This window comes from Seriola aureovittata, chromosome 22 (genome assembly GCF_021018895.1).
Source record: "Seriola aureovittata isolate HTS-2021-v1 ecotype China chromosome 22, ASM2101889v1, whole genome shotgun sequence".
Taxonomy (NCBI): domain Eukaryota; kingdom Metazoa; phylum Chordata; class Actinopteri; order Carangiformes; family Carangidae; genus Seriola; species Seriola aureovittata.
Genome location: NC_079385.1, coordinates 6,217,213 through 6,289,301, shown reverse-complemented (window position 1 = coordinate 6,289,301; position 72,089 = coordinate 6,217,213). Strand labels below are relative to the sequence as shown.

At 40.9% G+C, this 72,089-nt stretch overlaps 1 protein-coding gene across 1 annotated transcript; it reads right to left on the bottom strand.

Annotated features, from left to right (window-relative positions):
• Window positions 1-40,531: 40,531 nt before the first annotated feature.
• Window positions 40,532-71,792, bottom strand: LOC130163396 (monocarboxylate transporter 2-like). Its single transcript, XM_056367571.1, has 7 exons — window positions 71,311-71,792; window positions 70,674-70,775; window positions 65,577-69,944; window positions 56,218-56,463; window positions 48,482-48,625; window positions 47,208-48,011; window positions 40,532-46,436 (listed from the first exon to the last, which is right to left on the bottom strand). Exons 4-7 carry the CDS (start codon window positions 56,432-56,434, stop codon window positions 46,162-46,164), a joined length of 1,440 nt encoding a protein of 479 aa, XP_056223546.1. The 5' UTR covers window positions 56,435-56,463; window positions 65,577-69,944; window positions 70,674-70,775; window positions 71,311-71,792; the 3' UTR covers window positions 40,532-46,161.
• Between the last annotated feature and the right edge of the window lie 297 nt (window positions 71,793-72,089).

Here is a 72,089-nt window from a genome sequence, read left to right as displayed (position 1 = left end):
GGTAAGTGTATAAAATATATATGTTAACATATATATGTATAGCCTACCGTATTTATTTCTATACACATACAGGTTTGTATGTATCAGCAACATATATATGTTTGTGTTCATTTTTATTTAAAAATACTGAATATTATGAAAAAGAAAAACTTAATGTGATATGAATGAGATAACATTTTATCAGTGAGATTAGTTTTAATAGTTTCTTTAATTACAGTAAATAACTGAGTTATTTATATTTTACACACACTTTATTCAGAGATATTGAGTTCATCATGTCTTATTTATTCATTTATTTAATACTGAGCACTTTGAGGCTTCATTATGAGTTGTTTTTAAGGAGAAAAGAAATTACTGTGAGGTGGAAAAACTATTTATTCCTTTATAGAGTGCAGCAGGACTGAGTCCTAAAACAGAAATAAGTTACTCCCTCTGGGTTTTTTGAGATTATAGATGGCTGAAATAAGGTCTGTGGTTAACACAAGCTCAAGATATACAATAGACATAAATCAGTAAATACTCCAGTCGTCCGTTCGTCTCTGAAAAAAGTCGGTGACTAACAAGAGGCTAAGTGAGACTACAACGGTTGTCATGGATGTTTAACGTCATCATGCCAAACATGAGAACCGACATACTCACCAGTCCTTTACAGCTTCTTTGTGTTTATACTCACGCTTTCACAAACTATTACTGACTTTGTAAGAGGAAAGTTTTTCGTAGAAAAGGTCGGAGCAAAATCAAACTACAAGTTAGAAGTTTCGTCGTGGTGATGATGAAGTCATGTGACCAGGGCGTAGTTGGTTTACAGCCTAACATTATCTTTTTACTTCTGCTGATTGTATTTAAGCTTCAAGGATCAGAAAGCGGTGTTTATAAGATTATCCTGCTGAACAAAACATGTCAGTATCATAAACTTGTTTGTCACAGAGTTTATTTTCTGCAATAATATAAAAGCCTATGGAAAAATCCCTTTGACTTTTTGCTGAGGGAAACAGGATGATGCTAACTTCAGGGTTAGTCTACAACAATACATCATCCCTACAACGCTGTACAACCAAACAAGTGCTTGTGTATTTAAGTGTTATTTTTGTGCTTGTGTCCTCGTGGTGTTTCTCTTCATACTGAATACCGTCACTCCTGCCCCTGCAGCAGCCCAATTCCCCCACAGGGATCAATACATTTTTATAGGATCTCATGTTGTGTTTGGATATTTGATTCAAAACCAAACACTGAGCGGAACCAGAGATTAGAAGCTTGGGTTGCAGCGCCTTCATCGTTTTGAATTCAGCAGCTTCCTCTGTGATAAAGACCCTTGATCCTTCTGAGCTGAACCTTCCACGTCGGCACACACTGAAGTCGTGCCATCGGTGCTTGGCTTTGATCACCATGTCAACACATATATCTCTGGCTCGCAAAAGTCAAAAGTTGGAAGGAAGAGCAATACGGGGATGCGAGGCCGACATTTTCGGCAATTAATAGGGCGTGCTACATCATTAGTCTGGGTGAGCATTAATAAAGCAGAGTGTTTGAGTGGGCCACTAGAGGTTATTTAAATGCAAAAGAGCCCAGGAGCCCTGAGCAGTTCATCTCATAAACCTGACTGTGGACTAAGTGTTTGATTCATAATCTCCTCGTAATGACTGTGCTGTCAGAGTCAGATTTCATCCTAACCTTGTTGGCATGATGCTTCTAAAATTCAACGTAAAATCACATCATTCATGGTGCATTCACAGCCAACCGGTTCTACGCTGCTCACTTGATTCCTGCTGTGCTTCTTTGTTCAGTTGTGTTTGCGTGGACATGACCAGATGACATTAAATCTCCAGTGGCAGCAACAAGGATTTATCTGTTGTACAAACAGGTTGTGTCTCCACTGTACTCCACACAGTCTCGAGGCTCACTCCTCCATTCTCTTTTTCTTTACTGATCAATGATACAACTGCAAAGGAGGCAGAGTTCTCACAGACTGGCCTTTAATACGTTTTATTCCTGCATATTGTTGAGAAAAGTTTTTATTTCACACGTTGAGAAAGATTTATTTGAGATCGTGTTGATTTCAACCTAAACCCTGTTAAAAAAGTTCACAATTTACAGTTTTTGGCACAAAGTAACAGTTGGAGTACGACCAGTAAGTCAGGGAGAGAGAGGATATTAAACACTACATTACAAAGCAGTATTAACTTGAGGCCCCTTGTCACAGGCTTCAAATGTCAATGAACTGTCAGAAGTTCCACTAAAGAAGACAAGTCCTCCAACCTGAACAACCTTATAGGTCTTTTGTTTTCAACCCTCTGATATGACCCATAGTGTACCAGATCTTGGTTGTCATGGTTACAGCAATAAATACATGTACCTACCTTCGTCGCCTTGGTTACTTTAATAACAGTGGTTATTGGCTTGGTTAGGTTAAGTCACTAAAACTACTTGGTTATGTTTGGGAAAAGATCGTGATTTGGGTTAAAATAAGTACTTCTTCAACATTAGACGATCGTAGTTGTCAGTCCTGGTTTCAATCTTAACAATGTGGTGAACTAACACCTGTGTCATATTACTGTCTTTTGACACATCCATCCACCATAACCTCCCCCTGACGTGGACTTTGTTGCTCTTTATTCTACACACGTTTGCACCTGTCATAATTATTCTGGCCACTAGATGTCGCCTAACAACAAAGCGTAACTATGGGTCATGATAACCTGCTGCACAGTCGACCTATGGGCCCGTTTTTTTTTTTTTTTTTTTTTTTACAAAAACAGTTTGAGACTCAAAGAGGTGAAATTATCCACAAATCTCCTCCCGCATTAATCATCTTGTGACCCCTCAGATGTATCTTGTGACCCTTGGGGATATTTAAAGATATGTATTTAAGACAATTAAATCCCATTATATAGTTTGTTCACCGCAAAGCAAGTTTATCCAACTTCAAGACGTCCAGATCAGTATGAATCTAGATCAAGGAATTCTCATCCAAAATGTTTACCGTGAACACACACTATTCTACTGATATTATGAGAGTAAAATATCATAAACAGGAAACAGGAAATTAAGATAACGTCACAATTTGAAAAAACACATTTACATGATTCATATCTCCTTCTATTCCGCATGTTGGATACATGTGGATTGTAAAGGTATTCATTTGCAGTAAAAACAGGGATTGATAGTTTCACTGTCACAATAAGGGTTCTTACATTTTAAGAGGTTTTACAGGAGCTGTAAACCATGACAGAGTTTGCTGGTGCAGAAATACAGAGGAGTGAAATGTCCCGCTGCTGACTGATCTGAATTGATGCAGAGAGCTACAGTGGCATCGCAGGCAGATTATCAGTGCTTTAAAACAAAGCGCAGCATCTCAAGTGCCGGAGGTATGAAGCTACTGATGTCATTAACTTCTACTGTACATTCATATTCCAACTGCCGGGCAATTACTGCAAAACCTGATGAGAGGCAGGAGAAGAGAAACGGTAACTGCTGCTCACAGATTTATTTGCCAAAAATGAGAAGAAAAAAAAAAAGCAGCATCCATCTGATCTCTTCATACTCCACAACATGAGGCTCCGTCTGAAGTGCCAGCCCGGTGCGGTATGAGCCGGTGCAGGTGATATGGAGATCAAATGGCCTACCAGCCAGCCACAGCGACCTGTAGCAGCCAGCGCCACCCCCAGCCGCCTCTTGAAAGGAGACACAATCCCGATAAATGTATTCCTGTCAACATTGCTGCGATGCCTTTTTAATACAGCCCCCGGAGGATTCATAGCAAGAACAGCCCGAGTCAAACTCCATTTCTCTGGGCTGAAAGAGAGATGTGACAAGAGCCTCGTGCAGGTCAGGGACAGTCAGGGACTGTGTGGCAGAGAGCAACCACTGAGGATGGACAGAAGCTGTTAGAAGCTGTTTGTTTATTCCTGTACATGGCTGAGTGAACTCAAACCAGGCTGAACAGAGTGGAGCTGAACCTATCAAGCTCAAACTCCATGAGTTGATTGTTGAGGAGATAAACTGGGCTGGTGGCTGGTGTGGGAAGAGCAAGTTAGGGTGCAGTCACACTTCCGGGGGAACTTAAGTGTGGAATGGTTGACTTTAGCCCCTTTTCCACTGGTCAACAAAACCCATTAAGACCTGCTAACATCGGGCTTTTGTCTGCAATGGAAAAGGGAATAATCTGCACTCACACCCTGGTCAAATGACTCTGCAGTACACACAGGCCTTTATTGGCTCCCACGGCAGTGATGTAAACACAACACCCGGGTGAACACACTAATTGTCGTCCCTTTTCCATTACGTCTCTCAGAGCACAGACACTGTAAACACACCCGTCACCTGCGCTGCACTTCGCTCGGGGTTGAAAGAGTGAGCTGCAGCCCCAAAGGAAGTTTTAAAAACACACAATCGAAGCGTCTCATACAGAGGCTCCGACATCTTTACAGGAGCACCAACCCGGTGACAGTTTGCTCGGTGGCTAGCAGCTCATTCTGTCTCCACTGCGTCTGTGTGTAAGTGCATGTGATGACATCGCTCCTTACTGCAGTTGTGTGTCCTCAGCCTGAACAGAAAGGCAAAGACGACTGGCAGTGAAAAAGGAGTCAATCGGTTTTTATTAGCAGGTTTACCCATGTTATAATTTAAGAAAAAACAAGATAAGTAAATTTAAAAAATAGGTAAATACCACAGTAGACACACACTCAGCTCTTTATACTCTCTCGCCTGACTAAAGTCTTTCCGCTGAAGAGTTTTATAAGTGCTTAATGAATGGCACATTCAAACAATTTGTGCTGTCCTCGACAAGGCAGAAAATAAAACAACCTTTTTTCACATGGGGTGCACATAGATGCAGAAGTGTATAAAAAAATAGAAATGTCAGTGCTGTGAGCACAAGTGAGTAACTTCCATTGTGCTGGGGAGGATGCAGAAATCACAGAAGTAAGTATATCTAAACACAAATCCAAAACTTATTCTCAGTCTTGTTATTTGCTACCAACAGAATTTAAAATGCATTCTTCTCACCTGATTTTAAATGATATGCGTATCATCTCCAGTGTTCACTGAAACAATTATTTCCCTTTTTCCTGAGGAATTCAATTTCTTTAGTTGCCTTGTACAGCTTGGCCCTGAAATACAACCTCTAGTAAAAAGAAAACACAAACCTTTCAGCTCCCTGCTGAAAGTGAACATAGCCTTACTCCATGCTCCATATTCTGAGCTGCTCACTCATCCTTTCAGACGACGGGATGCTTTCATTTCAGAACACCTCCATCCTTCAGGAGGCATCTTGAAGGTCCTTCACCTGGTCGCAGGTAATCGAATGTTCTGGATGTCCCCGAATTTACAGTAGCACAGCTTTCATGATGGGCCATCCATCGATTTTATGTCAGGAAGGAAACAATAAGGAATTGATTTTCAAAGCCCCTTCAACCTTTATAAGTTCAGCTAATCGTATACGTTGCTTTATGGGGTTAGGAGCTGGTTTATAGTGACCGGTGGGCTTCAGGGCTGTATGTGTCGCTAAAGGTTCATTAAGTCGTGTGGGTTATTGGTGCAGCAGCTGACAGAACATACAGCAACTCACAACTTTCATCGGTCTCTCTGTTCTCTGTCCTGGTTCGGCCATGTTACGCCCTCAGCATTTACTGACTGCTGAAAGGTCACGTCTGAGAGCTGAATATTGAGCCTACGGACACAAAGCTGGAGGAAGGAAGGAAGGAAGCCTGCAGGTGAGTAACACATCACTTCATATTTACTTGTCTGGGTGAGAATGTCATACCTCTTACTGCCCAGTTGCTCCCACACAGAATCTCAGAAAATATAATGTGTGTGTCTGCATAATATTACTGATTTAGAAGATGTAGTAGGTGAAAAGGACCGAGGGGAAACAGAGACTTAAATACACAAGGGAGGCAGGATGATTGGACACAGGTGAAACACATTAGGGAGGGGCAGGCAATCACAACAGAGGGAACCTGGACAAAGACAGGAAGTGAAACAAGGGACAAACAGGAGACACACAATTTCATAGTAAAACGAAAGAAAATCAACTAAAGTCCAAACATAAAAAGTCAAAACGGTCCATTGAAATAGTGCCACCATGACATGCTGTCTATCACATACTGTTAGACAATCAATCAGTGCTGGACAAGTCACAAGTACGTATTAGTGTGCATTACTCCACAGTAAAAGTAAATCACATTTTGAGGTATTTTTATTGGCCATCAACTAGCTAATGTTAGCTTAGCCCCGCTACCTGCACGCACCACTTCCACAGGGTTCACACCCCATCTGACTCTCAACAAAACCAAGTGATTACTGTATGTAGGCTTTCCTGTGGCCAGCTAAGTATGAGACAACTTCTCCTCTATTGGTGGAGGCAAGCGCCCTGACACTTCCAGCCCCTAGCCGCGCCAAGCTAACATGTCTCTTTATACCAACCCTCCATGAAATGTCCAGTGAGACAAGCTGATGTCCAGACTGTCAAAATGAAGGAGCGTCACTGGGATTATTAACTGTCATGTCTTATAATGTCGTATTCTACTGTTGCTGAGAAAAGATGTCACTTCTGTAACACATTACTGCTGTGTTAGTATTTGTAGTAGTTAGTAGTAGTAATACACCAATGCCTGGTTACAGAAATGTTACCAAGCCTGCCTGAAAGACACTGATGTGTTGCTGTTTCAGTTTTATCTCCACCGGCCTGCTATGCTTTTATTCCAGTCATCGTGGTCCCTCACACAAGCTCAATAATAAGCCACATTCATTCTGCTTTTCACTATTAACACCAGGCTCGGAGTCAGGGACAAACACTTGTTCACACAAAAGCAGACACCACTACTCTCGCTGCAAAATATTTATACAAGACCTTGTACTGTATCCTGTTTAAAAATGGATGGAGCATTTTTTTATTTTATAGAACTTCTTTCTTTTATCGTCTCACATTATGAAAAATGCCGTTTGGGCTTGAACCAAGCCGACAAGGGAAAAAATCTAATTCATTTTTTAGCAGAGGTAATATATGTCAGTAAAAAGATGCCATTGGTAGAAAATATGGGTGAATTGTCTTTTAATCCTGTTTGACCCCAAAAGACAGAATAGAATTGCCACCCCATGGTTGTCTGCCTCCGCCACTCAGACTAGTTTCAGATTACATCCCTGTTTATCCAGAGTCCATTAACCATTTGTGGGAAATTTTATCTGAATTGCTGTGAAAGGTCTTGAGTTATGGCTAAAAAGTGTTTTGTTTGTCACACTGACCTTGACCTTTGACCACCAAAATCTAATCAGTTCATCCTTGAGTCCAAATGAATGTTTGTGCCAAATTTGAAGAAGTTCCCTCAAGGTGTTACTGGCACAAACGCATAAAAAATCCCAACAATATGATGAATATAACACAGAGCATTATAATCACCCCTGTGTACTCTAATCAGAGTCCATCAGACTTTATATTTTCACACATGATTTTAGCTTCATTGTGGGAGGTTTTAAGATGAAGACATCGCTGCACACGACCCTCATTTGTTTTTCATCTTTTATTGAGCTGTTGCTGCTTTGACAGCTTTGTTTTCTTTGTTTTGAGTTCTACACCTCTGCACTGACATCTAAAGACTAACTTTCTCTCAAAATGTTTAATTGCTTACAGCCACCGGGCTGTCAAAGTTAGATTTCAGATGACTAATGATTCCCTCAGAGTAATCACAATCTCTTGGGACTCTTTTTGTTGCAGGAACAATGCCAAACCAAATTGCTTAATTAGGTATATGATTGAGTATTGAAACTCTCAATAAATATTCTTGTCTCACTCTTACAACTGGTTTGTTCAGTAGCTTTTACATTGTTTCCTGAGAAAAGTCGAGGCGCTTTCATATTTTCAGGATGTCTACAGGTTAAAACCGTGAGGATAAATAGAAACCCATTCTTCTTCATGTCAGCTGCGAAATCTTCATTTTTTGTTCCAACTTAAAGAAATGGGACTTATTCTCTGGAGTTCAACAATCTTAGCTGTAATCAACATCCCTCCAAACCAAACATCCCACATCTCATTTCAACAAATGATGTGCTGACACATAATACACAGGGTACAAATGCATTTACATATAAATTAAACTCTAAACCCAGCTATGGGTGCACACAAATGCTGTGTTATGAGTCAATAATTTAGACTAATGACTGCAATAATGGCAGCGTTACAGTAAAATAATGTAAGAGGGATATCATTGCCTATAGCTTGTGTTTCCAGCATCCCTGACAGACAGCAGCATCAGTCTTGTGTATTTATTTTCTGAGTAATGTGCGACAGACGAGATGAGAGCTGACTGCAGAGAGCTTGACTCATTTTTAAGCGTATTATTGATCCCACTTTGGAAAGCTTTGAAAAAAAAAAAAAAAAAGGCTTCATGTTGCATCTTTATTTTTATCTCGTCAGAAGTGTAGAAATGAGGCTGTGTTCACACATCCTCAAATGGCTTCATTAACCCTGAGTCACATCTTTACGTGGTGCACTCATTATTAATTATACCCTTTTTTTCCTTAATTACTTTACATTTATAATGTTAAATTTCCATCCTTAATTATTCAGTTGCACATTGACAAGTGAGGTGTTCGTGATCTGAAAACCATCTGTGAAAACCATCATCACTACAAGAAAGACATGTGGCGTCCAATGACTCATGTACAGTTCAGTTAAAGGACTTGCTTTGACCCACTGCTCGATTTACCCAATGTGTAAACACAGATCTGTCCAGCATGTATCCACAACACTGATTTCTGTTTTACATTCATTTTTATCAGTTGCTTGACTCAAGTCTGGCAGCTGCTACAAATTCAGATTTTTGAGCTATTGTAATAATGCTAATCTACAGGAAGTCCTTTTTTCAACCCTCTGATACGACCCATAGGAGCAACGTACCAGATCTTTGTCGCCATGGTTACAATAATAAATGATCACGGCTTGGTTAGGCTTAGGATAAGATCGTGGTTTGGATTAAAATAAGTACTTGTGAACACTTGACGATCATTGTTGTCGTGGTTACAATAACAACATGATTAACTTTGCTGAACGGTAATGGTCATAAGACACAATATAAACTGCTACTTTCACATCAAACACTTCTCTCCTGTGTTTTCTTTTTGTTTTGTTGACCCATCCATCCAAACCAACCTCCTTCTAACACAGAGTTTGTCCTTCTTTATACTACGTCACTGCACTTTTCCCTTTGCTCCTGTCATAATTACTACAGGCACTAACTGTCGCCACTAGACTTATCACCTGAATCTGCTGTTTTAGCTTCTTTCAGCTCGTTGTTTTGGTTCTACAGCCTACAACTTTACTTTTCAGATTCACTCTCACCGCTCTCACCAACCTTATTTCCATCTAGGGTAGCAGGTTGTTTTAGTGAAGATGCTCATGAACCCACTGTAGACGACCTAATTGTCACTGAACAGTAAACAGACAAAGTTAGAGACCAGCCGGAGAACGCAGAGGAGCATTTAGTAGCAATGTTATTGTTGCTCCATTTCTGCTGGATGTTTAATTAAGAAACTGTTTGCTAACAGATTAACCGCATCAACTTGTAACGTGATGAAATGTCAATATTGTGCATCAGTTAATGCAGTTTTAAAGCCCATCAGGCTTTAGAGTTGAAACGTGCAACTTTTGGTGAATTAATATTCTTTTTAATATTCAGTTAGTTTCTATATGTTTACAAAAAATATGTTAAATTTGGGGCGCCTCGGTGGCTCACTTAGAGAACTTTTACCACTTTGACTTAGTCCTGACCGCAGTGGCCATGGGTTCAAGTCCGACCCACGGTCCTTTGCTGCATGTCATCCCCTCTCTCTCTCTCTTACTTTCTTGTCTATCTTTCACTGTCCTATCAAAAATAAAGGCAAAAATGCCCAAAAATATAATTTAAGTAATTACAATAAAGTATAATGTGAATGCATGTGATAATATCTCAGGGTCTTCCTCAGCTAATTGAAGTTAATTCAGGGTCACAGAGTTGGAGTCGTTTTCAAGTGACCAGAATTCAGTTATTAGGTCACATGATGACAACTGAACTAAGTTTAGTTAATGATGAAGACCATTGGATGCACTTAAAAGCTCAGATTCTATGTGATGCTCATTGACGTGGTTCACTGTTGAAACTAAGTTGGTCAAACATAAATTTTCCTGTCATGGTGTCTCAGTGTTTGAAGCTCATTCCTACAGGTGACGGTCCATTGTATGTTTTGTCAGATCAACAGGAGATAATTTAGTGGTGAGTCCACCAGGTCTCTGTGAAGCTTTTCTGCTGTTCCTCTAATGAGACTGTAAACTGGGGATCGCCTGCTATGTCAATTGACTGCAATTTTACCTCCCCCTGCAATTGTAGGCGACTGCAGATGGCCCCCACTGTGGATATGCTTGTGTATGATTATGTTCACTGCGACGAATAGAAATTTTAAAAACAGGACCAGGCCTATTGGAGTCACATCAGCGGTGGACTCGGGGGCAACGCTGCGAATCTGAATGCACCTCTACTGCTTCACTTCCCCCTCACAGCTGTGCCTTCACTTCCCTCTCACTCTGCGAAAAGGTTAATGTGTTTTCCACAAGCAGCCGTGTACTGGAAAATTTTTCAAACTTTTTACTGTCTGACACCAAATCAGATTCCCCATCTCCTCTCTGAGCCATATGCTGCAACATATGTTTCCCAAGCTTCATGATAACACCAATACATCGTGTTTTGTTTTGTTTCTGTCATCTTATCCGCCAGCCCTTTATCCTCAGTACAAGAGAAACTGTCCATGACAAGTGTGTTGCATAACGTGAAGCTGAATCATTCCTCTTACTGGACTGATTACATAAAAAACCTTGAGTATTTTTTTTTCCGGGAAAACTGCATTGTCTTTTGTGAACACCTGCACATCTGAATTGACAGATTCAAATCTGGTCTTTTATTTTGTGAAGAGCAGTGGGATCTGAAATAAAACACGAAATGTACACACACGGTACCTCAAACCTAAGCGATCATTTTGGTCATATAGGTAACTACCCTCAGATACGACCTATAGGAAAGTACTAGCAGCAGGCGTACTGCACCTTCATCATCATGGTTACAATAATAAACACGCAATAAAGGTTGTGTGAAAGTCCTGTGTTTTTTCGACCCATCCATCCACCCCAACTCTTGCTTCGTAACTTATGGCCACTAGAGGTCGCCTGAAAACAAAATGTAAATATGGGTTCGCGACGAGCTGCTGCACAGACGACCTATGGGGTTGTTTTATCTTTTGTTTCCTTATTATTTACAAGAGGGCAGTCTCCCGTTGTAATTACTTATTTTTTAGCTTGAAGAGCTTTACTCTGAATGAAACACAGCATCATTTAAGACCTTTCCTACAGTGACACGAAACCATTTCTCACCTCTTCCTGTCATCAGGAGATACGCTTTAATCCACTGAAGGCTAACTCACTGTCTACCCACTCCTCTCACTGTGCCGTATACCAGCATCTGTATCAGATGGATTTTTTTTGGATGGAAGAAGCGGCTTCAGGAAATCATTTGTTTCCTTTTTGCAATCCACCCCTCTATGGGACCTTCACATGCCCAGCAAAGGCAATCGTTAAGAGCTTCTTTTTTCTGCTGCCATTAAGGTCTAATATATCAGCTGTGCAGTCAATTGTACTTGACAGGCAGCTTCTTGAACTTGAACTGGGTCATCTGGTGACAGATAACATGGCCTGTTTGTTCAATTTCCTCCTCTGCAATGGCATTGCTCTGAAGTGAGTTATTATAAATCACTGTGGATGCGTTCATCATGTATCTTGTCAGGGCTGGGGAGAGTGGTGCACTGCTTTTGTGTGAATGTGTGTGTGTGTGTGTGTGTGTGTGTGTGTGTGTGTGACAGAGAGAGAGTGATAGTACAGTATGTGAAAAGGAAAAATGAGAGAGGACAAACAGGATGGGTAACATCACAACGGTGTGCAATTTATGTTACTTCATGTTTGGCGGGTTTAAGTGTGTGTGTATTTCTTTATCTGAATGTGTGTATTCGCATAAACAAAGTCCATTTATGTTGTGTGTCTACATCGGGGTGGTTTTTGTGCATCTGTGCCCATGTGTGTTTCATACATGTGTGAAGAGTGAAGCCACACAGCCCAGGTCACCCCAGGGGCCCTTGAAAGGCTCCGGTGTATGAGCTTTAATGTGACACAGAAATAATGAAGATCTAACCCCCCCCCCCCCCCCCCCCCCCCCCCCCCCCCACAGAGAGAGGTTATGGTCTGAAGTGGACAGCAGATACTGGGGGAGGATGGAGGATTACTTGGCAACGTGGTCACAACTTCTTCCTCTCTGACATCAGTAGTAATAAGTAATATTACAGTGAGAACCTGTGCTGCTTTTATCTTTTAGAACATTGGCATTTTCATATCAATGCATTTGTTCTATATGTTGTATGACTGACAGTGATCCAGGCTGTATCCTCAAGCTTTCTGTTTGTGCTATGGACACAATAAAAGGAGCCAAGTTTCAATTGTACTGTAATCATTAAGAACATGAACTGCATGTTTCTCTTCAAGCAAGTTTTTCATTGGTTTCTGTTTCTGAATTCAAGAGCAAGCTAGACAGAATTATGACACAATGTGTTAAAGAACACCACTATTTCTTTGTCTGAAAAATCTTCCAAACCTGAATCTTTGGTCTCCAAATGAATGAATGGATTTTTCTCCCTACAGTGGCTCATAACTCCGTCCCATAGGTTCCTTGGTCTGGAACCACTAGTCTAGTCCAAAGGAATACATAAACTCTGAGGGCTGAGGGGGGCCACTGGTTCTCACCTGCAAATATCCAAGAGAGATACACAAAACTACCACAAAGAGACACACAACTACTACAAAGACAAACAACTACTACAAAGATGCAAAACAAGTACAAAGAGATTCAAAATGACACAAATCCCATGGCTATGTGTCTTGTGGTCATTTTGTGTCTCTTTCAGTCTGTGTCTCCTATATGTGAGGGGCGGGGGGCCTTTTACATGACTGTGGTCAGGGGCCTGTTGTGTCCATTCTTGTGAGACAGGATAGTTGAACATTTCCCCCCTTTTTGGCCACAAGGTTCCAGTGGGATACAATCATCACACACCCTGAAGAACCCACAGGTCTGTACTCACAAGTTTCTGGACCAGCCAAAGCATCCTCTGGACCTTCAATGACATCATGCCAAGGGGGCCACAATATTTTCTAACACCACAGATTTATTTGTCAGGCTAGCTTTTACTAACTTTCAGCAACTACCCAGGACACACTACAGACGCCAAGTGTCCACATGGTGTATTATGCAAGGGAAATGGTCACACTGGAGACTTTCTCTCAAGGTCAACTGAGGATGAAGGACATGGCAGAGCTTTTGAGAAAACAGAATTTCCCAGAAAACATCATTAAAGCACTGCCTCACTCAGAAAATGAGAAAACTCTATGCTGTGCTTGGATCAAGATGCAGAACATCCCTTTAGCATTATTAAAATGAGGTGACAGAGGAAGATGATGTGGAATTCAAATTATGAAATAATTTTCATGCACTTCATTTACTTATTATGTATTTACCATGTGGAGAATAAAGAATGAAGTTGACGGGAAGTCAGAAACTGGAGCCTGCAACATCTGGCTCAAATAATTCACAACATTCAGAGCACGAGCTGGATGTTCCTTTTATTCTAAAACAGGATTATTCACTACAGTGTCAGCCGGCTACCATGCAGGGTGCTTGCCTGGCCATTGGCAGCAGTTTCAGGTTCAGTGTCTTGGACACTTTGACATGTGGACATGCCTGAGGTGATCCAGCTGGTTGTCTCAGAGGAGAACGTACCTGTATAACATGTCCCACTTGTGTTCAGATGCTAATCCATGAGGTGATTACAAAAACAGAACTAAATCATCACGGAAGCTGCAACCCAGACTCTTAAACAGCTTAACCTCCAAGAACTCCTGAAGCAGAGTTTGGCTTTTTATTCAGCAGTATAAAAATCTAAGGTGCTTTATTGTCTCATTGTTTTGTTGTGTTTTTTACTTTGTGATCAGAGCAAAATGAAAAACTCGTTCCATTTAAACAGAGGTCTGCTCTTCAAAAAAACCCAACAGATGTGTGAGAAAAATTCCAAGAGGCTAAAACTTCTTACATCAAAAGAGCCACGGACTCAAACCAAAACACCAGCTACACAAACCAAAGTGAATCAGGATGAAAAAAACATGAAGATAAACTGGGCCGCTCAGGAAATCAAAGCGGCCCTCGTTTCTTCTCATTAGCTTCTCACATATCTGTGACGGAGCTACCTGTACATCATACAGAGTGAGACGCCAATTTGTCTTGACATGTTAAGCTGTGACTCGATCAGATTACGAAGCACCGTTAATGGACGAGCTGGGCGTCTGTCTCTCTGCACTGGAGGCCGAACCGGATCCAGTTACCGACACAAGTCTGTGACCTTGCCGATGTCCATCACGCAGTGAAATATTGACAGAGTCATTGTAAGATTTCAGTCACACATCAGTTGATCTCACCCCTGATATGCTGATTTTATTTATTTATCTATTTTGTCTTTTTTTGTTCGTCTTTGTCTTTGTTGTTAGGCACAATTAAAACATTGTTTAAAAAATGAAATATAACATATATAAAGATAATTTAAAGTTAATTGATAAAAAAAAAAAAAGCTGATAGCTAATAGTCATTTAACAAACCCATTAGCTCTTTAGTTTGGTCATTAATGGGACAAGTTGCCACATGACCCTGGTCTCACAATTTTCTACAAAGAGCACTGTTCTGCTGTGGAGCAGGTTTTACTCCGACACACAGGAGGTCAAATAACAGTGAATGGCGCAACACAGCTAATAAGCTTCTTCAGTTCTGAACTCTATACAGAACATTTGTGTGGATCAACTTCTGATCCTCTGATCGGACCAGCTCCTGGTGTGTTGAGGACCTGGTTAAGGAAAATCCTGTCGATGGACCGCCATGAAATGCAGACTCAGGCAGACAGCCGAATGCATACATCGGCTACTTTTCTGCAGCCTTGCTAACTAGGCTAATGATATTCATAGAGCAAAACTGTGTCAGTGGAGAATCTTGCTAGCAGTAAAACTAGCTTAGCTCTCTTTGCATGTTGTCACGATCCACTGAGTGTCCCTCAAAGCTTTGCTGCTGGTCTTGACTGTATGCATGTGGTCACACAGAAAGACTGCATTCAAACCTGGCTGGGATCCATTAACAACACGTTTTGACACCAGACACAGAGCCCATGATAACACCAGGTATAAATGAAGTCCAAATCTTTACCAAGAAATTCAATGGTTTCCTGACCTGGTTTTTGTCCCCACATGGTGGGTGAGTCTTCACAATGTGACTGTGTTAAGAAGTCACTGAACTCCAAAGAGGTGGAGCTGATGAATCAGTGTTTGCCTCAGATAATCACAGAACGAATTACACATTAAATCTAGCAGGTTTTTTTTGTCTATTCCTAACTGCTGCCAGGACTGACAGTACCCACATGGCAAATATATGCATTTAGTGTTATTACCAGCTGTCCCTGAACGTCAGGTGTTCACCCCCCATGATACTGTTGCCCCCAGTGCCCTGTTCCAGTTGTGAGGAAATCTGTCACCTGAAGCTTGTGAAGGGCATCACAGCCGGCTGCCACACAATTCCAACACACAACACACCTTCTTATACTTTGCTCGGCTCACAATTACAAACATTAGCAGCAACATAAATCCTGCACCAGCTGTAAAATGATGTAAACTTTCTATCTGTGAAACAATACCATGATGGCTGGGATGAAGTATTTTCCATGAGGTAAAATTTTATTACAAATGCTCAGAACAAAACTAATTACAGTGATTACGTGAATATGTCACCTTGTTTATCTGATTGCTGTGTAGGCCCTTCACTAAAATCAATTTTCATGGTTTAAATTGAATCCCTTAATTAAGAGAGTTTCTGTCTGTGCTTCAGCACCCATTACATTGCATTGATTGATGTCTGGTTTAGTGATCAGCAGTGAAGCAGCTAATGCTGCATGAAAAATGTAGAGTGGAGCAGACAAAGCAAAAGGCAAAATGAAGTTCTGCGACAGGTAATGATATTAAATTATGTCTATGTGTGTGATTGTATTAGAGCATACCTGCACTGTCTGACATGTTCAGTTATAATGATCTTGGCATTGCATCTGTTACATTTGCTGTTCAATATCATTTCATGAACAGAGATCCTGCAGGAACTTAAGAGTACTGTGTCAGAATAAATCTACTCATAGAAGAGCATCTTGTCTCAACTCATTATGTAGCTCTAAACTTGTCCTGGTAGCTTCACGTAATCACGGAAACTGAGAGGAAATCTCCACGGAAACTGTTTGAACCTGCTAGCTTGTTTATGTAACCCCAGTCCCATGTAGCTAGGAAATATTAACTGACAAATAATTGGGGTGTTGTAGTACAGTGGGACGGGGCCTGAGTTCGTCTGGAGATGGCGCTACCTGTGGTAAACGTGATATAAAATAACTTGGCGGTGCCTCCAATAACATTTAAGAAGTAACACAAAATGTTGGTACTTACCCTTTAAAATAAAAGTTCCCTTTAACCTATTTAATATGTATCCAAAAAGTATCACCCTTGTAAATACAACACAGGATTAAGTGAAAACAACAATAATTATTTATTGCAAGGTTACTAATTGGATTTCCAAATTAGTCAAATAGTTCACTGTTGACTTTTAAGTAGGCCTATGCATTGATAAAAATATTCAAAACTCTCATTTGGTCTGGAAGGTTTGACACACAAATGATGAACCCAATGATAAAATGTGAAATCTAATAAACAAATAAACTCAAATGTCCACAGCCCACACTCACACACACATTCACGCAGGGCTATTAAATGTAAAGAAAACGTTGCAGGCCTGGTCGATGCTTGTGAGCGTGGAGGCCGAAAACGAATGGCCGTTTCACTTGGTTTTAACCAGCATAAACAAATAAAAGCACGTGCACAGTGTTAATGGTGTACTCACGAGTCCAGCAACAGTCAGAGAATAAGATGGAAAAGGGGCAAAAGGCAAGGTGCAGTTTCAACGGCAAGCAAATGGAGCATGCAGCAACACAGTGCGGTGAGCCACGTTCAAGTACAGCAGCTACAGTCTCCCTCCAAAGGTCCAGGGCTCTCCCGGTCCTCACTCTCTCCCTCTTATGGCAAATGTCCGGTCCTGAATCACATAATTCTTCTTAGTAACTAAGTTACAGGCTTATTCATGGCGAAAAACCAACAGTAGGTCTTAAACAAATTAGCAATTGCTAACTGCAATGCAGAATTAACCATAGGCTAGTCTATGAGCAGGCTAAGCTAAAGGCTAACAGCGATTAGCAATTCAGCTCGTCTTTAACACATTACAAATTACACAACAGCACAAAGTACATTAAAACACATGAATTTACCTCTGGCAGCTTCTCAGAGTTCTCACACATAAACCAGGGGACGACTCTCCGTCCGTCTTGGGAGTTAGTAGTATTTTATTTACTTTACAATCTACAGCTATCCAGCTCGGATGCCGATAACACAGCCTCGGCTGTCGCTAATGTGCTGCGGCACGTCAGGGATGCTAAGCACCTCCTACCTGAACAAGGTGAGGACAGGATTGGCTAAGGCTACATACATTCAAAGATGAGAGATTAAAGAGATGCTTCACTACCCCACAAACAAATGTGGTCAATCATATGGATCTTAAAACTAACACCACCCTTTTATCTCTGACTTTTAACTGTATACGAAATGACTTTTTAAACATATTTACACTTCATGAACTATTATTGGTTAACAACACAAACATTTTAATATCTGTATATGAATGAATGAAAATAATAGCCACAGGGCTACAATCTCCCCTTTCCAAAGGGTGTTGATGTCCTCATCACACAAGTTTACATCTGTCACATCCGATATAGTCAATATCAAGGTCTGGCATGTATGCTACAGACTAAGGTCATATATATGTTTGTGTCATCATACATTATCCCAACTTTGACGAAGCAATGGGGAGTCTCTTTTGATAGTGATTCTCAATCCTCTATGTACAACTACAATAGGTTTATTAGTGGAATGGCCAGGTTTATCATAGCTTAACCGCACGACTGGCTTCACTTGTCTTCGGGCGGGACGGTTACAAACAGGCTCTGCACTACTTTGGGACTGACTAGTAGAGGGGAGCTCTCCCTCTTCTAGACCTGTGTACACCACAGTGTCCTTTGGCAGTTGCTGAATTTCCTCTGCGTCTTGTCCTTCTGGGATTGCACCCACACCCTCCTCAGTATCCACACCAATGTCCTCTTCAACAATGTTATGCGGAGTTAGTGCAGTTTCCAGGGGAACATCTCCACTCAAGTGATCCGCCAGCAGATCAAGGGCCAGTAAGATGTCCTCCCTCCGGTCAGCAGGTAAGTTCCAGTTTTCCTCCTCGTCTTCCGAGTGTTCTTCCTGGTCTGGATTTTCAATTGACTTTTCCTTTTGATGTAATCGTGTCACAGGCCTCTGTGGTAGCTGCTTCACCTCCAAATCTGAGGGAAACCTGACCAGATACCCTATGGGTAAAAGGTGGTCCCGATGCAAAGTCTTGACCATGCCTCTTCCCTTTTCAGGTTTAACTCTGTACACGGGTAAGTCTGGCAATTTTTCGACAACAACATAAGGGTCAGAGTGCCATTTGTCGCCAAGCTTGTGCTTTCCAGGCAAGCCCAGAGCTCTTACGAGCACACGATCTCCTTTCTCCAACACTTGGTCTCTCACTCTGTTGTCATAATACCTCTTGTTTTTGTCATGTGACTTATTAGCAACTGTCACTGCTAACTCGTATGCCCTTTTCAGGTCACTTTTCAGTTTGTCAACATACTGTAAGTAGTCACTACAGTCGTCTCCATCGGGAGAAGTTCCAAAACACAGATCAATGGGCAGACGAGCTTCACGCCCAAACATTAAGTAGTATGGAGAATAACCTGTCGCATCGTTACGGGTACAGTTGTAGGCGTGGACGAGCGAACTGACATATTGGCTCCATTTCTGTTTCTGACTTGGTTGAAGAGTACCGAGCATAGACAAGAGTGTTCGGTTAAAACGCTCTGGCTGCGGGTCACCTTGGGGATGATATGGACTCGTTCGGGATTTTTTTATGCCCAACATTCCCAAGAGCTCTTTGATGATACGACTCTCGAAGTCACGCCCTTGGTCAGAATGAATTCTGGATGGCAGACCATAATGCACAAAAAATTTCTCAACCAGTACCTTGGCGACGGTGGTTGCTTTTTGGTCTTTGGTCACATAAGCCTGTGCATATCGGGTAAAGTGGTCTGTTACCACAAGAACGTTGGTCATACCCTTTGAATCAGGCTCTATAGACAGAAAGTCTATACACACCAAGTCGAGGGGCCCACTGCTGGTTATCTGTTTCAAAAGTGCGGCCCTGTGAGGAAGCGTTTTACGAGCAACACATCGGCCACAGTTCTTGATGTACTGGGAAATGTCAGAGGCCATTTTTGGCCAATAAAATCGGTCTTTCACCAGGTCAGTGATGCGGTCAACTCCTAGATGGCCAGAATCATCGTGAACAGACTTAAGCACTTTCATACGATGTTCACTCGGGAGGACTAGTTGGAAAGTCTGGCCGCCCACGGGTCTGGCGGTTTTCCTGTATAACATGCCTGACTTTATCAGAAGCCTGCTGCTTTCTCGTTGCAGCAAAGCAACATCTGGAGAGTGGCTTTGGGAGGTCGGAGGCCAGACTCCACTTTGTACAGCTTGTTTGGCAACACCGATGTCGGGGTCCCTGTCTTGCGCTGTGCGCAGCTCCTCCTTGCTTAGCTGTTCCAAAGGACTCACGCCGAGCGGCATGGATAAAGCATAAGCAGGGGGGATGACAGTTGGGGGAACTCCCAACTGGTCTATGAGACGGTCAGGTAGCTTAGATGATTGAGTGACACTAAAGGGGCGACAGAGAGCTTTAACACCTGATTGGGGAATGTGTCTCCATCCGTCGTCCTCTTCCATGGCATTCCTGGACAACCAGTCGGCATCCACATTTTCTCTGCCAGGCTTGTACTTAATGTCAAAGTCGTAGGTAGTTAAGCTAGCCAACCACCTATGGCCTGTAGCGCTCAACTTCGCCGTGGTGAGAACATAGGTGAGCGGATTGTTGTCAGTTCTCACTGTGAATCTGGCACCATAGAGATAATCGTGGAACTTATCCACTACGGCCCACTTCAAGGCCAGAAATTCAAGTTGGTGGATAGGGTAGTTTTTCTCTGATTGGCATAACTTACGGCTAGCAAAGGCCACAGGTCGCAACCCTTCAGGGTATTCTTGATTGAGGACCGCTCCAAGCCCGTCCATGCTGGCATCCACATGTAGGATGTAAGGCTTTGTTGCATCGGCAAAAGCTAATACGGGAGCACTGGTAAGACATTGGATGATTTGGCGAAAAGCATCAGCACAGGCTGGGGTCCAGCGCTCACCAAAGGGCTCAGATGGTCGAAAATAGTCATTGACATCAGATTTGGCGGGTTTTGTCCCCTTCCTCACAGGAGGATATCCCTTTGTTAAATCAGTGAGAGGGCGAACTATGGCTGAGTAGTTCTTGATGAACTTACGATAATAGCCACAGAACCCCAGAAATGACTGCAGCGACTTCAAGTGGGTGGGTGGCTGCCACTGGGCTACAGCCTTGATTTTGTTGGGGTCGGTCGCAATACCGTCTGCGGACACAATATGTCCCACGTATTTTACTTCCGGCTGGCAAAACTGACACTTATCCAATGAAAGTTTCAAGCCGACCTCTGCCAGTCGGTCAAGTACATGCAGAAGACGTTCTTCGTGTTCTTCCAGAGTGCGACCAAACACAATGAGGTCGTCAAGGTAAACTAAACACTGAAGCAGGTTCATATCTCCCACTGCCTTTTCCATCAATCGCTGGAATGTGGCAGGGGCCCCAGTGATGCCTTGGGGCATCCGCTCGAACTGATAAAAACCAAGCGGGCAAATGAACGCTGTTTTTTCCTTGTCCTCCTCGGACATTGCGATTTGATAGTAGCCAGAGCGAAGATCAAGTACAGAAAACCAACGGCTTCCTGTGAGGCTGGCCAAAGCATCATCAATCCGAGGAAGGGTGTATTGGTCAGGTATGGTCTTCAGATTAAGGGTGCGATAATCAATGCACATCCTTATCTTACCATTCTTCTTCCTAGCTATCACGATGGGAGAGGCGTACGGGCTGCGGGATTCTTTGATAATCCCTGCAGCAAGGAGCTCCTGAAGATGTTTGCGGACTTCATCAATTTCTGCTGGAGCAAGGCGCCTGACTCTCTCTCGGAAAGGGCTAGGGTCTTTCAGCCTAATACAGTGCTCCACCCCTTTCGCCAAACCCACATCCCACTCGGATAAGGAGAAAACCTGAGGCCGATCAGCCAATTTTTGGGCCAGTCGGGTTTTCCAAGTCTCTGGAATGGGAGAGTCACCAAAATTAAAGATAGCAGGATCAAGTGTGCCAGATGGGGTCTCTGCCTGCTGCAGCTGGGTGACAACTTCTGCTTTGTGCACATAGGCGATCACTGTGCCTTTGGGGATGGCTTTTGGCTTGGCAGACTCATTTTTCAACAATACAGCAAATCTGTTGCAATCCATCTCTGTGGAGAGCAGGACGCAGGAGGGCATTAACACTCCAGCGGGAAGGGCTCCGTTGGAGGGAGTCTCTACCAAGAGAATGCTATCTTCAAGTTTCTCGTTACACAACACTTTGCAAATAGCTGAACGCTCACTACCAGGAGGCACAGTAAGAGGTCCAGGTCCACTCCACTTAACTACAGCCAGAGGATCACTATGAGGGAGTAGTGACTTAGACTGGGTAGGTAGCTGTGTACTTACACGCATGGTTCGAGCTAACTTGGGGTCACCTTGAACTTTACCTGACTGCGGGGCATGACTGAATGCTCGGGCATTGGTGCCAACAATGAGTGGCAGCTTTTCAGGGCCATTACCTTCTGGGCAGACTAACACAAGCACCACCTTAGGCTCACACTGATCACCATCTTCGAGAAAATGTATCTCAGCTGCAATGTAGCCTTTATAGGGGTAACTTACCTGACTTAGGCCCCATAGCTCTAGGCTTGAAATGGAGTGAAGTGGTAGATGGGACAAGTGCTTGTTATAATAATCTTCAAAAACAATTGACACATTAGAGCCACCATCCATTAAAGCATCACATGGTTGTCCTTCAATTAGTACTTTTCCAATGCTAGATTCACCCACTAAGCCTTTAGGGATGTCTGCTGGCGCGCTGAACTCTCGGAAACTACTTTTGAGTTGGCCTACCTGTCCTGTTGGCCCAGTGGAATTGGCTGGGGGACCCTTTTGGGTTTGTTTGAGCTTTTGGTTGTTTCTGATTAGCTTGCTTATCACTTTGGAGGGGTTGTCAGTGCCACTGCAGTTTTTGGTGATGTGGCCATCCTCACCACAGCGATAGCAAAATACACTCTGTCCATCTAAGGTGTTATTGCTTTTTCTGGGTTTAAAGGGCTGCTTTGCTCTAAACCTTTGGTGGTCCCTTTCTGGTGTTATTGGGGTCTCTTGCATGGCTGCTTGCTCTCTGAGCTGATTTAACAGTTGCAAACTAGCCACTTGTTCCTTCAGTGACTGCACTTCAGGATCAATGTGCAAAACTGAGGGTCTCTCTTTGACTGATAGCTGCTGTACTTTAGCTTCTAAAGCTTTTACTTGAGTCTTAAGAGCATCTACCTCAGCAGAGCGGGCTGTACTCTCTTCTGCTGCACGCACTGTGTGCGCGCTTGTGGTGAGATTTCGTCTAGTTACCTTCTGATCTTCCTCTACTCTAATCTCACTCAGTAACTCCATGAAAGAGGGAGGGTTCCTTAACCTCTCTTTCAAGCGCAACTGGAGTAGCAGGATGTCAGATTCTGATGCGGCACCTCTTAATAGCTGCTCCACCCGTGCTCGGTCTCTAGACGTAGAGGAAAGGCCTCCTTTCTGGACTGCTTTTGACAACGCCTTTTCTAATCTCCTCAGGTAATCTGATAGCCTTTCACCTGACTTTTGTTGCATGGATCGGAATGCAAAATAAAAATCTTCACCGGACTTGGTGATCCCAAATGCATTTTCCAGGGCTGCCAAATAATCTTCTGGACGCGCCTCTGCATCATTGCATCTCACAGCCTGGATTATCTCGAATGCTGGGCCTTTTACACTTTCAACAATCCTTTTCTTTTTCTCTTTTCCAGAACCGTCACACTCATCCAGCATTAACTGGGCCTGCTCTAGCCAGTTTTCAAGGGTCTCTTCCCCTGCAGGTGTGGGCATCACTCCTGAAAAAACACGTAACCTGCGGAAAGCATTATTTTCTTGTGGGGGTCGCATTGTTTTTTCCAGCAACTCTCCCACAGCACGAATGATGGAGGTTGGGTCTGACTGTGTGGGTGTGCTTTGCTCAAATAATGGTTGGAGATCATTCAGTGATTTACCTTCACTTTGTAGTAAGTTGAGCACCTTCAGTGTGAAGTCATCAGGCAATGAGGTGGCACGTGTGAGAAGGGTCACTTTCCATGGGGTTCCACCATTAAGGGGGTAGATCTCAGGGGGAGCTGTTTTAGGGTCAACTGGGTTTTGGCACTCACAGAGTATCATGTCTTGCTGTAGCAGTGAGACTAATCGTTTAGATTTATAGCGAACTCGGCCGAGTACTTTTACAGCCTCCAGTGACTCTGTTATATCAGCTACAACTGCCTCTGTTGGTACATTACTCAGTATCAACGCATTGGCTGGATCTACTTGTACATCTTCACACCATTTCCGAAGTTCAGCTAGTAACTGGGGGTTGGATGAGTGAGCCATCATTGTATGTGAGTTTTGATCTTAATTACTTAAATTTAATCGGTCATACAGTGAACTAATCCCAGCGGTGCCTCCATTTATGTAACCCCAGTCCCATGTAGCTAGGAAATATTAACTGACAAATAATTGGGGTGTTGTAGTACAGTGGGACGGGGCCTGAGTTCGTCTGGAGATGGCGCTACCTGTGGTAAACGTGATATAAAATAACTTGGCGGTGCCTCCAATAACATTTAAGAAGTAACACAAAATGTTGGTACTTACCCTTTAAAATAAAAGTTCCCTTTAACCTATTTAATATGTATCCAAAAAGTATCACCCTTGTAAATACAACACAGGATTAAGTGAAAACAACAATAATTATTTATTGCAAGGTTACTAATTGGATTTCCAAATTAGTCAAATAGTTCACTGTTGACTTTTAAGTAGGCCTATGCATTGATAAAAATATTCAAAACTCTCATTTGGTCTGGAAGGTTTGACACACAAATGATGAACCCAATGATAAAATGTGAAATCTAATAAACAAATAAACTCAAATGTCCACAGCCCACACTCACACACACATTCACGCAGGGCTATTAAATGTAAAGAAAACGTTGCAGGCCTGGTCGATGCTTGTGAGCGTGGAGGCCGAAAACGAATGGCCGTTTCACTTGGTTTTAACCAGCATAAACAAATAAAAGCACGTGCACAGTGTTAATGGTGTACTCACGAGTCCAGCAACAGTCAGAGAATAAGATGGAAAAGGGGCAAAAGGCAAGGTGCAGTTTCAACGGCAAGCAAATGGAGCATGCAGCAACACAGTGCGGTGAGCCACGTTCAAGTACAGCAGCTACAGTCTCCCTCCAAAGGTCCAGGGCTCTCCCGGTCCTCACTCTCTCCCTCTTATGGCAAATGTCCGGTCCTGAATCACATAATTCTTCTTAGTAACTAAGTTACAGGCTTATTCATGGCGAAAAACCAACAGTAGGTCTTAAACAAATTAGCAATTGCTAACTGCAATGCAGAATTAACCATAGGCTAGTCTATGAGCAGGCTAAGCTAAAGGCTAACAGCGATTAGCAATTCAGCTCGTCTTTAACACATTACAAATTACACAACAGCACAAAGTACATTAAAACACATGAATTTACCTCTGGCAGCTTCTCAGAGTTCTCACACATAAACCAGGGGACGACTCTCCGTCCGTCTTGGGAGTTAGTAGTATTTTATTTACTTTACAATCTACAGCTATCCAGCTCGGATGCCGATAACACAGCCTCGGCTGTCGCTAATGTGCTGCGGCACGTCAGGGATGCTAAGCACCTCCTACCTGAACAAGGTGAGGACAGGATTGGCTAAGGCTACATACATTCAAAGATGAGAGATTAAAGAGATGCTTCACTACCCCACAAACAAATGTGGTCAATCATATGGATCTTAAAACTAACACCACCCTTTTATCTCTGACTTTTAACTGTATACGAAATGACTTTTTAAACATATTTACACTTCATGAACTATTATTGGTTAACAACACAAACATTTTAATATCTGTATATGAATGAATGAAAATAATAGCCACAGGGCTACATTTACAACCTGTATGTTGCCCCATTTCAACAAATACTTCAGATTGTACAGTTTTATCATAGACCAATAGACCAATGGCAAAAACTATCAAAATAAAAACAAAGTCATAATAAACCAGTTTCCCTTTAAAGCTAATAAGACTATATATGTAGCCAAGATAGAGGTGTGGCTACAGGGACGGCAACGTCAGTTAGACTGAAATATCTCTCTCTCCATCTGTCTACTGTTTTGTACAGACATTCATTGTTTCCAAACACTGTATCCTAATGACTAATGTAGTTCATAATCCTGTGATCTTTTCATCTAGTCCGTCCCTCCAGCCGAAACTGCCCTCATCATGCTATGATAACATACTAATGTACGCACAACGTCAAATAACGCACAAGTACTTTTTTTTATTAAAACAAGGCCAGGTCAAAACCTGTATATGTTATCATTCAGGCTAGTGTCAGCTGGTTTCAGCCCTTCAGCTCCTCAAAGTGTCGTCTTTGGGAACAAGAAATAGTTCTTAATGTCTTGCCTGGTAAAATAAAGGTAAAATAAAACATTAATCTAATTCAGATCCATCCATCAGATCAGACTTAAAAAGTTTGTCCAGAAACAAATCCTGCCTGAACAACAGCAGCATAACATTAGCATGAATCAGCTCTGAAAGATGAATTATTGCACTGCTGCACAACAACAGTTGTGTGTTGGAAACAAAACAGTTGCCCCCTAAATTATTCATGAGATATAATAAGAGGATAGTTGCTATAGAGTGTTTGTTGATGAGAACAGGACTGAGAAGAGGGAACTCTATTGTACAGAGTGAAAGTCTTTCAGTGAGATGGAAATTGGCGAGGGGAAGGAGCAAGGGAAGTACGTTTCCATATTTCCATGTTTCAATGCAGAGCTGTCTTTCAGAGCGGAGGAAGGTTTTCTGAGGAATAGCGAGGCCTCAGGGAGGGAGGCTTCACGGAACCTGTTTGCAGCATAAAGGTTTTTCTGGCCCGTGGACACGTCAAGTTCTGCCATGACAAAATGAGACTCATTGGAGGGGTGGAGGAGCTTTCACTGTCTGTGTAGCCTGTCCTTTGAGTTTGTCTCATGACCACAGGTTACGGCGCTAACAAGGCCCCCAAGCTATGATCTCTGGTCACTTACCTCACTGCCACTGCAGCTACAGTGTAAATACACTGGTTACAATAGCAGCTGCTCGAACTTTGTGTGTCCACTGAAATGTACAGCAGATAGTTTGGAAACAACTGTAGTCACAAACAAGGCTGTGTGGAGTTTTATCAGAAGAGAAAGATACATCAAATACAGGAATTCAATGTCAACAATTCAGTCTCAACTAAAACTCACCAGCTTATTGTGCCAATTCAAATAATTTAACAGTGAATGTGTTGTTCCTGTCAGAACCATAAATATTCCAATTATCACCTTCTCTCAAGGTCTTACTGTTCTTCTTGTTGGACCAATTGAGTGACATTTTAATTTTGATTTTAATTTGAGATCTACCAGTTGGTCAAACTCAGATTTCCTGTGTCTGATGAATAAGCTATTATTAACACATCCTGCAGTGGCCTCTAAAGTCCTAATAAAACTGAGAGTCTTGAGGGTCTGCTACCTGCAGGGAAAGACAGACACAAGCTGGTTTTCATTCTAATGTAATGTGCATCTCATCAGCTACCATTACACGAATATTAGGAGTTGGGTTAAACAGTCAGTGGTGGTAATTTTTCAGTCAGGCACCAGTTGGCAGATCTAAGCTTCACTGGACGTTAAAGTCACATGATTCACGTATGCCTGTTTCCAGTCTGTTTCCACTGTTTTTTGTTGCTTTTTGCTTTTTTGATACAGCAAAGTAGTAACAACTTTTTTCTGGTATCTTGTGATGTTTTGAACCATTTCCGCTCGCAAAATTAAACTGCACGCTTGTCTTCTTGTACTACTGACATAATCAGTGAAGTAGCACACAACACTGTCTTTAGTAAAAAAATGAAATAAAAAATTACACTCACAATAACAAAGCGGATTAAACCTGCTGCATTTCTTTATTCTGTCAGATGAATTAGCTCAATGCCACTGGAGTAAAATAACAACAACCCATAATTGTATCGTGGACGATCCTACTTTGGTATATGATCTACTATGATCGTGTCATTAAAAAGTGCTATATTTAGATTTTTTTTTTTAAAGTTAAGTTGCTGCTAACTAGCCCATTGTTAGCTGTTAAGTAGTACTTCCATATTGCACCTCATGAATAAATGAATAACAGTGCTGTCGAAACGAATACTCCACATGAACTAAGCAAAAAGTGTGATTGGTTATGACACAACATGTAAACACAAGACAGCATAGTAGTGGCGCGCAAACATCTGAAAGACACGCCAAAATAGAGGAAAGATACGAATCACAAGGACAGAGGACTTTCACAATAAAATCAGAGCAGAAACAAGATATAGATCGTGATTAAGATCATGGATTACAATTCTACCCAAAAATTTGTCATATGATCTTTTGGCCAGATCATTCACCCCTACATAACATTCAATCAATTCCTATGAAATTCCTTCATTGTAACTTTAGTTTTAAATAAAAACTTATAAAGCAACACTGCCAAACCCAAACCAGTGAGGTCTGTAAGACCACAGTGTAATAATGGCTCGAAAAATGAATAAACAAATTAGCTTGCATGAAAGCTGTACCGACCACTTTACAAATTCCACAATTCCACAAAGTGTTTGCCAAGTATGATATTTAAACAAAAACCTCAGACCATGGCGTAACTCTGGTGGCTACTACAACACAACCACTGGTCGAGTATGGAGGGGTTCACTCGTCACCCAAATCGCATTTGACTGGACAAAAATATATATTTAAACATTTCACAGGAAGGGGAAAGAGAAAATGTGACATATAAATACTCAAATGATTTGTTTGATATATATTTGTTAATGATATTTAAATTAATGCAGGGACAATAACAACTTATTTAACTGGGTCTTTAAATGTTTAAAACCTGAACTGCTGTGGAAGTTTTGACTTTCAGATGAAGAGTGACGCGTAATACATGCAGTGCCACAGCTGTTTTAAACTTAAAATTAGCAGATACATCACCAAATATCACTTTCATTACCTGTATTATCTGCATTTCAGTATGTTCATACATTTATATTTGGTCTTTGTGCTTATAATAATGTTATTTCCTGACTTTTGATTACAACTGTGCTCCATTTCTCTTTGTTGAGCAGGTCTGGACGGCCTTCCTTTAAACTTTAATAAGATATTCCTTCAATGCTTATTGTTCAAACTATTTTTAAATGTTGTGTGGGCGTTGTCTAACACACGTTCTGACATAGGTCCTGCTGCAACTCCACAGTTGGCCTCTCTGAGCCGAGCTGAGTGGGAGCGGGTCTGCAGGGAGGCAGTGTTACCGTCAGGCAAGCTAATGGGTGAGGAACATCAGATCCACAAAAGGCAAAGAGGCTGAAGGAAAGAGTTGGTCCTCCTCTTCCTGTGGAGTAAACTCGAGGAGGGTGAGTCATCGATGCTACCTAACCTAAAGCAGCTTGCACGCTCCGCCATTAAGAAGCATGTTGCTGCCGGAGCTGGGGGGATTCAGTGCGCCAGCAGGGAAAGTGCTCTATCTGTGAGGTAATTTGGGGAACACACTGAAAGTGATTCATTTTTATGCTCTATTGTTCTTCACATAATGAGCAGAGAGGTGTTCATTACAGTGAAATGGCTTCCACTTCTGCCAATTAGGGGAAGACGATTAGCAAAAAGATATGCTGAAATTGCAAATTCAATTCTCTTTGAGAAAGGAAGTGATGGTGCTGCTCTCTTCAATATGAGTCCCGTGGTAACATTTGTCCTTGATGTCATTTTTCCCAGAGGCTAAGCTAAACTGCCCTCCCTAAAGCTTTAGCTCTGCTGGTGTCATATTGAACTATTTCACACCTCAAATTGTATGTCAGCTACCAATGTTCAGTGCCACTACAAGAACTAATGTAAACGGAGTGCGGCTGTAAAGGTGGACTGGTGAGTAGATTGGTTTTTCATGTGATAACTGGAGTTGCCACCTGCCCTGGTTTTCCCGGGATTGTTGTCTTTTTTGAGCGACTGTCTCTGGAAATTAATATTCCTTCCTGGGACACAAATTGTCTCAGTTTCTGTGAAAATGCATGACTAATTTAAAATTTCATTGTTTCAAATAAAACCTCATTTGTTTCCGTCCACTGCTATTTTGTTTTCTTCTTGGTTATGTCCAATCCTGTGTCCGTAAATGTATAAAAATGGTACAACTGTGACAATTCGCCAATGGCCATGCCTATACTTTTATTTGATTAGTAGCAAAAATACGAAAGTTTACCTTATTATTATTGTTGGATATCTTATTGTAAATATTTGAAGTTATAGAGAAATAGACAACACAAAGCTTTCAGGTGCTTTAGGACGTGCAATACTATTGTAAGAAAACTGTATCTATGAAGAAGCACAGCCGTACTATACAGCTACCTTGCACAAAAAAGAAAAAAAAAAGACAGAATATCAGGCGTGTGATGAATTACAACCTCAGAGGTCTATGAGTATCTGCTGAAGTTTCGTTTCCAAGAGAAAACCTGGTGTTTGTTCGTCCACAGTCTGACTGGGTGCCCAGACAGGTGACCTTCTTACCTCACGTCATGGCATGAAAGATGCAACCTGCTGCTGTATGAATTCTGGGTAACCTTGCCCCGTAGACAGGACATGCCTAAGTATAGCTGCCTGCAGTGTGATAGGTCAGGAGGCGGCCTGCTCATCAAAAAAGATCACTCTGTGATTAAAGCATCCTCGTGTCCTGCTTAAACCTGTGTTTGCATTTCAGGAACACGTGGGAAACATCAGTTCAAATCTTCCGGAATTCATGCAAAGAGTGCACGGTCAGGAATCACTATATGATGATGTGAAGTGACGTTAAGTGAAGCTGGATGGGCTTTAGCAAGCTGAGAGGTGGAAAGAAGCGATATGGAAAGGGGCTGGAGACGTGCTGGCACCTGAGCCTGAAGTGAACTCTTCCTGCGGATTCGAACTTCCTGCAGTGATGCTCCTGCAGGGCGGACGACTATAATTATATGAGAGACAGATCAGAATTCAGCCAAGATCTGTGCTTGCTTCAGTCCTCAATATTTGTACATCTGCTACCAGTTAATTACTCGAATAATTATGTTAATTCACATGCATAAGCCACATTGTGAGTCAAGGTTTTTCAGGATCACAGTGTCTTTTTGTGGTTATGTGAAATAGTCGAGGAGTAAATTATAGCAGAAACAGGCAGTGCGAGGTGTCTTTGCAGGGCTGCTGGTGAGACAAGCGTCAGAGAAACTGCTGTGAGTTGCAGCATATTCGTTTGGACGTCAGCAGTTTGATTGTAATTAAATACCAAAACTGGTGCCCTACTTTAGGCCCAACTTTGGCAGCTGAGTAAATTATCTGCGTACAGTCGGGTTGAAGGACATGATTAATGACATCAGCATGTGAAACGCAGACAAAAGACTTTGTCATCTGTTGTTTTTGTTTGTCTGTTGATTTTTCCCTCCCTCTGTTTTAGGTGTGATTTATCTTCGAGTTGTGTGTGATGGTCTAAAATTAATTCCAGGCATGGGGTTTTAGAGATAGCAGAGCAATGCTCCAGCAGCCAGTCGACCTCTGTGGTCTGTGTGGCTCAGATGGTGAAATGCTGCAGTAACACAAACTGAAAAATTAGTTATCATTACTTTATTAATTTTTCCCAACTTTGCTTTCTTTGCTTTTTCCTCCTGTCCAGCTGTCATCGTCTACAAACCAGGTTAAATAAAGGTTATACAAACACTACCCTGTGATGCAGTGTCAATTCAAAATGAGTTTCCACTGCCATGTCTGCAGACGTTGTTCTGTTTTCTGATGTTCTGATGTCAGCAAATACTGTAGCTTTATGTTTAATGGTGTGTTCGTCCTATTTGTTTCTGGTCTTATTTGTTATGCTGTTTGCTCTCTTCAGCTCCTGGTTTGTCCCGCCAGCTCCTGCCTGTCCTACTTTACCGTCTCCTTCAATATTATGATTGTTTTATTATATTGTTGAGTATCCTTGTCTCGTCGCCCTGGTTTTTTTTTTGAGAGAGATTTTAACTTACTGTGCCATTATTGCAAATAACAATTCATAACACATACATAATTAGACATTTTTGACAATTCCGATGAACTCAGCTGCTTGGTTTTCTGTTGTTAATAGGAAGCTTATATTTATTTGCTCTTTATTAAAGATGCAAGGTAACAAGCTAAAATAAGTGTTTTCAGGTTATATATTTACTGCCACCAGATGTCGCACTACACCAACAGCACCTCAGAGCAAAACAAAGACTTCCTAACCTACACCTCCCCTCATGTTCTCAGTTAGCGAGGTGTTATGAAGCCCAGTGAAATTGACCACAAATCACACCAGCATAACTAAATAAAGTTACCCTGCGTGCACGAGAGCCAACAACAAACGAACCGGCCACAACCATTATCCCAGGCTAGCATTGCTGTGATTAGCTCCACAGGGGTGCTGGCAGTAAACCAGCTAGCGAAGCGATAGCAACATTTTGTCAAAGACATTCATAGTATGGTAACAGCAAGTAAGCTAACCTTATCATTTCTACTATACCCTCAGTAATGAAAACAGACATGTAACATTATGTAGTCATCAAGTTAGTTACACATGGAGGAGAAGACAAAACAGTTCTGAGTCAAGCTGAAGCCTTTTAGCAGCTAGTAAGGCTGCACAGTCAGACTGGGGAAAAAATTCATACTTGGACTTATCCTCTGGGACCGGCTGCAGGAATGGCACTAATGGAGCTGGTATAGACACTATACCAACTGTACACATCCTGCTCAGCACCAAATAGTCCAGTCCAGCAGACAGACAAATTGAGTGACTAACTGATGAATCCAGCAGCTTAAGAGCCTGATATTTCTGCTGGATGTGTTAAGTTCAACTTAAAAAGGTGTCACTGTCATGTTCATAGCTTGTTGTTGAATACAGCAACAATGCTACATTACAAAGCTACTCCATCATAAGTGAAATCAATGAGGTGGAGTTAATTCTGAAACAAGTGCAGTAGAAAAAGTAGGTACGTGTAAATCAAAATTACAGTAAAATACTTGAGCAACTGTACACAGTTATTTCCATCACTGGCTAAAATCTGTGGAACATTAATGAGTTGAGTAGAAAACAGCTCTTTGAACATGTTGAACAAACATATGAAAAGCATTTCAACTGATAAAGAAATGAAAGTAACTGGCTTGTTTCTGTAAAATTAGCAGAGATCGAAGTCATTTATAATCCTAATTTCTCACAACATGACAAACTAGTGACTTTAAGGGAAATGTGTCAGACTCTGATGTAAAATCTGCTCGTTAGTTATTAAACTGTAATTTCCCTGTGAAGCAAAAAACCAACTCAAGAACAAAACAAGGACACGCTGCCAGGGAGAGATATTTTTGAAACCTATGAACATAAATTCTGGCATTTCAACCGTTGAAGCTGCCAGTCTTCTTGTCTATGGCTTTGTTTGTGTGTGGTTTTGTGATGATGTCTAAGCTTGGACATTTCATCAGGAACTTTGGAGAGCTGACTCTTTCTGAAATCAATACACCTGATCAACCTGATAACCATTATAACCAATGTCTGTAGGGGCTTGTTGCAGACAGTGACATGAAAGCTGACGATGATTGATTCAAAAGAGCTTACTTACTGTTTTTGAGCTTTTTTAACCCAAGGCTTATTTCAAAGTCACACTGAGAGTTCTGCAGCACAAAATCTGCCCATAAACTTTAAAAAGAAAAAAAAAAAAAAATCACCCTCAGCACTGACAAGAGTCCACACATTTGGCCTCCCACTCACTATCAATAAAGCCAGAGAAAGTCTGTGTGATGATGGGAGTCTGTTCTTTTAAACTGTCTAAAATCAAACACGAACCCCCTTTCAGAGTAAATGTATGCTGACATTTCAGACTTTATAGAGTTATCATATTCAGCATTTAGCATTCTATAACAGGGTTCCCACTCTACATGATGTAGTTTATATGACAGACAGGAATCACGCCATGCACCAAAATGTTCCTATATGTGGAACTCTGATTTAAAATAAACTGTGCAGTCATCCAACCTGCGCACATGTGATGTGGGGTGCGTTTACAGCATTGCCAAGACAGATAGCAGCCTATTCAAATTACTGCTGTCAATAAACTAGCCTACCTTTTGATCGTCAACACGATCCTGAACATAACATTGCCCAAAAACAAGAGGATATTATAGACAATATTTTCCAGGACATTTTCTCTTATTTTTATGTGTTTTCCATGATGGAAACTGGTCAACTGTTTTCCAGGTTTTCCAGGACGTGTGGGAAACCTGTATAATTTTCTTTTCCTAAATGATAGAGATCAAGAAATGTAAAGGCAGTCTGTAAAGTTGAAGACGAAAGACACCGGGCCATCTTTTCTATCTCACACAAAAGCAAAATCACCTCAATAAAACTTGCTCTCCCTTCCTTTGAAGCCAGCCTCTATAAATAACTTCCCAGTGGCATTACATGGAGGGAGTGCAGAGAAAACCAAGCTAAGAGTGCCCTCTACGTGCAGGCTGTCGCTCTGTGTCTGTAATGTGGCACACAGTCATGCAAAAAAAAAAAAGAAGCTCATACACTGAATGTACAGAATCAGGCATGTCTCACAGAAACTGAGCAGCAACACAGGATGAGTTGGCTCACATTTGTATCAGTAAGTTGTTTCTCCCTCATTCCTGCCTCTTAAGCAGCTGAGACGCCGTGCATTTCCAGATAGGCTCAAAATCAAGAGCGTCAGAGGAAACGCTTCACGTTCCGGGTGCCCCCTCGAAGTGCAGTGTCATCAGAAGTTAAGTGGGAAGGCAGGCCAGATCAAAGCAGTAAAGCAGATCTTCACTGTCTGACTTTATCTCTGCTCAAGCCCGCGAAACCCTGTCACAACCTCAGATGCTCAAAAACCATTTTCCTTCCGGACTCATTATTCCCTCCAGTGCCGGATGATGCTACACACGCACACACGTGCACACGCACACACACACACACACACACGTCACGGCTGTGTAACCCGAATCAAAGCTCTCCATGTGAATACTTGTTTAGATAATAAGTACATTACAGAGCCATTAAAACTGCAGAAATCCAACCGGATTCTCTCCATTCAGATTAAGCAAAGACAGGGTCTGTCACCTGCAGTGACTCATACCGATATGCTAAACGAATTAACAGTCATAATAAATAAAATTATAAATAAGGGAACAGCTGTATCAACAAACACTCAGGTATGAGCATATGTTAGAGTAGGTAGGATAGAACAGTATCTGAAGCAACTACATAGGATGGTGTGTAGGAAAAATACTTAAAAATGATTAATAACATAGTGAAGGCCAAATGTTTTCAAAGTCATAATAAGAATTATTTTTTAAAGTTTTTGGAGAGCCAGTATGAACAGAAATTGTTAGGATCTTCCTCGATTAAAAGAGTGATACTAACTTTTCTCAACCTGACTGATATCTGGCAAGTGAACAGTCACCTATAGGAAATAAAAGAAATCTACCTGCCCAGCACTAAACAGACAAAATTAGCAACTAGCTGGTAAACATAGTGTAGGATTTAGCAGCTAGCCAGATATTTCAATCAGTGTTTATTGGAGACAAAAAAGAGAGCTAAAAGCAGAGTGAATACTGTATTTACATTTGTTAGTTCACCAGAAATGAAACAACTTTAAGGTGATAATTGTTCAGTTTGTTCAGATGCATCCAAATAGGAAAAAACAATTACACAGATTAAAATGAGATTGTCTGAAAGGGTTTTTTTTTTTTCATGCTATAGCTCATATTTTTTGGTGGGTTGGAGGGTTTATAGAATTTCCAGTAAAAAACTGCCCCTGTAAGATCAGGATTATGCCTTTTTAAAGCGTCTTCTTGACACTGAGCTTCACTGAGATCCAGTCAGTGAGCGGCAGAATGAACAGCCAGTTCTTCACTCCACAACCTGGCGCCGGAGCAGACAGATGTGCTGATATGCCATCTATAGCCGCAGGCCTTTTCTGACTTCTAAAGGCTTCCGCTGTCAAAATGGGGCGCCTGGGAGTGCATGACACAAAAGTTAAATGAAGGTTAAATGGAAGCACTTCAAAGTGGGAGATCTCCACAGAAAAATAACGCAGGAAAGGTTAATGTGTGTCTTGTTGAGACACTAGAGCAGCTTGTAGCTTTTGGGCATGACGGTTTTGAGGTCCAGTTTGGGTCAGAACGCCTCGGGCCGCCGTTTATTGGTTTCATTTGGACATTCACTGTGTGCAGAGCGATAACAGGGTTTCAAAATGATGCTTGGAGAGCAGCTTTCTACCAGGTCAAATAATCCCCTGCTATACCTTCAGTACATATTCTGTAATACTAGAAGCAGACAGTTTTGGCTTTGTACATGTTGGATATCCACCTCTGATATGAAGGGAGCCCTTCAATGAGCGCTGATACACAGAAACAGGCTGGAACCTGCACTTTTGCAGCATGTCAAGTATTCTTGCCTTACAGAAATAGTGAAAACTGATTTGCAGATTAATGAGAAAGCAGACATTCACTGCACCTGGCCAGGAAATAGTTCAGACAGTCAACTTACAGGTTTCCCTGTGTCCAGTCCTAATGATAAGCAAAGCTAACTGCTGCTGGCTGCAGCCTCAGATTTAACAGACAGGTGTGAGCAGTATTAATCTGCTCATCCCCTCTCAGCAAGAAAACAAGTTGAGACGTTAAAGGTACAATTTAGCTCAGTTTTTAGATAGTAGGCTATGTCATTGCGTATCATGTCAAAAATACGCTATGAAATGAGGTTGAAACAACGATTAGATGTGACAAATGCATCCAAAACAGCAATATTAAAAGGCCAGGAAATGTTTGAAATGAACTAATTCACTGTAGTGACTAGGGATGTCATGACACCTGAATTTTGGTTGTCGTTATCAATACCACAGCAAAAAACAGAAAACAACAGAGGCTGCTGCCCACGGTGTGCTAACACACACGCACACACCTCCATATAGTCGGTGTGCAAGCAGTAGTTTACACGGACTAAAAAGGTGACAGACCCATGGTGTGAAAATGTTAATTTATAAAGTCAGCGTCATATTTTAACAGACTGAACAGTGAGGACCGTAGTCTGCTATTGTGAGCATGCAGCTCATGTTATGAGCTGTTGCTATGTTAGCCTAAACAAGCTAAAATTAGCCTAAACAAGATAATGATAGCCTAAACAAGCTAACTTTTTGCCTAAACAAGATAGATAGCTATTGTAAAGCCATTGTGTGTGTGGAAAATTGCTACAACAGATGTCAACTGTCGCAATTCACAAACAAACAGTAACATTTGAGGACATGTTGTTAATATAAAATTAACAACTGAAACTCACTCACCCTGAATTCTGTGTACAGATGCAGATGTCCCGCTTTGAGCTGCTTAGAGAAGTTTGAGGGGTTTCCTCCCGCGGCACCGTTTGCATACTGGCTTTTCGTTGTCATTAACTTGTCCCTGATGATCCGTGTCAAATACAAAATATCTACACCGTACATACATACACCTGCCATGGTGTGTTTTTTTTATCCACAAGTCGCCGCCGACCTGTTGCTGCACCTGCATTTCCTGCCATCTTCTTCTTCTACTTCTTCTTCTTCTACTTCTCTGAGTTTACTACCGGATGCAAACAACTTTAAGGTGCATACCGCCACCTACTGTACAAGAGTGTGCAACATCATATCAGCTCTTAAATTCTACCCACCAATCTAGTATTATTTAAGAAAGTAAAGAGTGTCTTTCTGGTGTCTCTCACCCCCTCTTCCTGTCCTGCCAAATTACACTCCTGTCCCGCCTATCCCACTTCATAATGTAATATTTCCCTCTCTGTGTCATATTTTGTACAGTGCATTATAATGTGCTCATCGTTTTGTTTACCACCGCAATCCCCACACTCGTCCGTGTTCCTTTGACCCAAAACAAATACAGTGCCATTTAATCCAGTGTGATCTAATCTGAGTCTTGTTATAATGATTTCCTCCCTTCTGTTCCTTTCTTTATAGTTCTTTGTTATGACTTTTGAATTTTGTGATAAGCCCCTGGTCTTCCTCCCACCTTTTCTGCCATACCTCCATTTCTTTTCTTCTTAATCACAGCTTTTTCCTCTCTTTTTCCAAGTGGAACTGGCACTGCTATTTCCATTAGCGATGCTTTTTTTTTTTTACCAATTGATCTGCTCACTCATTCCCTTTCACCCCTTCATGTGCTGGCACCCAACAGAACTGAACATCAATACCACCACTGTGAAGTCTTAGCAACTATGATAAAGTTCAATGATCAGATCTTCTCTAACAGATGTTATCGATTGTATGCTTTCCAGAACGTCTATTGAGTCTATGCACAGAGATGGCTATATTAAATTCTTAGACATGCACACCAATTCCTATACATTCTTGCTTGTTCTTGGATCCTTGTATATCTTGGGGTAGTTTTACTAATTATTCCTCAGGTAAATGTTTGTTTCAACTCCCACTCCGTTCAGTCCCCATTCTTTTTTCTTTTCTAGAATACTTATGTTTATCGTTACCTCTGGGTAAAACCATGGGGGAATGTTAATGACTAGGGAACACCTGGTGAACTCTGTTTCTTTAGCAGGATTTTCTTTCCCACTTCCCTTTAACCTGACCAAATAGGCAAGTGCAAGTTTCTCCCTTCTTAGCTCCAGTGGTGTCTCTCCTGCTTCTAGGTTTTGCTGCATGCTGTCATTCCAAGTGTTGCTGTTATTGTTTACTGTATGCCTTCTTCCTCTCTTCAACAAGAACAGTTTCAGGGTTATTGCTCTCATCAGTCCTGGAAGAATCACATTTCAGAGCGTTATGAAGGAAGGTGGTTTCAGATGCTGTCAGACAAAACACGCCCTTTACAAGCCCTACTCACAGTTTTAGCCTGTTTTAATCTGAGTAGTTAGAAAAAGCAAGAGAAATCTTAAGATGCTACACCTCCAGTATATATATAAAAAAAGATATAGTTCTGTTTTCATGTTCAGGCAGCACATGTGACAGGAAATCAGAGGAATAAAAGCTATTGGAAGCAGGTAATTGTAATGTTTTTACCAGCTCACTGCCACATCAAAAGAATTTGAACATCTCCACTGAGCCGCCGGCGTCCCTTTAGTATTTAACCTACCATCACAACATTGTTAGTGAAGTGTGGTCGGCCTGGATGCCAATGCAACAGACCACTGCCAACTGCCAGGAATCAAAGGCAGCCGCCATGAAACTCAGCAGCTTTACAGGGAATAGAGTTTGACACTGTTTTGAAGGTCAACTTCTTCTGCATTCAAACCCCAACAGGTCCCCCACCCCCCACCCCCCACAGGGTGCCCGGTCCTGCTGAAACGCCGATCACAGGGAACTGGAGAGGCTCATTGTTCTCTCCTCTCTGTTGACCCTCACCGTCCCATTAAAATCAAGCCTCAAACTCTGCCTGAGGGTCTCCAGCAATCATCGGCACGCACAGCTCCGCCAAAGCACTGCATACTAATGAGAAACAGGGGAGGGGTGGTGGTGGTCTGCTTTGCATCTTTAAAATATGGGCTGGGATTGAACGCCAGGCAGAATTAATGACAGACTGGTGCTTAATTATTAGTGGGTTTGATGCAGGAAGAGAGCAGGAGGAGTTGCACTTTGAGTGTAATGAGAGCTGCTGGTCCCATCCAGGTGATCTCGTGTGCTGACTGTTAATGGAAACACACACAGAGATAATGATCATGCTTTGTGCTGACTTGCTAAAAGATCATTATCTGCACCATGGAACTTCTGTTTTTATTTGGTGGTTTGTTTGTTTGCCTCTCCGTCAGCCAGCTATTTCAAAAAACCTGTGAGGCTTGAAATTCTGTGGGCAGATTGGCCAGATTTATTCTGTGGTGTGCCACAATGGTCTATAGTGTATCACTGTAATTATTTGCTTGAGTAGAGATGTATACAGTGTGTTTGGATCGGGCTCTCTGGGTTGTTGTCTGTGTAGCCATAAAGTACCTCTGTGGGATTTTAAAATCCTAACTGTAACCAATCTTAATTAAAGCCACCACTAGAATTTGAAAATGTCCAACTTTGGCTTCCCCCTGTGGTAGAATCAACCACAAACACACAACGGTAACAATAAAATACAAATTCTACATTTCTATTAAAACATGCACAATTCAATATATCTCTATCTACAATGGCTGTAATGATTATGTGTAATGTTAAAGTGTCCACATAAACCCAGAAAGCATTATCACCCCTAACCCACTTCTGCATCACTGCTCAGCTCTAATGAGAGTTTTAGCGTCTGTAAGCTCATTGTGTTGGTTTATGGGCCACAACAACTACTGTTTTGAGTCAATCTCACCGCTCTCGTTAAAGTCATTTCCAGACGCAGTAGGCAGCTGTTTTCAGTAAAAACGCACCAATAAACCCACTGTACATGAAAAGCCCAGCACTACACAACACACAGATACAGTTTGCAACTAGCTAGCTCCGCTGCACTGGCTAGTGGTAGCCTTTCTTTTTGTCAGGGGTTGGTGGAGACAAAAACAGAGCAAAAAGTAGAGTAGATATTGTATAAATAAATAATTTAAATAATGCAAATTATATAAATATTCAGATGCTCAAAAACACAAAGTCCTAATGAATGGTAATGTTGGTGTATATGTGTTTATAAGCAACTGTTGAAAGCAATTGACTGAACATGGTCAGTTTAGTAGACATTTCAAGTTGACCACAAAAACCATATTGAATATTTTTCTTTGGGTATTTTACTTGTTTAATTTTCCATTTATTCTTATAATCAAACTAATATGTGTATAATGTGTATAATATTCCCCTCGACAGTACAACTCAGATGAAACATGATGAAGTCATGTTTTATATACTGAGCATGGGGACAAGACGTTAGCTTGGTTCAAATTTAAGACATAAAACACCAGTCAAACCATACATTTATAAACAGTCATGTGACAAAGGCTTGTTTGGATATATACTTTATTTATTTGCTACTGTGATAGGCGATATTTTCATATTACAATTACAAAAAAAAACATATCAGTTTTCTATACCCGTGTGGTACTTTTCCTCGTTCTGACATGACGGCTGCAGAGGTAGTGGAAAGACTGACACAATCTGAAAAATTGCTTTAATGCCATACAGTAGAGTTGCCCTGATGAGAAAGCACACAGTACGTCTGCTACTGGAAGGACATAATGGACTGAGTTCACTTCTGAGACAAACTACAGTAAAGAGGTCCAAACATGTGAACACGACCATCCTCAAATGTGTTCACACAGAAATATTTGCATCCTTAACTATGTGTACAAAGTCCGATGAACACAATATACAGTAAATGCACCATAGACATAACAATTTAGTAATAATTAGACTACATATGGTGTTACACATTCTTGCAGCTTATTTGTTCTTATGTGTTAATGTGTGAAGACGCAGACACAAGTGGATTCTGGATTGGTAGCTACACAATGATTATTTACATAAAATGAGAGAGTGCAGTGATTTGTAAACATACAGATGAGTAGGAGCAAGGACAAACTAATGAGCTTATATGTTGGAGCAACACAATATCAAGTTTCCTGTGTTCTCAAAGAGCTTTTTATAATGGTCAGTGTAGCACAGTAAGGCACAGTTAGCTTAACAGCCAGAGGTGTTATTGACAGTCCTACAGCCTTCCAGTAGCAAAACACCTTGTATACAGTCAACACCAACACTGATCTTCTCACCACATGGACGAGAAGAAATGAAAGTCTCGTATATGCTGGAGGATTTCATCCTGCAGACTGGAATTTCGTTCTACTTAACTTGAGTTCAAACACTTTACAGGCAGAAATTATCGCACTGACTCAGCGGGGAGAGATTTTAAAAACAACACATAATTCAAACAAGCTGAAAATCAGAGCATAATTTAAATTAATGTCTCTAAGACACATCACTTTTTTCCATTGAGTTTACAAGAACTGTGTTTTCTTAGCTTTTTTCTTCAATGATAAACTCAACCAATCACGATGTCTCCTTCATGACTGAAACTGTATGAATGTTTGAAACTCCAATCTGTCATTTCTATCAGCTAAACTCAGTCAGACGCTGAGAGTGTTAGCTGCTAAGTGCTTTTCAAGACAACCCTGAAAAACAGAAATGGTGGCACTATGCCACGTTTTCACTTAACATTTAGCATGTATCCAAAATGAACATCTCTTACAATCTCTTTCAGGCCCTTACAAACTTTAAATCCTTTAACGTTCTGTGTATCGGTTTCACACATCATAAAATAAACAAACAACAACAAAAAAACAGTCAAGCTATATATCAATTAATATAACAATTTTCAGCCAGTGAACATACATTTCCTTTTTAAATAAAAGTTATGTGTGTTCACAGAAACATTAATAGTAAATAAATTAATTAATTTTAACCTCTCCGCTAAATTTGGTCTTAAGCCATCATCAAAATCAAAAACTTTCTGAATACAGTTATCTCTATAAAAAGAGAAGAAACACAAAATATATGCGATCCTAAGCAATAGAATTAATAAGGCTATTGGTGCATGTTAAATCCATTCTTAATTATCTCTATTTGGATTCAATTATTATAACACATTTCCTTTTCTTCTTACAATAAACATTTTGTACCAAAATACATACAAATGTATTGCTTAGATTTGGACAAACACTTCATGGTTTTACAGTACGATGTATAATAAGGAGAATACCACAAAATTTAGTGTATGTCATGTGATGTCCCATATAGACACAACAAATGACATGGGGGATGTTGGGGACCTCTAAAGTAGCAGTTCCCAAACTTTTGATTTATGTCCCTTCAAAATAAAACAAATTTACTTATGACCCACAAATTTTATATGGTATACAGATTCTGAAATGCAAATATTTTTTTAGAGGCCTCAGGAGATAAACTATCCAGTATTTCAAAAGAAAATAGCAATTACAGAAAAAAACAGCCTGTTCGTGATTCTCTCCCATTGTGTTAATTATCTCATGACCCCTTAGGTTTATCCAGCCACCCGTTTTGGGGTTCTGACACCCAGGTTGGGAACCGCTGCTTTGAACCATTGCAGATGTTGGACTATATGCTCCCTGGACCACTGCTGTTATTTCTACTCTTATCTGCAAAAGGAATAACCCACTCTTTTTACTCTGTTCTTATTACTGATTATAGAGAAAAACAAAACTGCATGGCTTGAAAAACAAATGCTCAAATTCAGTGATATTCCCCTTAGTTCCATCAAAGCATTACAGGGTTGTGGTTTGTTATACTTGTGTACTTTAACATATAAATACCAAGAAAGTATATTCATACTGACAATACCCCCACCAAAAAAATAAAATAAAATAAAATAAAAAATAAAGCACAGATGCATTTACATTACCCATGAAACTGAAACCTTATATGGGCTTGACAAAAAATAATCTATGAAAACTAGTGTATTGAAAGGTAAGCTTGGCTTTACCTTTTGGTCTAGGTGGCTTTTACACCAGCAGGGGGCAGCGTTATTTGGTAGAAAGTGATTGTACAGCAGTCTGTTTCCCTCACTGAGAGTCATCATGCACAGTGAGCATAGTGAATTAAAGTAGTCCCTCTTTCCACTAATTAAGTGCAAGCAGGATAAGTCAACATTCATAAGGTATTAATGCTATTCATTAGGAAGGTACAGACATGGTAATACATGAAAATACTAATATCAGCATGAAATGCTGGTGACCAAAGTGCATCTTGGGAGCTTACGTAGCTACATGAACAGATTAAGTCAGTGTCTAATGAGCGGTATCCTCAACAAATAAGGCCTAATAAAGTAATGACAACCTGGGTTTGTTTATATGTTGTTGGGGCTGCTTCAAAACAGACTGGCTCATCTCCATATGGAAATATATTTGAGACCTAGTCCAGGTCCAAAAGCAAGCTCAGATCAAGTGTTTCAGAAAATTAAGAACACAATACTGTGAAAATCTTTCAAAGTGATCTCATTAACAGTAAATAGCAGAGCAGTTGCTCTCAATAGTGGTCCACCGATACCCTCAGAGGATAAATCTGATTGATCTCATTTACAGCATTTCCTCTGTGACTTGGTGTCTTGGGTAAAGATGGTACATTGTTGAGAGCCACTGCTGCACAGCTGGAAATCTATTTTCATGAGTCTGAATACACATTCAACCATTGAATGCAGGATGAAAAATAGACAACATTTTCTTTTCATTCATGATTGGTTTGAAGAAAACAAAACAAAACAGCATTTGTTATTAAAATGTGTCAGGCTTTGTTGCATCTGAGACAGGACACCATTTGGTCAGCGCTTAGCTTCAGGTTATAGTAGGGTGACATATACAAAAATTAACGTGGAATGGACAGAATATTGAACGATATTGACATTTATAGTGACAGACAGTTAAACTGTTATATGATATGTTCACCCATTACATGTAAATGCACACAATACGACAATACAAGTGGACTTGATTAGCATTCATTAGTATCAGTACTATTCCTTCAGATGTTAGTTAATGGAGAGAGTACATAGAACAACAGCATCCCATTGTTTTAATGTTTCAGTACATGTTAGGAGACAAATGGAGCAGATTACATTGATTTCTTGTTAAGTTAACAGCAAAAGAAGTGGGTCACATTTAACACAAAGGTGTATCAGCTTCATATAATACTATCAAGTATTCACTGTACAACTGTCGCCACATTACATCACATTTAAGGCAATGTATAATAGAAGGGACTGTTAAACTCACCACAAGAAATACATTTCCCTGTATATCTGCATTTAAATATGAGAGAGTATGTTGCTCACGGGGCTGTTTGTGTAGTAAAACCACTATTATGCAGATGGCTTTTGGTCATTAATACCTTATTAAGGCCCACAGAGGAAATTACATTCAACCATAATTAAATGTATTGAATTGCAGCAGTTTTACAAAGATGTTTGGGGAGAAGTATGGCCATTTCTCTTTTAATGCAGCATACTGTATATGAGTGCAATATGGAGCATGTGACAACTTCCATTTAATGACTTGATAGAAAGTATTAAAGTGGTACATTGGTGCAGCTTTTTACTACACAATGTTACAGTGCTCAGGCGGGCAGCATAATACGTGGGCACCAGCGTCACCAGCTGTGAACACATCTGTTTTTTATTTATGGAAGTGGGAATATTAGCACACTTGACTGCCATATGAAACACTGCAATTAGGATTTTGCATTCTTGCTCCACACGTATCGCCGCATGGATCAACCATTTCCAGTGCACTGACATTGCTAACGCTGTATTCACAGCGCAAGCAACACATGAAACAAGTCATAAGAAGTTTTTTGCTTCCTACAGAGCTGAGCAACCAGGGAAACTCAACTAAAGTTTCTCAACAGCTGCCAGCATCGAAGCCAGATCACAAGCTCCTCCACTGTTTCCTATCGATGTGATTTCAGGAACATTAGACTAAAATAGGAGCAGATGACCAACCACTGAAAGCTTTAAAGTTGTGGTCTTTGACTACGAGACATCTTAAAGTTTGATGCTTAATCTCTGAATCTCTGTATCTGTTCATTTTCTATGCTAACGAATTAGCAATAGCTAGCATTAGCTCTGATCTGAGTGTACAGTTGGTACATTCAGAGCCTCTAACTTGCCACACTCTGTCAACTCATCAAAAATGCAACACGTAAACCATGTTGCTTGTGGTGTGAACGCACCGATGCTGTACAAAACTGGCTCTTACCCAGTGACCTTTCAGTCACAGAAAGGTCTTTCTTACCATCAAGAAATCTTTCACTGTGTCCTCTTCTTAATTGAACCATTTTTCTTTACCAAGACTTCCGTGTGTTGTGGAGAGATCTCATTTTGAACCTGTGAACTCAGTTTGCTGGTGCTGTTGGAACATTGGCAACACGCTGATGCTGCATTCACGTCATATCGGAAGACACCGGAGGAAAGACAGAATGACGCTTGTTGCTACTTGGAATATTTTAACTTGTTGGGACAGAAATGACTAAACACAGATAATACTTTTCTTAAGCAGAGTTGATTGTCTTAGAGTGACCGATTTCCTAATTATTTGCCAACATCTATGGATTTGCTACTTTGTTTGCTCTTAGTTGACACAATTTTGGAGTTCCTAGAGAAACGATAATCCCATATCCTGTCTCTAACTACAACTAGGTATCAGTCGTGAAGGTATTAGTCCCTCAGTTGCAGTCTTGTATTGACAGTAAATCCGATATGAGGTGAACGTGGCAAGAAAGAAAATGTTAGTTAGTACGACACTGTTTTCCATAAACATTTTCTGACTTTTAGCCTCTTCACATGCATACAGTATCTTACACTTTTCTCTCAGGTTAATATTTCCTTTATAGTCACAGCGGATGCTCTTTGACAAACAGATATTACTCCTCACAGCTACAACACAAGTGTTGCTTTGGCAGTTAGTTTTACAGAAGTGCAGAGGACCCCAGGTTGAGCCTGGTTGAACACCCAGAGGCACCTCTTGGCTGGGAGCTCAGTTTGATCATGGTTGAAAGTGTTGCAAGGTTTGCTCTGGAGGTGAAGGTGAGCTGTTGGCAGAACAGAGGGATCTAGATGTTGGTTTCCCGCTGCATAGGTTCCTCATTTTTCCTGTTTACCAGCTCCTCAGAGGCCTGGGCTTCCCCATCAGACCCCTTCTGATCCTGAACTTGGTCTGGATCTTCTGTCTCAGTCCGTTTGTACATTTCAGCGTGTTTGCGCTCACGCTCCAAGAGTCTGTAGTTAATGAAGTTTCCAATGAAGAGCCAAATACTTGCTACAATCACAATAGCTCCACAGCAAAAATACATGTACTTGTAATTTTTTGTGACATCGACCAGTTTCCCTGTAAGACAGCACAAATTTAAAAATGTTAAAGTATCTGCGTGTTGAATGTGCTACATAGAATTGAGATATACAGTATTTTACAGAAAACATTTCTCAATTCCAACTATTGACAATTATTAATATGTGAGTAAAGGCCTGGTCATATCCACATTTAAAAAGGGCAAAATCTTGTTGTGAGATCTATTCACTTCAGTAGAAATTGCCACAATCATTTGATTTCATGGAAGGAAGTAAATCGTAGCAATCTTTTACATCAAGTTCAGCTACAGAACGCTACAGAACCCAAACAGGAGGCTCTATTGTAACTTATTAGCTATATTGCAATTCTCCACTTTCATTTACCCTCCTCTGCCAGAGTAAAAGAGGCCTGGTTTTCAGACAGATATGAGAAAAGACAATGATATAAATGAGATTCTTGAACAAAATGTGGGAATGTTTAGGTTTAGTGGTTAGCTCAGCAGCTACAACTACTGGTCATCTAACTACTGCGATTACTCTTCTTTAAAAGCACTGTACCTTTCTGTTGTGACCAGGCCTTGATAATGTTTTAAGTTTAATTAAATTTCATTTTTATTTAAAGAATAATTCTCTTGAGATGCATTATATCTTTCAAAATTAGACCTAGCCAAAATGGCAACAAAGATATGTGCCACATGGTTACATAAGAATAAACATCATTAATGTACAACAAAACCAGGAACACTTGAAAGTGAAGACAGTTAAAATCATAGATGTAAGTGAATGAAATTCTTAGACAGAAAGATCGTACCTGCTAGTGGTGGACCAAAGAGCACCGGGCAGCACTCCACAATGGTGGTGAGTCCCACAGCACTGGAGAACCTCTGAGGCCCAACGAGGTCCATCAGTGTTTCAAACAACACTGAGCTTACCATGCCAAAGGCAAAGCCGAAGAAGATCGCATACACCACCAAACCGGTGTAACTTTCCACCAGCGGGCAGAGGATGTGGCACACCCCATTGTACAACACAGCAAAGCTGAAGAAGTACTGGATCTTGGGCCGAATCCAGCGCGAGTTGGCCAGTAGTCCCATGGACGGCCTGGCAAACATGTCGACAAAAGCCAGGATTGAGAGCAGGAAAGCAGCAGAGTACTCATCCACACCCATGTCCTTGGCGTAGGCTGCAAGGAATACAATAGGTGCAAAGAAGCCCAGGAACATGATGACATTGCCTGATAGGTAGATGAGGAAGCCACGATGTTTGAAGAGCGTCAAGTCTAGGTACTTGTTGACTGTTTCCCAGGCAGTGCGTTTCTCTTTCGTTGTAGTGGCGACGGCAGCCAACTCTTCATCCTTCTTGACCTTGCTGGGTGGAGGTTCCAGAGGCCTCATGAGGGAACCAGCCACACAGCAGTTCAACAGCAAACCTCCAAGGATGAGGAAACTGCCTCTCCAGCCAAACTGGTTGAAGAGGTATTGGTTGAGAGGAGCCAGGGTGCTGAGGAACACTGGACTCCCAGCCATTGCCAGCCCATTAGCAATGGGACGTTTCTTTAAGAAGTACCTGCCTATCATAGTCAGCGCTGGCTGCAGGTTGAAGGCTAGTCCAAGTCCTATGAGGACAGATGGCAGAGGGAAATAAAACTTCATGCTAGTCATGTTACAACTATTAATGTAATAACAAAAAGAACACTTAGAGGCAGAAACCAAGTGAAAACAGTATTATGTTTGCTCTCATAGGTTATGGAATGCTTTGTTGCACTGTATTGGCAGTAGAGTGAAATATTAGAATAAGAATACATGAATCCCAATTATGGAAATTTCATCTTTGATGAGGGCACCAGGTAATTTTTAAGATTTAAGATGATGTTTACCAACCCCCACTGTAAGTTGCAAATTGGCACATAATTTTTTATTATGCTGTATTTTTTTATTTTTTATTTAAGGCAAAAACCGAAATAGACTGAATAAACAAAACAAACGCTCTTCCTGCTGAGACAGTTTTATTTATAACCTGCTATTTAGAAGCAGAGGCTAATCAAATTAACTGAAACTGGACTTAAGTGGATTCAGAAGGACTTACCACCGATAACTCCTATGCAGATATAAAGCTGCACCACGCTGACGCAGAAGGAAGCTAAGATCATGCCAGTGGAACACAGGCAGCCCCCCATCATGACGATGGGCCTGCAGCCGTACTTGTTGACGAGTATGCTGCTGATGGGACCTGGAACAAATGGAAAACAGAAAATGAACCCATGTGTGGCATGTTTACAGTACAGGATCACTGAAAGTGAGTTCATAATGATTTAATCTGGTTAGTGCTGCACGCCAGCGGGAGCCTCGCCTCTATTTATAGCAGCAATATGGCCGTTTAAATTTTTTAAACACAGCACTCCCGCCATCCTCTGTCACGACAATTTAAGAGAATTAAGTGACAATGTAACAAATTAGAAAAGATCTGCATATAAGAATACAATTTCCTGTTGTATATAATATGTATTGTGCATAATATGCAACATACAGTACAGTGTATATGTTATGGTGCATCAAGATACTATAAATCCTCCAGTCTGTGTTCAATGTGCAGCTTGCATCAAAATACATTTCATTCACAAACTCAGAATAGCAAATAACAAAGCAATTTTTTCTCCCTGTCACTTAATTAAGAATCACCTGGTGTAAACATGTGAGGTTTATATTCAGGCAACTGCAACGTCATGTCAGAGATGTTTCTGCCTTACATCAGGTTAATTAGGTTGTAACCAAATCCCAGTTTAGCCATATTATCTAAATGATTTAATTAGAGGTGAAAACAAGGGTCAATCTTAATATTATTACCCTGACCTTCCATAGTAATTGTCTATTAGGCCAAGCACTGTCACTTCCTGTTGTGTACACACTTTTACTATGCTATGAACTGTCATTATTGAAATATATGCCATGAATTGTAATGGACATTAAAAGGTGCATCCATTCACCTTCATTTTAAACTTCAAAAAAATTTGGTTCAGATGATGGTGAAATCCCAAATGGTGCATAAAGGTAAGAACACAATGCTGATAATGTTATCTTATAATGTTTTATGGCAATAGTGTTAGCAAAGCCCATTTACACACCCAGCAGATAGAGCAACGTTAGCATTTATTTGGACTCATGTTTCTGGCCATCTGACAAATTTAAGTCCAATAGCCACTCTTCTTTTCGCTCCGTTTCCACCAAACTCTGAGCGCAAAATATCTGGCTCTTTAGCAGCTAAGTGCTCAGCAGCTAACCGCTAGTTCTGTCAGTCTGCTGTTTGGTCCAGGGCAGGTAACTTAGAGTAGGTTATATTTTAGAGCTTTTGTTGGAGCTGAGGTGGATGAGACAAGTAACAGTGAACCAGAATATTGAAGCTGCAGGCTGGAAATCCAAAACAGTGAAATTAAAGATGCTCAATCGCACAGTTAAGCTGTCCGCAGAGACAGGTGATAATTCTTTGCTAATTTTGTCACTACTAATGACTTCTTGCACTTTATATATAGTAATTTGACCCAAAGTTAATATAAAATATTAATTAGCGCAGTTTTAAAATCTTATCATTAGACTGGCAGGGATGACAATTACAGGACTTGTTTGATTAAAGTTGCACACATTAAAATCAGTCACAGAATATATGATATTCTGAGCATTCATTTCGTCAATAATAAGGATTTAAAATCTGGATTCTCAGTTTTCATCTAAGTAAATGTTCCATGTTACAATCTTTTAACATGATAAATCATAAATGTAACTTTGGTTAAGCCAATATGTGACTGAGGTGTTTTTTATACTTGGATACTCAATATGTTTTAAATAAGTTTCTGAATTATGACTTTGTTCACTTAAGTAAAATGGTGGAGTCATTGCATTTTACATTACATTGCTGCTTTATATTCTATTGTTTACATTTATATGAGAAGATTTGATCAGTTTTGAATACATTTTTGTACATAACTATGAAGAATATGGCTGCTTTAAACTTTTGAGGAATCTATGCATCTCATAACTGACACTATCTCCTATCCCTGAATTTTAAGAACAGGAGATGTAAATCAAATAGGGAGAGAGAAAAGTAATGAAAGATGTATTCTTTAAAAAAAAAAAAAATAATGCTCTCATTAACCAGCCAGAAGATATATCATATTTCTGCCAGGCCCTGTGCAATTTAAAAAGTCACTACGGGCAAGGAGTCATCTGACTTAATTTGCTCTGCATGAATCTTTTTCGACCTTGAGGAAAGTTCCCCTCATTTGCATCCACAGCAGTGATCAGTATTCTCAGGGGCTCGGTGGGACCCGAATCGGTTGAGATGAGGAAGCCCCTGAGCCTGCACATTACCTCCCCTGCAAAAAGGCTTATCGTCCCCTGGCCAGACACAGCGTGGACTTCATTAAACAGTGGACAAAACCCCAAACTAAATATAACCACCTATATCCCAAAAGGGAATGACACATATAGAAATGTGTCTAACAGTTTTTTCCACAACCCTTTAATGTGAGCTGCAGCATCGAGGCTGGTACAGCTCATGTTGTGAGGATGCTGACCAACCATCACACTTCAAATAGGGTAAAGAAACTTTTAAAAGCTTTTAAAAGAGATCAGTAAAACCAGCCTACACCTACTTCATTCATTTGATAAGAGTTTATCCATATTTCTGGGCTTGACATGAGGCTTTGAGGTAAAGTTTAGAGCTGCGTAGCAAACTGGATGATGTTTACATGGTGGCCTCAGGATTTAAGAAACAGGGTCTTGACAGGAAGGTTGCCAGTTTGACAAGATAAATCCGGGTGGGGACGGTTCCCACCACCGCTGCTCTCGTGCAGCTGCTCAGAGGCCGGCAGATAAGCCTGTGGTTGTGCTGGGCGGCTTCCACATGTGAACGAGTATAACTGAGCAAGTTGTTCCTGAATGACAGAGCTCTCAACATCCCTGTATGAACAAAGATTGTTTTTGATCAAGGTCTATCAATTGAGTATTTTCACAGTAAGTTGTATCCAATCTAGTATCAAATATCAGCCCAGCCCACCTGCCTGAATCAAAGTCAGTCATTGTCGACGACTACCAAAGAGGAGAAACTGAAATATTGTGGGGTTATGTTCTCGGCTTCCATTTCTTCTACAAATGTCAGCAATGTTTGCTGAGTGAGAGCAGAGCCTTCAGAGCAGAGGGTTGGAGGGAGAATATCTTCTCTTCTCAGGACTGAGATACTGAAGAACCTCTTTGATCCAATGCAAATAGAAAAATTAAAGATTTTTAAAGAGTAGAAAACGGCCTCCATCTTGATAATTCTGAATCTATCTCATGTTGTATGAAAGGTAAGAAAAAAAGGCCTTTAAATTAAGATGTTATTTGTACTCTGAGGAATTTACACACTTAAGATACACTAGCTTAACATTGCATTGTAGTATATGACACACACAGCTGGTTGAAAGGGTGTGTTTAAAAGGGTTAGTTAAAAAAAAAAAAAAGTATAATACTAAGACTTATTTACACTTGGCCACACCCAGGTGTCTGTTGGCCAGATCTCATATCTGATTCCTGTCTGTCTTGGTTTTTTCTGGTTAGATGCAGATCAGCACCAGTCTAGTCCGGAGAGGTGGTGGCAATGCACCTGATGGTGACTAAACAAACCTAGCTGTGGATTTTGGTTGTTTACTTACATTTCAACTGTTCATAAAACAGACAAAAACACACTGAATTGTATTAAATTGTGTTTAAAAGGTTAAATTAAGAATCTTAACAACATGTCTGTAACAGCTGACACTAAAAGACTACAGAGAATAAATGCTCAGTCAGTTTTATATGCAGCAAAATCAAGGGAACCTTAAGGTGCTGTTGAAGAAGACGTTCTTCGGGGACAAGCTCTGGTGAAATGGCTTAAAGCACTGAGTGATCCTGACGTCACAGAGTCGCTGTTTTGAGGGGATGGCAGACGCTTGCTTCACAGCTGTCTGATGTAATGCTATGAAAGATTGAGACATGCTCAGTCCTGTTTGATTTTCATAGGAAAGATGGTAACTAACTTAATTTATTTACAGCTTTGAACCACACATGCCTCTAAGTTTATACCTCATTCAGACAAACAGGGCACTTGCTTATTACAATACTAATTGTGCTTTAAAATATATTAGGCTATATAATAAAGAAATACGCTTAGCATGGATTTTAAACATTTCTTCTTCTCTTTATCCCTAAAAAGGATGTTTGTTGGAAAGCGCGTTGTTAGCCAGCTGATTTGCATGGCTGCTGAGTCACCTGACTATGTAAATCTTCAGAGGGGATAAGGTTGTCATCTCTCATTGGTGGGAACATGCGCAGGTTTGCAGATAACATTGTTCTCCAACAGGAAGTCAGACATAAATGTACAGTGAGTGATGTCGTTTTACATTAGTTTTGGAGTCTGGTTGGTTAGTTCAGTTACAGTCTCACAGGCTGTGAAAACACTATATTATACTGTTGATAAGGTGAAGCTGATAAGGACTCACAGAACATTGCCTCTTATGGTCCTATATCAAAACTGAGCAGCTGTGTTGGCTCAAGGCACAAATTAAACAAACACAACAGATTAGCAGTTCATTATTGATTCATCTATCCATATTTTTATGAACTGATTATTTATGATATATTGCACATATCAGCAAAGAAAACTCTACTGTAAACGTATCAGCACCAAAGACAAAGTACAGCTGTCATTGATTTCGCAGACCTTGAACTAAATTGTGGGACAAAGTGACAAAAATCAATAACTGAACAAAACTTTATACCAGGATATTTAAGTCTGCACCAAAGTGGTGCTTCAACACTCCCATCACTACAGCCATGCTGCTAGAATACACTCTACATTAATGAGGCTCTAACAAGCACAGGTGTGGCACTTTTACTACTTGATGAAGCACTAAAATGATTATTGATCGTTCAGCCTGGAATCTGATTTGCGTGATTTGAGTTGCGTCTCTGTTTTAGATAATTTTTTATGTCATCTCTTAAACTGGGGGATGACACACTCCTTAACTTCTGGCTCATGAGAAGCTGGTCGGCAGGTTGCAGACACCGGGGTTTGAGATGGATGATGTTGGAAAGTTAAAAAGGATTTGTGTAATTTGGATTGACTGGGTTATTATTTTCCTGTCTGTCTGAAGCCATCGCTCGTTATCAGGCAGTAATGACAGAGCTGTGTAAACACACACACACACACACACACACACACACACTTAGAATTAGTAAGGTACTAAACATTCAGATAGTGATTTCTTCATCAGCATAAGAGACAGAAAAAGAGAGCAGGTGTTGAATGAATGGCTGATGAGTGCGATCAATATGAATGAATGACTAACAACTGCACACACCGTCACCATCACCACATGATAATGACACAGTCACTGTAAAGCTACAGCGGCAGCTGGTCAAGTCCTCTGATGAGGCAGAGACAGATTTTCTCCCCCACAAACAGAATATACATCATGTTTGTCAAACTAATATTCAGGGAAAATCATTTCCCTTTTCAGTGGTGTTTTACTGTATAAAAGCAGGTACAGTGAACCATAAAACAGCAGAGACTAGAGCTGAAATGACTTGTCGATAACCTGCAAAACTCTAGTACAGGTGATGGAACAGTGTCAGGTGCAACAGAGGATGTCTCTGAGTCTCAGATGAGTCTCAGAAAGTGGTAAATTAACTTAATTTACCAGCACTTGATATAGAAATTCCAATTATTTCTGACTGCCCTCATCTCAAAACATAATTATAATTCTTTAGAATATGAGTCAGCGTTTTACCTCAGCTTGTGCCACATGTCTCTATTCAATTCTTGAGTATTTATAGTTAGAAGAAAAAAGGCATTTAAATTCTAAATTCTTGGTGGACTCTCTGATATACAAAGGAGGAGAGGAGCTCTCCAGGCCGGCTGACGAGCAGTGCAGATGGTGACAGCAGCAGTAGATCGAGTGACAGGAGGATTACAGCGTGGACAGATGGCGGCCGTGGCACTGCCAAGCAGAAGGGTACAGGGCCCAAGCCAAAGTGAGGAACACAGCAGGTGACTTGAGCAATATGGTGGAGAACACGACCTGCTGAAAACAAATTCTGACCCTTCCAAAGGTTCCTTATTCAAGAAACTAAGGACCAGCTGAGTCAGTATTTCACATGAGAAAATATTTGCCTTTGGTCTGAATGTGATTAGTGACTCAGCTCGATTTTTAATGTGTGGAAAATTCAGCTTCAATCTCCTTAGAAACATGTGATATACACATTTTCTGTTAGTTTGCATGCTGAATATTTTTATAATAGATGCTGAACTAAAGCCCTGTGTCACACCACCTGTTATTGTTGAAAAATCCACAGGCTCCTAGTAAATTATTATCCAAAATCAACATCTATATCATATGCCTGTCAATGAAGCCTTCATAGTCAAATGAATTGTCATTTGTTCGTGTGGTTCTGGTTTCCTGGAGGCCCAGCATGTGACACTGTGCCTGCATCCTGTGACACTGTGGTTTCAGATTCAGGTCATGATCTTAGGACACAACCTACTTCTATCTCTGTGCTGTTATTGGCCTCTGTATCTTAAAAGGCACCAAAAAAACGTTCCCAGGAAAGAACACATCTCCCCCCCTAAAACAAATGTAATCCTTAACAACGACGACGGGTAATAAATGAAATCTTAAAGAGATTCCTTTAAAAACAGCCTAACACTGTGATTTGGAAGGTGATCGTTAAAACAGAGGACATGAATTCATTTCCTTAGCCATATTGAGGTTAGTAATATCATAACTGTTATTATAATAAATGCTCCATAAGCTAACCTCATACTTCTGAGGAAACTGGTTGAATTTTTATGAGTCACTTCCTGTTTGAGGAGTGGACTGAAATAAAAACCAGAAGCTTGTTTGGTAAAAACTGAGATTTGGATTTCTTTTCTGCTGTATAGTATATCTATATATCTTTTAGTGTTCTCCAGGGGCAACTAGCTGACAGTGTTGCTACAGGTTATGTGATTGCTGCATTATCCCTGTGGACTAAAATTAGTTTACAGTATCACTTAAATTGCAACAGGCCCACAGGCAGTTGACCAGCTGGGGCATATACACTGTTAGCTGTTGCCAACAGCCCCGTCTGTGATTTAAACTCTCTGCACGTTACCCGGTGACTCAATATGTAGTAGAATCTAAGTGCTGAGGCTACAACGCTCATTACTCTGTGTTTTGGCAGTGTGGTCATTTGCCATCACTATAACTGGAGCCATGAAAGAGAGACAGCTAACAGCTAGCTAGCCACCCTTCTTTGCTGTGTTACACAATGAGTGTAAAGGAGATTGTCACTTTAACACTTTTGTGTTCAAATTTAATGAACAAAAAATAGGCTAATATCCAGTGGGAATCCATTTTTAGGCTAGCAAGCTAGGCTAATTAGGTCCCACTTTGTCAAAGACTGGAAGCTAGTTAGCCTAGCTTGCTAGTTCAATGTTGAATGTGAAGGGACCGATAGCTTCAGTCACTGATGGCTAAAATGCTACGTTGGCTTGTTGCAAAAGGAAAAAAATACATTGTGTGAATGGTGATAAACTACATTTTCATATGGTTCAGTCAGCAGCGCACCACAGAAGTTGACAGCACATCTACTAGCATTGCTAGCTCTCCCATGTCAGTCATCTGCTGACATAGGCTTGAAGGTGTGAGACACTGTTTTCACAAATATGTCCAAACATGCTTGTGTTCTTTATAAAATGGGAGAATATTTAAAAACCAAATTATTATAGTTCATAGCCTAATGGAAAAATTTTGACCTTGACCGATGACTCACCTGCAGCATACATGACCGCGAGCATGATGGAGGAGATCCATGCGATCTGACTGTAAGAGGCATCGAAGATGATCTGGATGTCTTTGAAGAAAACCGTGATGGCCTTGGGGAAGGCGTACGAGAATCCTATGGAGATGAAAGATGCCAACACCACAGCCCAACCCCAACCGCCGTCCGGTGGGGGCACAGTGGGGGCACCTGTGCCTGGGGGCGGCATCACTGGCCCAGCTCAACGCAAACTACTCACTGCAACGACAGACAAGAAAAGGACAGAGAGGACATTAAAAATTGCAGCATGGAAAACTTAAAACTGCTTTTTTCCCTCCTTGTGTTTTATTTCTTACATAATGCATGACTTCATTTTGTTCTGTGATTGATTATCGATTAGTCAGATCTAGGCAGAGGCTTTCTCAATTCTCTAAAGTCTTTAGGGACTTAAGGGTTAGAAATAAATGAATCTGAACCTGACCAGTTGCTTACAGGGAAATGTCACAGATCATTACTTACAATATAGAGATAAATCAGACGACCAGTAGCAGCAGTTCATATTGACAGTATACAGATGGCTGTTGGATTACAAAGGAGGTCAGAAGCTTTGTCCTTCATATGACGTTTACATGACAAAACTGCCAGTAACGTGACATGAGAGGGAGAAGGACATACCAGAGGTCTGTATCCTGGAGATGACGTGTGCAAACACTCACTCACTCGCACACGCAGTAGTAATCATCTGTTCCAGAGGGCGTGCACTCACTCAAGACTACACCTGAACCGCCCAGTATTCACCTTGAGCAACACCCCCCCCCCCCACCACCACCACCACCACCACCCCCACCCCCCGCAAAGCCCTCAGGTAGTAATGGAAACAAGGCGTCAACTGATAGAAACATAGAGGCGGTTCAGAATCAGGTGCTGCTGTGTATATAGCAAACACACCCTAATTACCTGTGACAAACCAACAGTGGCAATTGTCCACAGCCATACCTCACTGTGACTGACACACACACACACACACACACACACACACACACACACACACACACACAGACACACACACACAGACACACATATTCATGGACACATCATAGAGCAAAAAGGGCAGCTGTTATGTTTTAGCTCTGTCTAACCTCATTAGCTTCACCTCTAAAATCAACCATGAACAATTTACAGCTGTATAATTATCTGAACAACCTGTGGAAGAATCAACATGTCTCCTCGTGTTTGTTGTGCTGCATCACAAAGTGAGCAATTATTTGTGATTAACAAAGCTAGACGTGGTTCACTCGATGTGGGTTTGAAATAATTGACACCAGTGATTGCAGCAGCTCATTTTCACATCAAGGTCAGTTTACTCCTCATGATTATACAATAAATACAGTATGATGTCTGCTGTGGAGGGAGTTTCTTGTTCCCCACTGGTAAATATTAACTTCTTTTACTCTTCTGGTAGGTACCACTCCCACTGATAACATCTTCTCCATGGCAGTTAAATGCTCACACCAGACTATTTTCTAGGCACTATCACCTGCAGACATACATACCTCACCCCTTTGCCATTAATCTGTTCCAACAAGTCTCTGGTCAGCCTTGTCTACAACATTATCCCACCAATGAAATACACAAACAACACCCCTACCCAAACCTAAAAAATAAATGATAAAATAAATAAATCCCCCCAAAAATTCATAATATCATTGATTTATACTTAAACACTAATCACCCTGGGCTTTATCTCCGAGGCAAACATCCCTATTAATAGTTTAGGTTTATTTACCAATGTATTATAGCGACTCTATTTCCAGTGGAATGGAATCCGGTGTAAAAGCTACATTTTACAGCTGCAGGCCTAATGTAAGATAAACAGGGCGTTCCCAAGTGGAGAGCACACTTCAGTCCGCAGATTGTCCGTCAATGACCCGTGAACATCAGCGACCAATATTGAATAAATGATGAAGTTCTCTTTTCTTGTTACCGCCCTCTCAAGATCATGTTGCAATGTGTTGTAGAGAGTCACACATGAGTCTCACAAGTGCCAACAGGAAATTATTAGTTAAAAACATAAATAAATGTGTTTTGAAGTTTTATAGCAGTAGAGGAAACGGCCTGAGCGGAGGCCCGAGAGTGCCAAAATAATTACAAACGATTACTATAAAAAATAATTCATCACATATTTGCATTCAGATGATTAAATATCATATTTCCATTTATGATTCTGATTGCTTTTTAATAGTTTTATATAGTGTTCTATATATTTCTATGTTGCTTAGAGTCGTCTTTAAACTTACAAAGCAATCGGTGTTCTATTGCCTAAATAGTATACCATAGATTATTTTTATTTTAAATGAATGAAATTACATATGAATATTCTACTGAAGTTGGTTTTGACTTGACTATTTAAACCAGTGCTGATTTATTCTTTGGCCACTTGGGGAAAGAAGAACAAGCTGTAAACACAACACTGACATGGCATCATCTTGTAAAGTTATTATGGCATAATTGTTAGCAAACAATTGTCTATTTATACATTTAGCAGACACAAAGCAACATAGCATTCATTTATGTTTGAGGCTGCCTGACAAATGTAAGTGTAAATGTAAGTCTGTTTTAGTCCCCACCAATTTCTGAAGGAAATATCTGGCTGACTGCAGAGGTGGGGGATAATTCTGTGTGACCCCTTTCACATTACAAAAATGTCTTTTTTCAAAATGAGACAAACATTTGAAACAGTACACACAATGATGAATAAAATATGACTGACTAAAGTTGATTTTTTTGGAATAATAACAGCAAGAGGAACATGCATTTGTTTGGGTCTCGGGTCTATCTTGTAATGGTGGTGACCTATACATTATAATACTGCAGCTTTGGAACACTGAGCTGGATTGAACAAAACATATCTAATTGCTAAAACCAGCCCACTGAGTGGAAATATAATCCTCTGTGTATCACCCATGCGTTGCCCCTTTAATCAAAGTTAGAGATTATGCCTTTTTTTTTTTTTCCAGAGTTCCATACAGTGGGTCTAATCTATGCTAATCAGATTACAGGCTGTCCGCAGCAGCACTCGATGGAGATACTGATTTTGATTGATTGAACGTGACGACAATACACGAAGGAGCCTCGGAACTCATAAGCAGCTTAAATTGATGGGTTGGAATAGGAAGCTCCAAAAAGACTGACCATAAAAAGAGCAGCTGTGGGGTGGAGGGAAAAATTCAGACAAGTGTGACAAATTTATGATCAACCAATATAAGTACATAAGACGTCAAAGCAAAGCAAAGTCACCACTCAGTCACTACAATGTCAACACTTGGATTCAAAGCCGACATCCTCATCATGTGCCACCTCTGCTGTGTCCTTCACCTGACGCCACTAAGAACAGCTGATAGACTAATGACTGACAGGCTGCATTCACGGTCGGCAGGTTTATAAAAACCTAGTTAAGAACCAAGTCAACTGAACTATGGAGACACCAAGGTGCCTGGAAATACCAGCAGCCCTGGTGGGTATCTCTGCATCACTTCCTACCATGATTACTAAGGGCCTACTTACCATTATCATTAAAGATGTTACGCCTTGACTCTGTTTTTCCATCTTATCTCTGTATAGCATCTGTATAGTGAAAGCAGCACAATAGCAGAGCAGCAGCAGCAGCTTCAGTATAGGTAAATGGAAACGGGAAGTTCTGGTTTTTAAAGTTCTATAGTTCTACAGATATTTCAGTCTGAACCAAAGAGGTGGATTAAATGAACAAACACTCCCATCCATAGCGCCATATCACTTTGCCACTAATTCATTTGATCAATTCAAAATAAAAAGGTGCTATATGCAAGTTTTCTCTACCACCGAACAGGGTTTCTTTCCGGGAGCGGGTGGTGGTGATCACTGTTCGCCAAGAACTTCAGCCGTTGTTGCATTTACAAGACAAGAGGTTATAATCCGAGCCTCTGAGCAGCCTTACTGGAGGCTACAGTGACTCGCTTTCAGAAAGTGATGAAGCAGGCCGGCCAGACCGGGGTTAGCTGGTTAGCACGCTAACTTGAGTAGAAAAAGAAAGGAGTAGAAGCAAAAGAAGAGGGTTCCTTTCCACCACTGGAGACAGTTCCTGTCTTGTCTCTCCCATCTAGTTTGATGCTCACTTTTTTTCTGCAAGTAAACGCTAACAGATATGTAGCAATAGCTAAAACTTACATATAGCTCATTTAAAGTGTCAAAAACAATGACCAGAACCCACAAGTCACCAGAATACAAAGTCAAGCTCCAAATTCTAAACCAACAAAGTTTTTGCTAAATGAAGCACAGCAAAGTATCCTCACAGTTAGGAGGCTGGGAAAACTGTGAAGGTACACAAGAACCACAGTTAAAAATACATGAACCATGGACACACGCACACTCACACAGACACAGACACAAACACACACACACACACACACACACACACACACACACACACACACACACACACACACACACACACACACACACACACACACACACACACACACACACACACACACACACACACACACACACACATCCTTGTGTGTTGTTGGGCTGGGAACACTTTGTTTTGGTCCAGTGTCCTCTGCATGTACTTGAAATGACCGGTTGCCGTCACCTTGGTGAATCTATCCCGACAACAGAGCAGAGTGAGTGAGCAGCAAGAGGAGGACAAGAGAACAAGAACACAAAAAATAACATCATCCAACTGGCAAAAGCTCATCAGACTAAGTTACTCAGGACTTGACTCTCAGAGAGCAACTCAGAGTATGTGTGTGTGTGTGTGTGTGTGTGTGTCCTCCAAGGACATCACTTTGTAGCTTGGCAGGAAGCCTAAAAGACTGCATTCTTTGTAGCATGGACAGACAGAGGGTCTCAGGTTTAATTCAAAAAGGGACCAAGTTGAGACCCCAGTGTTGGGTTTCAGGTGAACTTCAGTGAAGCATGTGTAGAAGGGTGAGGCTCTCAAGGTGAGAGGCTAGAGGCAAAACACATTGGATTGGAAGCTTGGATTTGACTTTGAGACCATGTTGGCAGGTCCTGGAGCCTGGAGGAGGGACAAGCAGCGACTAAAGACCACCACACACCAGCAGCACCACCAAATCTGTTTTCCTTGTAGGCCCACACACTAACAGTGTCAACTCAAAAAGATGTGTGTTATGTCATCAGGATAAGCTTTTATGTTATCCCCCTGCATCAAATCTCCTGAATTGACACAATCCAGCCACTGTCATTTTATTATTTCTCGTGTGATATGTAATGTGGCCTATTGACCTACTTGAGGGTAGCACAACAAGCTCTGAACACAACACTGACATATCATCCTGTATTATTGACATTGGCAAACTTGTTAGCAAGCACTTGTCTATTTACACGGAGCAACATTAGCATTGATTCAGAGCTGTGAGTCCAATATTTTATATTACTTTCCGTTTAGCTCCGTTTGTTCTTCACCTCCTGAGGGAAATATTTGGATCTCGCAGTGCAGCTAAACGCTACACTACATTCACCAGCTAGTCACCAACTCTGTCTTTTGGGTGAGAAAGTGTAGAGTGGGTTTAAAAACAGCTGCCCGCATCTGGAACCAAAGCTAATGAGAGCTGTGAGACTCAACCAAAACAGTAAAAGTTGTGGCTCAAAATCAAAACGATTCGCTGTAAAATGTTAAAATGCACCATGAACTGCAGATTCTCTGAGGGTTCATCACTACAATCGACCCATTACTACATTACACAGTCATCTGGTCCACTTTTAATGTGAAAATATTGACTGGTGCAGCTTTAAGCCTTCATATCTGTTTAATTCAAGCATTATTTTTAGATGATGTTTCATTATAAATTCCTTTAATGGAAGGATGAACAGTTTTGTATTATGGAGTCAGCCCATTACAGCAGGAAGAAAAGAACAGCAACGGTTACACTCAGACAAAGAAGAAGAATTACTCCCCACTGATTAAAGCAGGGGTGAGGAACCTTTTTCACATCAAGGGCCATTCTTCAGGGGCCATACTAAATTATTGAACAGATATTTCACATTAACCTCTCCAATGTGACGGCTGGATCTGCTTCTCTTTCTCTTCAGGTTTGAGTCAGTCAGATTTTGTACAAGAGTCAGTTTATGCATCGAGATTGTTGAACGTAGCTTTGAGCTAATGGTTGGTTTACAGCTCAATGATTTCAACGTTTGTCGAGCACACCAGCTGCCTTCACAGTAAACAGCAAGCATATTCAGTTGCTTTTGTTTACGTCTCATGTCCTGGAACCTCGCGCCAAGAGCCTGACGGAGCTATCTATTGAGACCTTGAACAGCAGAAATATTCAATAGTGCCAGTTAAATGTCAATCAAATAAAGTTGTGCTGTTTAGCCCTGTCAAGCTCTACAAAAGGAAACTTGACCTCTATAGTCAGCCCCCCCCTAATCCTACCCCACCTTGGTCTCATGGGACTTTGGGAGGTTATGGCAACGCAAGATTATCGCTAAGGTAACCTCTAAGTAACACAACTCACTTTGTTTTAGAAATAGTTCATCATTAACTCAATCAGACAATCTTTATCAACAGGACATCTAATCTCACCACAGCGATCCTGCAAACACTCCTGCTCTTGGTCTTGAGTGAAATACGACAGGAACAATGGCTCCCTCTATGAGCTGCTTTCTGATCAAAAGGGCCACCGAGCAGGGGGTCTTCCCATAAAATGTCCCAGGACTCTAATACCCTTTCTACTCAATTGTCAGCCCATATAGATTGAAGTCTTTGAGCTGGGAATTCCTGGGAATGAGCCTTGATTAAAAAACCTATTAGTGGTCCCATAAATTTCCATCAACACACCTCTGACCACTGGAACTGGGTGGAAAACCTCCACGATATACTTCTCCTGACTGTGTTCTCTGGATCAGTTGTGTTCATTTGGATCATTACAGCATGAAATGAAAGGATAAATCAACCCGTCATTTACACACAGCTACACACCTGTGTGGACACATCCACTTCAACTTTTCCATGTGGGGCCAACAACCACATTCAACACCCAATCCGAAGCTCAAGCTATGCTACACGCCTCCGAACACATCGTGAAGGTCAAAGACGCGGGATCTTTTTACATCTTGTGTTTGTGCATGTTGACTCTGTGGCTGTTATGACTTCAGGCGAAACCATAGGTATGTGCTTCATAATTAAATAAACATCCAGCACTGGAGAGGGTATTCAGATTGTGCTGAATGCCAAAAAAAAAGTGGCACAAATCCAGCTATAGGTTATAAAAACAGTGCATGAATGACAAATGAATGACATTTGACTTTGATTCTTAAAATTACAATTTATAGCTTGACAGATTTATGAATGTTCTCATGGATGTCAGCTTCTATCAGCCTCAGTATATAATTATCATATCTATTCATCTTGTTAGACATGAGGTCAAATTTGGAGGGAGATCTGTTGCAAACATATTTACACAACAGGACGAGGGCACTATTCTTCCAGAAAAACAGAGCACAAAGTTTTCAAGCTTGGACTCCATTCATTATGGTAATTAAAATGAGGAATAACAAGTGATTTGGATGTGTGTGTGATAGTAACGTGTCCTCCGTGTGGATCCCTGTCCTGCATCAGGCGGTGTTGTTTGCACACAGCAGACTTGTGTCCACAACAAACTTCCCTGATGGAACATGGAAAGAGGTCCTGGTCATGAAATCTGATCCAAACCTGAAGAAACACCCTCTGACATGTATCCACAAGGTAGACTGGAGCACAACAGAGTCATACATGTGTCTGAGAGCAACCTTAACGACAATAAATCATATCATAGCAAAAGTGTGAACCATTCACACCAGTATGAGACAAGTGTGTTTGAAGGATCTGAAGGATGTGGTTGCTCTGAAGTGAAATAAGCAGTGTGGACATGGTCAGATTACCTACAGCGTGAAACAAGAAATACAAGATTGAAACAAAACAGGAACAAATGCAGACCACCTCCCCAAGAGGCACGAACTGAAAGACTGGAGGTCAAAATGAGCAGCGTGAGTTTGACCAGAATGCATCACAGTTCAACCGTTCAAACAGCCACAGGTCACTGCTCTTCCTGTTTTTCCTGTAGTTTCAAAGAGGGTCCTCAACAACAAGGATGCACTCTTTCATCCTGTAGTATCAAGTCTGCCACTGGGAAATATGCAAATTCTTTTTTTTTTTTGAGTTAGACAAAAAAATTGATTCAACCCTCATCGCTGTAAATAATAAAACTAACAGCAGCCTGTTAGCTTAGCTCCAGGACTTGACCTCATCGGGCCAAGCCATATTCTGACACCACTATGTGTCAATTTTACACTTCAGTTTGTGTACAGATTAAACAAAGGAGATATAACATGTTAATTTGAGAGTTTTATTTGAGTTTCAATTTGTGAGGTGCTGGCAGGTGAAAGTGTTACCTTTAGACACAAGGCTAGCTGTTTCCCAGATTCCAGTCTCATGCTAAGCCAAACATAGCAAAGATAAGCTTTTATCCCACTTCTTGTACCGGACTGTCAGAGGAGAAATAAAGCCTTCTAATTTTATATTTAATATTATCTTGTTGTTGTTGCTTTTGGCCACAGTGGGCGCTCTGAAGTGAAAATTAATTAAGTTTTGTGATGCCATACTGCAGCAAACCAGTTGGGCATGCCAATGTAAACTCATGGTTTACTTCACTTTCAGTATCTGGTTGACAGCGTGATAACAGGTATGACTGGTGTCTAATTGTTCAGCGGACAACAGCAGTGTTACTCTTCCCAGAGGAAACCAGCATAATGTGCCATGTGAAGTTATTTTTACAGCTCACCAGCTGACCAGGAGTCAGATATCTTCAGCTTGTGCCAAGTCTGCTTAGGAAAAAAAAGTCCTCATCACAACACTTGGGTAATAATAGACTCAATGTGACGTGCCAGTCTGAGAAAACCTTTAAAACTTGGACCTACATTAGGAAAACTAGAGCTGAAAGGGTGATGCAACAGCAGAGTGATTCCTCAGCACTGCAGCCTAATCATATGATGCTGCTGATGTAAGGACAGCGACCGGATGAAGCCAGTCTTAATGCCCAGGGCCTACATGAGCTAAACCGGCCGCTCACAGTCAGAAGAGTTTGTTTTTAACATTATAGATTTTATCCAACTGACTTTCCTCCACGAACTGGCCGCATGGCAGCACAGGGCAGGGATTTCCACCTCTGCCCACAGGCTCCTGAACGCCTCATGAAATGAATTCAAACATCCTCCCTCAGCCTCGCTCCTGACATGTTTCTCATTCATGCAGCACACGCTCATCTCTGCACGCCGAAAGCTCGGGTTAATCCTGCCGATCACCGATAAACAGGCAGTAAATGTTACTTTACCTTTGCGGGATGAAGGTGTGTGTGCGTGTGTGTGTGTGTCCGGTGCAGGCTGCCGGGCTCGGTGACCTTGGAGCAGAGAGATGCCCGTGTGTGTCCGCGTCGTGGCCGGCTGTGTTTAAATTTCCTGAGCGAGCCGCTGCCTGACGTGGAGCTGCTTCGGCTGCAGAGGGCGGCGCTGCCTCCGTTTCTATTTTAGACCCCGAGCGGCTCCGGAGGATTTACCCAGTCCTCCAGTCGACGTTACTCGTTACATCACGGATCCTCCACCCTGCTGCTGGGTACTGTAGTACTTCCCCTCCACAGCGTGTCCCACGCAGGCAATGAAACCGTTGCCATTCATCTGATAATGCTGTTACAGCAGCAGGAAACACGAGGACTGAAAACCAACCAGTGATCTCACTCAGCTTTTCCTTTGGTATTTAAATCTTCAGAAAATTGCAAAGCTGAACATCACAATTTTGTAGAACGCAAAAAATATTTAATAAATAATCACACAAGACAAAAGCAACAAATGATCAAAATTAAGAAGCTGGAAATATTTTCATTTGAATGAATCCTAGTACTGACACTAGTAACGATCAGTTGAACTGGAAGCACTGAACGGAGTTGAAATGTTATTTTAAGAGGAAAGAGAAATGAAAGGGTTTCAAATGTCAACTGAAGTAGGATCTGAAACTCAAACTGTTTTTTACACAGAGGAAGAAAGAAAAAGTATTAATCATACTATTCTGAATACTGCTACTACTAACACGAAGATGATTCAGTTCAACTTTAAGCCTGAAAGCAGATACATTGTTATTTAAAGAGTGAAAGATGAAAGCAGTTGAAGTGTAAGATATGAAAACAATTGTTGGTTAAAATAATTAAAGAAAAATCTTCTGTCTACTAGAAATCAACCGTTTCAGCTCTAAAAACTCAAGATGTGATTCTCAGAAGAGGAAATAAAATATCATTATTTTTGTGTGTTGAAATGACAGAGCTGAAAGAAGGTGAATTTCCATTGTAACTGCAGCGCTGAAGAGGATGAAAACCAAAGTACTGAACACAGCTGAAATGTTAGTGGATGTGTCACCACCGAAAGTAGCTGAACTGTTACTTAAAGTGTGAGAAATTAAAGTGGTTAAATGTCAGTTTAAGTGTAAAATATATAAGCAGTTGAAGTGGTGATTAAAATTGTTGTTTTTTTTCTGTTAATTGACTAAGTTTCAACTCTATTTGCAACATTTTCAGAAGAAAATTCCCATGTACTTGCTGCAGAAATTTTGCTGTTAAGTTATTTCAAATAGCAGCGATTAACAAAAAAAAAAAAAAAAGAAGTGAAAGTGCTGAAAGCAGTTGAAATGTAAGTTGATGTTTAAACCGTAAACGCTGTTGAATTATCATTTAAATGGTAAAAGACGAACGCTTTGTGATTTCAGATGTTGGGCTACATAAAAACACTGACTTGAAAGCGGTTGAAATGTAGATGACAATATTTGAAGATTGATTTTTTTTCTGAGAGACTACATCTGATACATCTGGATTCAGACGGAGTCGTTCTCCTAACTGTTTGTGTGCACAAAGCTGCTGGCATCACACAAACTCAATCTGGGTCATTTGAGCTCAATCCATGGGATTAATTTAAAAGGGTCACAGTGGAGCCTGTGCATATGGTGACAGAGACTTAGCGAATGTAAAGAGGAAATGTCAGAACAAAAGACACCAACAGTGGGAGTTAGATAAAGTAACAATATGAAAAATAATTAGTCAACTGATGGAGTCTAATTAAGGAGGTGAAAGCAGAGTAGAGTGTATCTCTGTTATGGGAAATCAATAGTAGACTAACAATACCACAGCCTTATACTGAAGCTGTTTCAACTTTAACTCCCCACTTTCCTGCTGTAAACACAAATTATTCTCCAACTGTAGTGTTACAAAATACAGCTGTCACTTTTCAATGTGAAAATATGGGCACTGTATTTGTTGTTGACTATATGAAGCCATATTATAGTGATTTTAAATAGAGTACAGAGAAATAGAGAATAGTATTCATTTGACTATTTGGAAACGCAACAAACTATAAACACAACACAGACATATTATCACCTTATCAAGTTATTTATATTCTGAAGGTGTTAGCTAACAGTTGCCTATCCAGCACTCACACATGAACAGCTGTTTGGTGCTGGGCAGGTCATGTACAGATGCTTTTTGCTGATTTTATTTTTGTTGTAGCGTAAAGTAAGCGTTAGTGACCTTGTTGTCTCTGCTAGCAGCCTTTGTGCAGTTAATTTCTGCATTTTAACGCTACAACTTCTGTTTTCTGTTCCTCGTTGGTAGTTTTTTCTGTAACCAACCTTAGATTAGATAATCTGTTTCCTGTTCACAACGGCACGAGCATGCCAAGTGCATGTGAATGGTCACGTGATACAGACAGAAATAGTTTTAGTTTTAAAATGAAAACATATGAGTGTGGACGTGTTCGAAAGTTTCAGGTTGTAAAACTAAAACAATGAACTGAAAGACAGTATAGTGCTTTGTAGAGCTGTGGAGGAACTGCAGAGTTGGGTGATATTCTCTATGAGTGACCTCTTTCATATTAAATGTAATCATTTGATTCATTTTTAATGTAAAAATATTGATTAGTGCAGCTTTTTTTGAACTTGTTAAAGGATTTTTTTTCTCACCGCTGCTAACACGGTCATCTGTCTGCGGGTCAAACTGATTCTGGTTCTGATGGGTGACTGACTCATGTTAATGATAACAATGTTAATTCATTTTTCAGGAGGATTTGCAAGATAATCACTCAAAGCTGCTGAGTCATTTCCTCAGTTCCCTGTGTGAGTCGTCGTTTTAATGCGTTAGTCGACTGTATGTGTCAAGAACAAAAACTGTAAAGTAGCAGAAAAAAAATCCTGAATAATCTGTCGCCTCTTATGTTGCTCAATTTTTAAAATTGGTTTATTTCGGTTCAGCAGCTTCTACTCAGAATTAATCGTATTCTGCTTTCTGCAACTTTAGTAGGGACGTGTCTGAACTCTGCAAGTTACAGACAAATAGATAAAAACTGCTGAGTTCAAACCATTTTTATTCTGTTTGGCCTCTTTGTGTTCGAACTGCATCTCTCTCTTTATTGCCTATGCGTTTTGGGTCTTTTGGGGGTCTGTGTGCTGTTATTTGGCGAATTGCATCATTTTCATATGGACCAAACTAAAGGAGGAAACTGCAGTTGTCTGAGCTCAGGAGATGCTGGCTGTTAGCTTCCCCGAGAGTTCATCATTAAAGTTTTATTCCTAAATTGCATCAACAGTGAAGTTGCTGAATATGCTGGATATAACTCGGATGGTGATGCTGTCTCTTCTTTCCTACTGTCAGGAGTATTGGCTGTTACATTTTGTTTTAGCCTACCTGAAATACGAATTCACAGTTTGAACAGGGAATCAGAGAAGATTTACCTGTTCCAGGATCTTTATTCTAATCCAATTAAAGGTGAATTTACTGAATAGTACTCCAAACTGGAGTAAAATACAACTTTAGGATCATCACAGCCTGAATGAGCTGATGTAGCGATGAGTTTCTGTATTAAGAGCAGACATTATGGGACTATATAGCACTGCATTCCAGTTGGTACTTTAATCTTAACAACATCATGTGCTGTAGTGTGTGAAAATTCACATGATCCTCACTGTGTGACACTGTAAACAATAGGCTTTCAGGTTGTAGATAAAAACACAAACATGGGAGCTCAGATTATGAAGTATGGCGCTCCCAAAATCCAAACAGAAACTTCAGACAAGCTCGCACTGTGGAGATGGAGGTGAGGCCCGCAGGGGAAGCCGAGACAAAAAGGTGTTTTTTGTGTAACTTAGACCAAAGCTGGGAACCTTTAGGGTGAACATGATCCACGAGATAAAGCCAAGAAAAGAGAGCAGTCTAAATGTTGCTATTGTTTTAGGAACATTCATGTTACTTTTGCCACAGTTTTTCTGTCTCTGAGGGGACAATCAGAATAACCTGTAGATATTATTAAAACTGATAAATAAAGATCAGCTGCATATTTCATCACTGAATGTTGGTTTGATGCTGTCAGCTCTGATGCAGATAGAACACCTGTTGTGTTTCTAATTAAATCTCATTATTTCTCTGGTTTTAAATATCCAACTATCAGCAGCTGTTTGGTTGAGCCTTATTCAGTTCCCTCATAGCTCCGAACACTGAGAAGAGTCACAGGTTTGAAACACAGTGGTGGTGGTGGTGTGGAAAATTAACAAGAAGAGCTTTCAGAGTGATGCGTTCAGGGTCTCTGCATCGAGCAAGGCATTACCCAGTCAGTTGCTGCACTGGATCAGACAGGGGCAGACTGGTTTCACTGGTCACGCAGGAAAGAACCTGAACAAGAAAGTTAAAGAAGGAAAACGAGTAATTCATTCAGTTCAGTACAAAGGAGTGTATTTATTTATTTATTTACACACACAGACATACATAATAGGTTAATAAATTAACCAAAATTAAAAATTAACCTACATATGAGTATGTTTTCTGTGCATTTCCAATTTGAGCATAAAAAAAATCTCATTTGAAAATCTTGAAATCAAAATGTGACAAAGTGCAATTAGTGCAGTCAAACTAGCTAGAGCCCCAATAATGGATGTTTTATAATGAGTCGGTCCTGCCATTAAAAAGCAACCCCATAAGTCGTTTGTGCAAGCAGCATATTACGACCTATAGTCATGTTTTACTTTTCACTGACATCTAGCTGTGACAAACACGTGCTTTGATTAAGTAGGCAGGTTTGTTACTGACTGATCTAGTAGAGTTGAGGCCAACTGAATGTCTGTTTCTCTGGTCACCAGGACAGAATAAAGTTGTATTTTTTGACACTGGATATCTTGGGACCTCAGGGGGCAGATTCATGCTGTGCCCCTGGTATTCAAGCCCTCTCTGTTACAAGCGCAGGCCTGTGTTGTGGTAGACAATCAAGAGGCTCAAATCTCAGCCCACACACAGTCACAGTGGTGGCATTAAATCAGGGCTCTCAGATGCAGCATGTGTGGAATCTACCTGGAGTTCAAGGGGCCTATTTCTCTGTGTCCATCATTTAGTAAAGCTGCCACTTACCTGTACCCAGGTGCTTCTCACTGTTCTTCTTCAGGAGAAAGGTGATGAGGTCCTGGACATCAGCTGGCACAGCACCTCCCCCCTGTGGCCAGAGAAGCCTCTCTGGAAAACAAGCAGAGGGGAATGGCAGAATTCCTTTAGAGGAAACATTATTAACAGAGTGTAAAGATTTAACATCCGAAATCTAAAAGAATGGAGAAGTGAAAGCTTTTATGGAGAATTAAATCATATAGTAGGAGAATATTCAAGTGCTAGAAAGATAAATGCATAGAAAGATAATGAATTGAAGAAGATGCTTATGGTTGACCACCTCTGTGTTTTTTAATTAGAAAGCCATGAGCCGTCAGGACTTCTGTAACTTTGTTACCTTTATTTCTTTGCTCTCAGCCATACCCCAAGCCCCCAATCATAGCTTAGCAGACATAACTAGGCAGGACTGTCAAGCTTTTAATTTCCCAAATCAAAAATAAATAAATAAGAGCGAACACGTTAAAAAGAAAGAAAAAGAAAGCTTTAAACAGTGTTTATATCTTCACTATCACAATCTGAAGAAATTAACGTGCCTCACAGTAACCGATGAGAATGTGACTCTCAGACAGATGTCATCCGAAATATTGCTGTAAGGTTGAGGACTCACTTGCTAGGTTTAAAGTCTCAGTGCAAGATGCCACAGCTGTGGATGGACTCAGACAGTTTCACCAGCCGTGCCTTGTCCTGCACGGTCAAAGGGAGCCATGAGGACAGAGAGAGAGTCAGGTGTCATGTTCAGGACTTCTTAGTGCCAGATGTGTAGAGTGGGTGTTGTCCAAAAAATATACAGGGGACGCAACAAACACATCACAAAGCAGCCTCGTCTCTCTCCTACAGACTCCATCACCCGCTCCCTCTGTGTCAGGGAAGGCGAGGATGTCACGCTCCACCAACCAACCTCTGGTCAAGCTCCGCTGCTTCATCTGTTCATGGTAAAAAACCTGACCAGTCTCCCCGTGGAGCACGAGGTTCACAGTCCTCCACAGCTCCGATTTCAAGAGAAACTGTCCAGACAAATTCTTAAAACATCACATCCCCGTCTCATCCTCTTCTTCACTTTGACCGGACTCCAAGCTCTATCCAAACCAGCGTGTCACAGTCATCCTTCTCTGGCAGTCTCAGAGGAGGACGGCAGACTGCACAGGTCTAAATCAGACACATGAAAGACGGAAGAAAGTTTGTGATGTCATAAATGATTAAACAGGAAGGAGAATATGATGTGTGAAAGAAGTGAAGCTCTGCGTATTTCACTTTATCTGAAGGGGTTTGAGACATTTTCATAGACGACTGTGTAATTAAGTCTGGAAACCACCTTCAGTTACAAACAATACGTCAACAAATCTAGAAAAAAATGCAGTGTGACAAAGACTGAAGAGACACAGCGTG

What these genes read in the sequence shown, in the direction of transcription:
- LOC130163396 (XM_056367571.1), bottom strand. Translation starts at nt 56,434, where the DNA reads ATGCCGCCCCCAGGCACAGGTGCCCCCACTGTGCCCCCACCGGACGGC. An exon ending in CTGCATAGGAGTTATCGGTG is followed by an intron (nt 48,012 to 48,481) that starts GTAAGTCCTTCT and finishes CTGTCCTCATAG; the next exon opens with GACTTGGACTAGCCTTCAAC. An exon ending in CTTTGGTCCACCACTAGCAG is followed by an intron (nt 46,437 to 47,207) that starts GTACGATCTTTC and finishes GCTGTCTTACAG; the next exon opens with GGAAACTGGTCGATGTCACA.